Below are 72,089 nucleotides of genomic sequence, written 5' to 3' on the forward strand. Positions count from 1 at the left end.
TGTATACACGTTCGTAAAGAGGTATAAAAGTTTAATATTGGAAAGCTTTCGCCCTCGTTTTCCCGATGTTGCACAAGTTCCAAGGGATTTCATGAATCCCAGGCATGGCTAACACCAAGAGGATTAGGACAACCCGAATGACCACACTTTGACTTAAATTAAGTGAAACTAGCAAAGATATTTAAGAGAGTATAGGACACTGGTCATACGTATTTTATCAATAGCATCATAGTAAGTCAAGATGCTTTTACAAACTGTAAAGTGGACAACTATACCATATATAACAACCAAAACAGTTCTAATACTAATGCAGGGAGGGCAAATCCACATTAGCATATAAATGATAGATGGAAGAGTCAAACAATTTAGACAAGTAGCAGCAAAGAGGGAACAGTCAACTCTAGATAAAACATAGCCCAAGCAACAAACTGAGTATGACAGTAGGGATGCATCATGGTCAACTAGCATATTCAACAGAAGGGGAATAAACAAGGCAAGTCGTGTAGCAGTCACTGTATAAAACAGATGAGTTCAGAGACAATTCCAGACGCAGACGTGGGCATAGGCAGGAGGCAATGCACAAGTACATACATATGAGATTCATATTGTAAAAACCTTAATGACACAAAACAGTAACAACAAGTTAAACCATTCTCCTCTGAAGGGGCAAAGACAAGTCAGGTTGACAGCCAACTCAAAACATTAATGCAGAGCTAAATGGAGTGTTTCCATACAGTGAGGACACAGAGGGAACATTTCAAAGTGGGAAGACATAGCAGTTTGGAACACATGGTGCGGGGCCTTGGCAGCAGGGGCATGATTTCCTAAAGATAGCCAGTACCAATACTTTCTAGGCTTAGTTGATTCCCTACTGATTTTGAGGAGTAGATAACATTCGTTCGCCAAAACAAAATACAATCAACAATCCATCTATCTCTGAGCTTTCTAAAACAGTTTCAACTCTTACTACATGGGTTTAACAACAAACTAATTATGCATAAACAAACATGAGCATATACCAATCAACCACTATACTAGGCATCATACATATTTTGACCACACCGGCATCTTAGGAACATAAACTAACCAAACAAAGCGATAGTATCTAATATAATCTAAACTAAGCTAAGACACAATGAAGGCTAAATTAATAATCTGAGCAGCAAGTTAGTATTATGTTGGACTACAAATTCATTAACAGAGGGTCGACTAATCTAATGGAGACAAACAAATGCTATCAATCATATCATATAACCACTAACCTCATCAACTCTAACAAAACAGCATATATATCATAACTGAATCAAAACAATAATTATTATACAATACGTGGTTAACATAAGCAGATTAAGCCAAACAACTTCCAAGACATTTTCAGCTAACACAAACTACATTAACACCTAACTATACTCAACTGCGAACAGACAAAGCTAAGCTACCATACACTTAAAGTAAAACTCAGAACTAATCATGTGTTGCGCCTAGCCATCTTATACCACCCGGATCCATATGAAACTGACTAAATCATAACAGAGCATACTCAGGACAAATCGACCAGTTTAATCTATGCAATCGTCAACAGCCAACAACTCAACAACGATAATTAAACCTAAGACAGACCCATTAAGACTAATTGTAATCTAACAGCTACCACCAAATATCAAACAAACAACACGACGGCAGGAAACTACATAATTAATTAACTAGAGCAAAAACTAAAGACTGAGCATAAGAAACGCATCAAGATTTACCTTTTTTGTGTGCAGTGACCGGGGCGTCGAGGTCTCGGATTTATACTCTGAACTCGAAGAATCCGATTAAAGTAGCTAAAGTTTCAAACCGAAAAAAATAAAAATAGAGTAATTGTTGGTTGTTCTTCTCCTTCAAGGTGCAAGCTTTATGTTTTTTGTAGGGAGATTTTCGATTTGTCCAGATCTTATTCTGTCTCCGTTCCCCCCGTTTCTTGCTCCAAAAATCCCTTTTTATAGGATTGTGATTAGGGTTTTAAATGGAAGAGAAAGAGGAGCGGGGTGTAGCGAGTGGAAGGAGCGTGGGAGAAATAGGCGTGGGGGACAAGGGGAAGTGGAGATGGCAGAGACGTGGGGGGACAGCAGTGAGTGGAGAGGAGCGGGGAACGTGGGATGGCAGAGAGAGGTTCAACGAGAGAGAGAAGGTGAGGGGGAGAGTAGAGAGAGGGAAGGGAAAGGAAAGAAAGGGGGAGGCGGATAGGTTTAGGGATTAAAGAGTTTAGGGTTTTAATTTAGGTAGTGGGCCGGGTTGGGTATGGTATGGGCTGGACCTGGTGTTGTGGTCTGGGCTGATATAATGTGGGTAGTGTAGAATAATGGGCTGGTCGGATTTGGGCCATTCATTTGGCTGAAAATGTTGATCATTCCTCCTCTATTTAATTATTTCTTGGGCTTCTAATTTAATAACTAGTACAATATATACTATGTAAAGACAATAAAGATTTTACAAAGTGTTGTCTTGTAATTAATTTAACGATTCCAAACCCGAACATGAGGCGATGACGAACATTTAAAATTTGTGATAAAGTAATACTAGTAATGTTGATAGTAGAATAGTGAAAATTAATAGTAGTGAAAAATAAAGTGTTTAGCTCGTCAGTAAACTTAGAAGCCCGAGTAAATAAAATTAAATAAGGGAGGGACAAAATTGGGTGTCAACAGATGCCCCTCTTCAACCGGAGATGATGTAAGAGTCTTCGGGCGAAGAAGTTGACGTAGTAGCCAATTTTGTTCCGACCAACAAATACGAACTTGAGAAAATATGGGATAGAGGAATTGGTGGAAAATATTATGAAGGCAGAAGGAATTATGGTCGAACCTGTTGAGTGAATGTTATCTATGGACTTATAACTTTGCAAGGGTTGTAGACGGGTGACGAGAATGGAACATATGCTTATAGCCTCCTAATTATAAATGTGGCGTGCAATACACCTATAAGTAGGACTCTTCTAGACACGATGTAAATCTCCAAAAAATGCCCCAGTGTTGAGTTATGGAGACACTGGGATATAGAAAAGGATACGAGATTTATGAAAAGAGTTGATTGAGTAGAGTCTTGGCGATGTATATGAAAGAAGATTTGGATAACCTACGTATCACATGTTTGTGGACGTAGGTGGAGTCGAGTTCGAGAGTAGATCCGTGACCTTTGCTTATGAGTTTGATATTCCTCTTCAGGGTATTTGCCCCAGTTCACTGCGTAAGATAAAGTTCCACGTTGTGTTGCGTCACTACAGGTTGTACTTTTTGCCAAAACTGAAATTCATGTCAAGATTAGTAATAAAGTTGAAAGTGTAAAATTATAAAGAGTGTAAAATGATAGTAAATATGAGTGTGAGAGTGAGGACGAAGCCGTATGGCTTATAATGAGGCAGTATGGCCAAATGTTGTCTCTGGTTGTCTTGAATAACTTGAATGAATGCGTGATGTTTATACTGAAGATGTAATAATATCTCTAGTTGCGGTTGGAGATGATAGTAGTAAGGCCTCCGGCTGTCTTCCGGGACTCGATGATAAATGATATCTGTGTAATTTAAGGTAAAGTCGTTAAAGTAGGTAATGTAGATGATGAAATAAAGCGATAAAGTATAGAGTAAAGTAAGTGTGTAGCCGTTTGGCTTATGCAGGTGAGGCTGTGTAGCCATTTGATGTCTCCGGTTGTCCTCGAGGACTCGATGATATATCTCCGGTTGTCTTCGGAGGCTTAATGATAATTCATGATAAAGTAGAGAGTAGAGTCATAGTGTAGCCGTCTGGCTTATACATATGAGACTCGACGCCAATCCTGTAAAATTTAAGATAAAAATGTGAATTCTTATTTTAGGGTGGAATGACCCAATATGTCCTATTTTAGGGTGGACGAACCCGATGTATCCTATTTTAGGGTGGACAAACCCATGTATGTCTCCGATTGTTTTCGAGGACATGATGCATATGTCGTGTGAGGCATTTAAAGAAATGATATCCTATTAAAGGCGGACGAGCCTAAAATGTCCTATTCAAGGCGGACCAGCCTAAAGTGTCCTATTAAGGGCGGACAAGCCTAAAGTGTCTTATTAAAGGCGGACGAGCCTAAAATGTCCTATTAAAGGCGGACGAGCCTAAAGTGCATAGTTATCCTCGGAGTGTGATATTGATTTCTACAAAATTTAAAGTAAAGTCATTAAAGTATTTAAAATAAATAATAAAACGGAGAGTAAAGTAAGAGTCAGTTCGCTCGGCTAATGATATTGATGGTATCATGACATGCCAAATTAAGGACACGTAATCCTGATTTAATTCGCCTTCAATCTCGTCAACCTACAAAAACAGGTATATAAAGTCATAAAATTATTGTGATAAAAATAAAATAAATTAAAAGATAAAGTTGGAAGTAAAGCCGTATGGCTTTTGAGGCGAGGCCATAATGAGCCAAATGATGCTTTTTGGCCCTGATTGATAGACTTGACTGTTGATCTCGCGATTTTAGGTTTCTGCACTCAAAGAAAAATTCTTAGTTTGGGAGGGGGAAGTTGATTCGTGTTGACTCGAAGCTTGACGTTGTTGGCGCTCCATTTGTCTTGTTCGTTTGGATCTTGTGATCTCCGTTCAAGCCTCGGTAGATGAACAGTAGTGAAATAATTGAAAGAAAGTATTTCATTTGAAAGGTAGGTCTGTAAGTATATGTATAAGGAAATGTAACTATACGTATATAAGTTGTGAAATATGTATATGTAAATGTATGTATGTAAGGAAAGATATATATGTAAATGTATATATATGTAAGTTGTAAAATATTCTGCCAACTTCGGATTGTGACACTTCTAAAGTAATTGGTCTATAATATTTCCTGTCTGGTAGCCTCAATATTGTCGATGTCCAACCGTTCTTTCATCTATATCTTTTCAAAATATGCCCCAGTTTTGGGTTCAAAAGGGTATGCTAAACTTATGTTGTGGTGTGACCGAACCTTATATAGGTTGCCTACGTATCCTTCCAGGGAATCAAGTCAGAACGTAGTTCGTAAGGTATATAAGAATGGTTTAAAATTTTCTAATAAGGGACCGAACCCGATCTGGATTGCCTACGTATCCCGCCATGGGAATCAGGTCAGCGTAGTTCTGTTATGTAAATGGCTAAAGGTTTGTAGGATTTCTATCTAAATATGATTGACATGTATGTTGATAGTCTACGAATCCCGTTGAGGGAATCAGGCTAAGCATAGTTCTCCTTCTATAAGGATTTTTTAGATTTTCTGTTATAATGCAACCGAACCCTATGTGGGCTGCCTACGTATCCCACCACGGGAATCAGGTCAGCGTAGTTCGTACGATTGTAAAAGGAAAGGTTGCAAACTAGGTTGTCTAACCTAATATTGTCTTTCAATGTCTTCTTGACTGATGGCTTTCATGCTTGTGTCATTGTCTATCGGCTATTTCAATTTCTTCCAAGTGGAATCTTGTCTTGTCTTCTAGTTTTCTTTGTTAGACTCTCAAGACGCATGTTATCTGTTCGTTCATTTTATGTCACCATCATAGGGTTGGTAGCTTTGATAAATAAAGTAGAAAATAACAATAATAGATAATTAAGGAAAATCAGAAATGCATTCATAGATTTTGCAATTAAACTTCCAAAAGATAAAGCAAAGCAAACAAAAGTTTTAGGCATGATTCAAGCCTCAATTTAAAAAACAAGTTCACCATATCATCATATCATCATATATATATATATAACGTGTCCCGACCCTCTAGTGAGGGACTCGGTGAGTAATGTAGTAAATATACGCACGAAAACGTGTCTTGGCCCGGGACTCAGTGAAGGATTTAATGGTAAGCACGAGCGGAGTAATAAGCAACCACATACATACAAATCATCTTTTGTGACTCGATAGCTAAGTAAACTAATCAGCTCTCAAGTATCAGGATAATAAGCATATTAAGTTCTTTCTAAATGTCATTACAAACTATAACAAGGAGCGTTTCAAGATTCCTATACATGTATCAATTTAACATGATATAGCTTATGAAAGTCAAGTATACCTCTAATTATGCAATTCTATAAGAGTAGGAATTTCTATATATCATTTATTAGTTAATCATATAATAGGCTCGTGACAATAACATTAAGGAATAAATAGAATCATACGTCATACTTGGAACTAGAGAGTAGAATTTACTCCAAAGCTCATATTATTTCTTACTTACATCTAGGACATGCCAAAAGAAGGAAGGAATAGGCTTTACATACCTTTTGCGTTTAGTCGTAATACCACTCGTACCCGCTGCCCGATAGTACTTTATCCTATATTAAGATATCAAGAGCTACGATTAGGCTACGAGGGAATTTAATATGTACTCCCACGTTAATAACCCCTTCCTAAACAATTAGGCGACGTTTCGTTCGTATTCAAACCAACTACTACTGTTAACCAATATTGCTAGTCATGCATTCAAGTATCAACCCGAGATTATTTAAACATGACTCGAGGGAACTTCGAACAGCCCGTACATTATTCAAAGAAGCCCCCTACTCACGGCCAAAACAGCACACGACATTACCATTTACAATTCGCAATTTTCCAACTTCAACCACAACAACAACAACACATTTAACAACATTACTTATACGATTATTAGAACTATATTAGCATCATATTAACTCTTACAACAGCCCACAAACCATTTCAATTTCAACTTGAATTATTAAACTTCATCTTCACTACACGTCCATAACAACAATCAACATTCAAAATAAATTTAGCCCCTCCTTTTTAATAAAACAGTCCACGGTTTAGACTGTTTTTCCCACTTCAACATATACCAATTCTTTTACACCTTAACTCACATATTCATGATATCTACAATGCACCACAATGTCCATAACAACAACAACTAAAGCATCACATAAAACAGTCCATAAATCCCTCTAGACCAGCCCCTACACGGCTTCAACACAACCACATACAAAATTCCATAATTTCCAATCCTTTCCTACACACTACCACATTCAAACCATTCTCAATACACATACAAGAAATTTAAGCATTATTTCATATAATCCTATAGCACACGGATCACTTCCAACTTCAACAACAACAATCCAATACTAACATGCACAACTATATACATTCAATTCACCATAAGACACATGAAAATGATCAACTCTTACCTTGGATACTTGGCCTTTCAACTTGTCCTCAATTTGTAACTTGACCTTTAACACTTGTTCTTGCTATATCAATGGATGCTCCACGTTATTATACACCTTCAAAGGAGTTGAATTGCTTGAGAAACTAAATTTTTGATCAAATTGGAGCAGCTTCATTCTCGGCCAGCTATGGCCGAGACTCTCCCTCTCTATCTCTAAGTTTTCTAGGCTTGTGAAGATGCAAAATGATTTAGTAGTTGAAGTGTGAATCAGCACTTTGCCATTTATATGATGTCCATGGGTTGGACATGTGTCCCACCAAATGTCTAAGCCAATCACATTTGGCCAACTCACGGGTGGGGACCACACGGCCTAATTAGGCTAGTTAATGAATAATTAAACTCTTAATCCCACTTAATAATATAATCATGGTTAATTAATTCCTAATCTCCAATAATATTATCATACCAAATAAAATTTATAGGCAACTTGTGTACTGAAACAAAATCGAAAGTTGAAGCCTCTACCTTGTACCTTAAAATAGTCTTGTCTTTAACTTGTCACGTTTAGCTTAAAATATCCCAATGTATAAAAATACGGGATATAACAGGGTGTATGTACTAGATTTCATGTTGTCGGTTATATTATGCTCTCCCTACTTAAAATATTTTTACTCATGTTATGTGTGTGTGTGTGTGTATATATATATATATGTATGTATGTATGTATTCATGCTCATGACTAGGTTTCAGTTTCAGTTTCACTTCTTATCATGTTATTTCATTCAGTTGTTTTACATACTAGTACATTCAATGTGCTGATGTCCCCTTTGTATTGCTCGGGGGCCTGCATTTCACGATGCAGGTACGGACTTACAGGACGACAAATTGAATGTACTGGTATGTAAAGCAACTGAATGAAATAAACATGGGACATGAAATAACATGATAAGGAGTGAAACTGAAACTGAAACTTGATCATGAATATGAATACATATAGATATAATATGAGTAAAACATTATGAGTAGGGAGAGCATAAATATAACCGACAACATGGTTCTGGTACTTGTACCCTACCAGCAGAGCTCTCATACCTTGCCGGGGATATGAGATATAAATATAACATGAAAGGATCCAATCATTATTAAGGAATCGTCCTAAACATGGGTGGAGCGATCCTCATCCTACAGTGGCTAACATAGTTTCAGGCTGCTTGAAGGCTTCTCGGTAATTTGTGCAACTCCTAAAAACATGAACATGGAAAATAGGTGGCACTTGCTGCCCATGGCTTTCGTAAATCATAACTTGCATGTACATGGATATCACTTCATAGTATTCTTGCATGAAAACGTGTAAAACATGTAGAGTATTTTCTTCAAAATAAACATAATAAATTATAACTTGCATGTAAGAACCCATGGAATGCAAAATATGGATTTTCATGGATTACAGACAGATTCTTAATAATCATAATGAAATATCAAGAACTCAATAATGGATTAATAATACTTCAACACTTAGTATAGCATAGTACATGGACCTAGGGTTATCATGAGCATGGTTAAAAACCCTAGTTTTCGTATAACTTCGTATTTTATGGAAGAAGTGGCGTGGGGAAGAACAAGGATGTTCCCACACGTAGATAGTAACCCTACATACCTGGTAATGCTCCAAACTTGTAATGACGATCTGATATTGGAAGAAGAATTCCAAGGTTTAAGTCTTGAGTCCTTTAAATGGTTCTTGAAAACCCTATGTTAATAACAATGATTTCATTGTTAGATTATGAAAACACATGTTAGAATTGATTTGGAAGGGCTTGGATTGACTTACCTTGATGTTTTGGATTGTTGGGAGAAGAACACCTTCGTTCTAGGGCTTAGGAATGTGAAAAATGAAAAAAGAACTGAACATGACGTATTTATACTTAACTGCGTTGGAAAATTATATGGTCTGTATAATATTATACGGTCCGTATAGCTTGGTCGTATTTGACCATACCAGAAACTGGAATTTCCCAAATGAGTTCCACGAACTGAAATACGGTCCGTATAGAAGCATTTCTCAAACTTGGCAGAAACTAGAAATTTCCCACCTGTGTAACACGGACTGGTTATACGGTCCGTATAATAATACACGGTCCGTATAACTGGTCGTATAAATGGGATTTTGCTGAACTGAGACGAATTTATTTCCCACACTTCTCATCTGGTCTTCTAAGTCTCAAATTATGAACATAACCTAGTTTAAAGGTACGAGGGGTGACAATGCTACGGCTCAAGTTCGGGATACCGTAAGTTAGGAAGAACCGATAATGCCGATATGAATTTGAAATACTTTGTCACTCCTTTTATAGTTCCGTGCATAGATCTTCTCTTGTATTCACATGTGTTGTATTTTTTGCCGACCTGATGCTCATGTAGATTTGGAGCTACAGGATGCTCCTATAGAGGAGAGGCATCCAATGGACATGGATGCAAATATTAGTACATTTTCCTTGATTCTATTTTCTGAGGATAGACCTACAGGGATTGTACTATATGTTTACCCGAGATTGTTAGAGGAGACTCCCTACGAGTTCTGTGTGTTTATGTGTATTGTGATTTTAAAATATGTTTACTAATTAACATGAAATGTATGTGTTGCGCACAAGATGCACGTTGACAAAGGCCGTGTCTTATACAAAGTAATTGTTGAAACAAGGGATCATATCTTTGCTAGATGGAAATAAGGTATTTGCCCATCATATACTTTCCCCAACAGAATTTAATCCAAATACTTTTATTGAGTTCATTTCCGAAAAGTGTAAAAAGAATCTGAAGACTCTTTTTCTTCTTCTTCCTTTTTAAATTCTTTTTCAATCAAATACCACTAAAGAAAAGTTCTTCAATTCTGGGAAAAATTAAAAATCACTCCTGAAACTGAAACACACTTTTGGAGTATATTTTAATTTTTGCAACAACTAAACAACTTTTCTCTAATAATGTTGGTGGAAAATATTTGCCGTGTTTTCAGATCTTACAAGAAAGAAAAGAAAAAATATTTCCAAGTTATAACTTGTTTAGGCTGGATCTGGCAACCAGGATCCTTATTGACATGGGCTCATGTTCAGCCCAAGTTAGATCACATGCTCATTTTCAAATGTGAAACTTACATAAATAGCTACCTTTTATTGGCTTCTAACTAGATATAACTATAAAATGCAAAATTACCAAGCGTAGCTACTTTTCTTTAAAAACGCGTGTATTTCTGTTTTTTTTTTTTTTTAATATAGAGAAATACAGTGAACAGTAAACACGCTCCAGTGAAATTAGAAGCTATTTATGAAACAGATTTTTTGAAATACAGTGAAATACACATAAATACACGGAAATACAAAATTGGGTTGAGTAAAAATAGGCTATATTTTTTTAACAGATTCTTCTTTTTCTTTTTAAATGGTAAGTTAAATTAAATCAACCATATTTCACGCATTCCATAACAGCTCATGAATCTCTCTCAACTTTATCACAATCAAAACTTTTTGAATTCAAAAACCACTAAAGATCTGAAAACTTCCAAATATAGAAAAATATAAGCTGGAATACAATGAAATATGGTTGATTGTTTAAGAAAAATATAAAGTTTTATTCTGCGTATATACAATGGAATACAATGAAAATATATCAGAAACTATTTTATAAATTAGAAATACATTGAAATACAGTGAATTACAAAAATAGTGAAAACAAAGTGGAGTAAAAATAGGCTCTACACCAAAAAAAAAAAGAAGATAAATACATTTAAATACAACGAAATAATACACTGAAATATACTGAAAAATTAGATATATTGTTTGTTGATACACAGAAATACACTGAAATATATTGAAATATTTTATCAAACACTTGGTGGGCATGAAGCTCCACAACTCTCTTATGGTGTTTCTACAACAACAACTTATTCTCTTGCTCCTAGATGATGCTACAATATCATATTGCTATAATCAATACTATTCTTCATCACTCATAAGATAAACAACCTCACATGATTATCAAACATAAGAAGGATTTTCCTCTTATTTCGGCATATCCATGGAGATTTAACAAACGAATTGTTATGGCTGAGCTTCGGCCATTGGCTGGAGATCCTCCACTGCTTTTCTTGTTGCCACTGGTGTATTTTTGCTAGGAGTATCAATATCCGCCATTAAAATAGAGAGTTAGAGCTTGTTGAAGATACTCTAACAATGGCTGAAAATATTTTTTTTTAAAAATTGAATGAAAAGTGAAGGTAAAGACGATGAAATTTATGAACAATTGAAGAGAAATACAACAAATAACATAACGAAAATTAGTTACCTGTAGAGATTGAGTAAATGATAAGGAAGAAGAAGAAATCGTGCTAATTATGGTGAAGAATAATGGGAGTAAAATACGGTTGTGAATTGAAGACGTGAGAGAAAAATATTTAGAAAAAAAAAAAACTGTGGGTAAGTGGGATAGAGGTACTTTATTTTTAGGGAAATACACTGCAGTTACAAAAATAAGTTATAAATGGTAATTTGATAAATAATTAAGCTACCAAAAATAATTAAAAAAATGTAGCTATTACTAATAAATAAGTCTTAGAGATAGTTATGTGTTGTAAATTTTCCTTTTCAAATCCAAATCCAAGCTCAAAATACTCCAATAGCTTGATTCTTTTAGACCTCATCTTTAATTAGCAAAAACTTAGATGTCTACTCTAATTTGGAAGGGAAGAAGCAGATTAATGAGGGCTATATGGTGCAAGAAAATTTATTAAAATTGGTAAAATGAGCTAAATAGAAAATTAAAAAAAAAAATAGGGCTAAAATTGTCATATTGACTCTCGAATGGTCATGTAGTGCCAATTTTTTATCTAGTTAATATCTCCAACACGGTCAAACCTCAGTTAGTTGGGCAGTTGGATGTTAATGACGTTCCCAAGAAATGTAAATTTTATTGCCAAATTGGTTGTTGGATATAACTAGGGGCGTACATGGATTTGGTTGGTTCAAATTTTTTAAATACTAAACCAAATTAATTGCGTTAGGCTTTTAAATTTATACACCAAACTAAATCAATAAAATTCGGGTTTTCTCAGGTTATTCGGCTTTCTCGGGTTTTTTCCCCGGAAAAGTCTTCATACAAAAGATATAACTTTTACTTCAAATATTTCTTTAGTCCTAGTAAGATACAACTATATAATTAAGGTGTTTTTTAAGAAAATAACACAAAATGTGAGATGAGTGATAATATGGTATTAAAATATTCAACAAAAAAGATAATAAAATCGATTAAAATAAATATTGCTAATTAATAAGTCATAAAGAAAATGACCATAATATAAAAATACTAAGTCATGCTAAAATAAGTACGGCTAATAAGTATTAATTACATGACAAAGAAAAAAAATTAAGTTATGTATTTTCACTCTCTAGACCAATTTTGCAAAACTAAAGAATAAATATCAAACATTATTGTCATTCCTAGTCGTAGAATTGAATTTCTTTTGTTAGCATTAGCGTTGAGGTGGTTTTGGTTTGGACTTTCTTTGAGTTACTAACATCCATGGGATATAAAACTTATTGACATTCAAAATCTAAGTTCAAGCTTGAAATAATATGATAATAGACAAAAAACTACAAAAAAATTTAAGAAATATTTATAAATTACATTACAAATAAATATACTTGTGTATAAAATATTTTAAAAATTGAATAAATGTAATGTCGGGTTGGTTTGATTCGGTTTGACTTTTTTTAGCTAAAACCAAACCAAACCAAACCACTTATAGTCGGTTTTTTTTTCCAACACCAAATCAAGTCAAACCAAATCACTAATCGGGTTTTTTTCTCAATTTGACTCGGTTTATCGGTTTGGTGCGGTTTGTCGGTTTACTTTGTACACCCCTAGATATAACTCTTTTTATCATAACCATTCAAATAAGATATAACAAATTAGTATTTTAATGAATTAAGACAATGCAAATACGTGTCACAAGTAATATTTTTAAGGGAAATCTATATGGTATAGAGAACATTAGGGCTTATTTGTATTTAGTAGCTATACTTTGCCCAAATTATATCTCATAGCTAAATTTTGTATGTTAATTACCCAAGGTAACTACTTCAAACCCATCTTCTATTATTTCATTGTATCACTATTTTCTCTCAACACCCTCTCTCTTCTCCCTCAACTCTCTCACCACACCACCTCCTCTACTACCGCTTCTTCTCTCTCCACCGCGCCTGCCACCATGGAGATCTCCGGCGAGTTCTACCGCCATCGCCGTCAAATCTAACTCTAGTGCAGTAGAAGTCCCCTTGTTTCTCTCTCTATCTTTAAATCTCTTTGTTTTTCTAGAGAGAGAAAGCTCCAAAGTTACATTAATGGCTTCAAAGCTTCAAAGTCAATCGGAGCTATGCTCAGAACTGGCGTCGTTCACCGCTGCCGTTGCCGTTGCCACCTCCTCATCATTAACAACATATCTGAGCTTTATTGTTTTTCTAGAGAGAGAAAACTTTTTTTTTTTGTATCTCGTCGTCGCTGCCTCCAGTCGTTTTCCAGTGGCGGCTCAGATCTGAGCTTTTTTTATTTATTTATTTCAAATCAGAGTGTATACATACAGTGTATACGGTGTTTATCGCTTTCGAAGGAGATCTTTTTGTATACAAAATGAATACAGTAAATTTGAAGTGTATACAAATGAATACAGTGAATTTTATTTCTTGTATTCGTTAATTTTTTTGTGCAAAATTCAGTGTTTGGGGGTGTGTTTTGAAGGATATATTTTTTTGTATACGACCGATTTTAAATATAATAAAGTGAATACAGTGTAAAAGTAGCTACAAATGAATACAATTGAGTTAAATACATTTGACTTGAATACAACTTGGTTGAGTACATCTGATTTGAATACAACGAAATTTGAATTGAATACCGCGAAATCTGACTCAATTGAATTTTGAATACAATTCGATTTTTGAATACAGTTTACTGTAGACGCGCGAATACAATCCACTGTAGCTACTACTGTAGCTACGAAATGTAATTAACTAAAATGTAGCTATGTCCAATTTAAAACCCCTAAATGTTAGTCATTTATGTAAAATTCTCTATTTTTAAGAAGCATCAAAATTGATCCATTTATCTAATTATAGCTAGATCACCAATTTAAGTAGGCATCAAAGCTTGACAATCTCCCTTTGATAGTACTCAAGAATTGAAAAAAAAATCCCTAGTGATTGCTGGAGACTTGTGTAAAAAAACTTAACGAAAATGAATAAACTAGCAAGAAAGGAAAAGGCTTAAACTCGATGATTGTTCTAAATAGAAACCACTTAAAGAAAGTTGTGTTATCTGTCTTCTTAAATAATTTATATACTATTATCATGAGAGAATACAAAGTACTTTCGTTTATTAATTTACAATAACAAGTCTATTTAAATGTGAAAAGGGTGAATATCAGTTTTAGACAAATTGTTAAAGCAACTTGGCACTTCTATAAGTAGAATGGAGGAATTATTTTTGGTCATATCCAATGGTGAGGAGCTCACATATAGAAAGTTTAACAGAAGTTCCAAAATATGCTGAAAAATTAAAACAAAAAGTAAAAATACAAATTTAATGTCTAAGGCCATTTAAATTTGGATTGTGTCACTTTTAGCGTAGGCATAACACCAAGATATTAGTTTAAACGCTTTCCAATCATATTGCCCGGCCCAATCCTCAATTTTCTATATCACTTGCAAAAAGTATATTTAATACTTAATCCAAATATGGCAAGTAAAACTCCAACAATTGGAGGAGAGAAAGACTAATATGACGTTATAATAACTAACATTTTAATGTTATGAAATGTCTAAGAAAACGAAAACAAAATGTTAGCTTAAGAAACTACGTATGGTTTGTTTCAAAAATTTAACATGTATAATTAAGCAGCTATAGAGAAGTATAAATAAATCTTACTCGCTACATAATTTTCATTAATATTTTTCACCAAATAAAAACAATACACCTAGTATAATCTCATAAAATGGGTCTGGAGAGGGTAGAGTGTAAGCAGACCTTACTCGTATCTCATGGAGGTAGAGAGGTTGTTTCCGAAAGATCCTCAACTCAAGAATCGCAAATCAAAGTAGCTGTGAAAATGGAAATGCGGTAGTGAAGAATTTTTCACCAAATACAAAAATGAAAAATTGATTCGATTCAAAATTATATGAAAGAAGAGATAACTTTTATTGGCAAGAAACCACTCATTGTCAACTACAAAGCCACTAAAAGCACATTGAAACTCTACTATATCTGAAATTAACTGAACCAACTAATTTGAATATACGACCGAATAGCCATAGAAGGGACGGTAATATACTTTCTAAGCCTTTTATTCCCCAGGTTCAAGCTCAAACTGACTTATTAATAGTAACAATTCCCAACAATCCACCATATGAGGGTTCGTTTGTACATACAATTTTTTTTTTTTTTAAATAATTGCTTAGTTGTATATTACAGTCAATTTTTCGCTCCAATTTGAAGTTGAGTTTTGAAATTGGTTCTGACCACTTTTTCAAGTAATAAAAGAATTGCTCATAAGACTGCATCATACTTGCATGTTCAAAATCATAAAACTGCATCAGACTTGCATGTTCAAAGACAACTTCAATTCTTGAATACTCTTTAGCAAAATTCATATCCAAACGCCTATCCGGTACTCGTCTAATTAACTAACTCTCTTTGGTGTTGTAGATAAAAATGTTTTATTAAACTCCAAACAAGACAATAAGATCTGGTCAGCAAACATGCTCTCATGACCCATTATCTCAGTCACCAAATTAGAGAGTAAAATATACTAATTTCCAAGAAGTTGCAACCAATCAGATTTCAGCGGTATGAGCGCTGAACAACATACTAGTGATTTCTGCACATAGATATCTTCAGCCTTTTTAATTCTTTTAATTTACTACAACCCAAGTGGATTTGTACTTTGACATATTGATGATGATCCAATTGTTATTCCCCCTAAAACAAAGGGGAACTATTTTAATTGATAGAGACTTGATCTCGCATTTGGATTATTTTATATCCTAATTAGCTGTTGTAAATAATTTTAAAATACATTTTGGATAGCACTATAGGTCAAAAAACTTGATAAGAAAAGAATTCCCATTAAGCAATTGGAAAAAACTAGCTTATCAAAAGGGTTTTCCTTATTAGTTAGGAAAAGTTTAATTTTCACCTTATAAAAATTGTTTTTTTAGTGGTCTTGTAAAAGGCAAGATGAGTCGATTCCCCTTCCTCTGTGAGGAAGACTTGGTCCAACCAACCATGTGAAAAATTATTAATTTTTTCTTAATTGGAAAATTATGTGACATTTTAGAGGGAGTCCATACCATATTTGCTTTGAAACAACATTCTTTTGTTCACTTTATAAAGAATTTAATTAACACCTCACATTTAAAGGGGTCAAACTACTCAATATAAATTTTAAGAAGCAGTTAGTCTTACCATTATAATTTTATACACTAAAAGTTGGAGTATATTACCTATATAATATCTGCATGGTATTTTGGTGAACTAAGTACTCAGATTTTTTAAAATTCCGTTTCTCCTTGTAATCACAAATGAAAGAAGGAAAACAATAAACCCCAACCAAACTAATTAATTTAACTTGTCGAAGGCAAATAACAAAGAAATGGGGTCTGTACTGGTCGACACAAAAGAATTGGATCCACGTCAGTACCGAACAAGAGGATCCGCATATTCAATTTGGATCTATGAATTTCCCACAAAAAAAAAAAAAAAAAAAAAACACTTTATTCCTAAAAGCTGCCCCATGATCCAAAACTAAAATCAGGGAATACTTTTAAAAAAAAGTTTTGGCATTATTAAGCTTTTGATTTAGCCTCCTTAGGCTTCTTATAATTACATTGATGCCCTGTCAGGTTTGAATAATTACATTAAGTGAAGTTTGCTTATTGAACCACTTAAATGTCCTTCGTGTTAAGTACATTATGCATTTGAAATAAAATAAAATTGGGCCTTATGAGCATGCTATCCATTGTTTTATAAAGTATAATTTTAATTACTAATATATATATTGCTTGGCTTAATTAAACGAGAAGAGACACTAATACTGAATAACAAGTAGTCACTTCGATCTCCAACATATTACTAAGAGTGACATCGTGCATGCATACTAAAAATAAGGCGGAATATATTGACACATTCTTAAATTTATCAGTAAATTTTTATTTAGACGCTCGAATTATGTCTTGTTTTGATTAAGCAATTGAACATGTGATAAAATATTCTTGTTTAGACACTTCTTACTCAAATTTTTAAAAAACTTATGCGCTTATTACATAAATTATACTTTCAATTCATATATAGGTTAAATGTCTAAATAACCAATGGTAAAGGAAGCAAATGAAAATTCTTGACCAACTAGACATCCAAACTGGAAGAAAAGGACATCTTAGTCAACTTATATCTGTAATACTATAATATCCTTATAAAATGTATGTAGACAATTGATAGTATGTAGATGCTGAGTCAATTGGAGCATATTTTATGGTGATAATTGTCAATTGATAATACATAAAAGGTAATTAGGCAATAAGTAGGAGTTAGTGTCAATATATACTTATAGCGCATGTAAGCACACATGTTCATAAGCTTTCGCCAGGTGCCCTTCACAATCCCATTTACTTATTTCCTTCATTAGCTGGATTTTTGGCATTTTGGACACACACAAATATTATACTGGCGTGTACCTTACCATTATGAATTCATGATCCTCACAAGTCGCAACTTTTTTGTTGTTAAATATATCATATGCATCATTCAATGATTCAAATATTTAAGATCAAATACAAGGTTTAGGTGAAAGAAAACGAAAAGTCCATTTTCTTTAAGTTAAGTGTCTTTGAAATTATTAGACTGATTAATCCAGATCCGCGTCACAAAACTCCAGTAAGAGTGTAACGTGTTTCATACCGAATCGTTTTCTACTACTCACACTTCAAAAGGTATTTTTTTGATTATATGTTTGATCAAAATTTGTTGAAATGTTATCTATTTTATTCGCAAGTTGTTTTTTATTGCTTCCTCCTTGTAAGTATTTCCAACAACAAATAGCCTATATATATTGAGAAAATGTAGTTTGTTATTTGGACACATCTGTGTTTCTCTTCAAACAAAAAGTGTTTTGTTTCCAAATTTATATTTTGGGTTTTTTTTTTTAAAAAAAATAAAACTAAAAACCTAAACTTGAAGATGATTTCGCATACAATACTCCACAAACCTCCATCCAAACACTCATCTAAAATAAATTAAAACGGAACTAACATTAAGATTTTTTTTTGGGTACATTTATCTTAGCCGGCTGCCGATATTTAATTATGTCACTACAAATTTATCATCTGAATTCTGGAAGGAACTTGTGCGTCCCTTGGCCAATGCCAACTATAATAATGGTAATTTAGACCATTAGTTCATGTATGTCTCGCACAAACCGGAAACCACATCTTCAAAATCATGCTAGTTTGAATTGAAGTTTTGAACACAACTCTAGAGAGGTGAAGAGGAGAAATAATGAAATGAAATTTGTTTGTACATCTGATGCCTAGAAGGCAATCACTTTTTTTTTAAATGATTTCTGAGAAATTTGTATGGATTTTGGCCTGACTTCAGTTGGCACATAAGTTCAAAATTTCCAAAAGAATCGACCCCTATTGATGTTCTCTAATTCTAGCTTAGATATCAAATTTAATCCAAAAGAAAATTCGAACTTATAACGTGTGTCTAATTCTTATATATCACATGTTGTGCCTTTATTGTTAAAATAAAGCAATTAGACACCCAATTCATGAAACTTTGAGTTAAACTTTTAAAAGCTTGAATAGATTTAAAACTTATTTTTAAAGTTTCAAATTTCATATTTTAAGTTTAAAATGAAAATAATAAGCCAATTTATGTACTACTATACACAAGGGAAAATCAAAAGGCTTTTATAGTCCTCACAAAAATTTCATATAAAATGTCAAACTTTTCAATTAATTACTTCTAAGTCCTAATCTTATTTTATGAAGTCAATTTTACTTTTTGATTTTATAGTCTACTTTTCAAAAGCTGTCGAAACTCCTACCTTAAATATCCTTTTTTTTTTTTTCTATTCGGTGTCCGGAACCCTCATTAGAGCTCGATTAATCCGGATTCGCGTCGGATAGGGGCCAATCGGAAAAAGCGCTCCCTACCACGGATTTTTTCATACCCAAACTCGAACCCAGGGAACCCTGGTTAAGGGAGGAGCAGTCCTATCTGATGCACTTTATTTTCCCAGTTGCTTTCTTCTATGATCTTATCTATTAACCTAAAAAATAATCATTTCTTTGCTAGATATTCTTGCTTCTTGTTGCGCTCTCGTTTTCTCCTTTTTCATTTATTGCTTATTATAGATTTTTTTCATGTAAGCATTTCTTTTACTTTATATTTGTATTATGAAATTTTAGAATTTCTGATTTTTTTTACCTATATGTAGGCATTTATTTTACTTTATATTTATATTTATATTTTAATGTGCTCATATTACAAAGATTTGTACTAAAATGATTTTCAGATAGTTTTAAAAATTATTCAATGATGCCATATAGTGTTGAAAATGAAGACATGTTATAAGTCCAGATCGGGTTATCTTTAAAATATTTTGTTCGGTTAACTAAAATCAATCTTTTAAACACAATGAGTTTGAAGCAGGGTGGAGTTAGAGTGTTAGCTACCGATTTGATCGGATTCTGTAGCTTTGGTTCAAATTTTGTATTTGTCTTAAAAATTCATTAAATATGTATCGATTATTAATTTAGAACTAAATAACTTAAAAATTAGGATTCAAAACTCATAAACTTCAAATTCTGACTTCGCGTCTTATTTGAAGTAAATAATTTCATCAAAATGAAAGTTAAGCTATTAAAGGAGTGAAATAAAAGTTTTGCTTTTATATATTAAAAATATACTTTATTAAAATTTAATTATTACTAACATAAATTATATTTTTTTAATTAAAATATTTATTTTTATATCTTGAGTTCCCGGGCATGAATCTAGTTGGTAAATAGATATTCATTTAAATTGAATTTTAAAATTTTGAAAATCAAACCGATCGGACAAACAAGCCTAACTCGAATATTATCTTGGACCTTTGGGTAAGAAGTGCGGCAGGGAATGGGGTGTTGCCCATAATGCAACTCCTCGATAAAGTGATTCGATCATGACATTATATTCTACTTCATCCGTTCACTTTTACTTATTTATTTTTAACTTTATTTACTCCTTAAAAATTAATAAATAAAATGCGTATTTTACTATACTACGCATATTAATTGATCTGTAGTCACATTGAATTTGAAGAATGATTTAAAAATAAATAATTAATATTAAATATAAAATAAATAAAAAATTTATCTATAAAATAAATAAAAAAAAATAAAAATTTATTTTAATATAATGAATAAATAAAAATGAAGGGCGAGTACATGTTTGATTATGACTTTTGAGGATATTATCATTTGGATAATATATATGGGCTCCCCCAAGAAGAAAATTATAGTAATAAAATATCTCTTCCTTTCTTGGTGGAAGTGCTGTTGCTTTTGTTATGTCTCGCACTTCCATGTTGAACATTGACAACCTTATCTTTCTCGTTTGGCTGCAGATTAAAAGATTCCTTCTTTCTTTTTTACCAGACCTTAATACTAAATAGATCTCCTTTTTACTTAGTTATTTTAACAAATTAGGAGAGTCTTTTTTTAATATTACCCTTATTAATGGAGTAATTAACTACATAAAATAGTAGTGGTCAAATTTAAATTTCTAAAACATACTCCCTCCGTCTCATAATAAGTGTCACCTTAGCCAAAAACACGCATATTAAGAAATTAATAATGTAATGTGAAGTTTATTAAATTATCCCTATATAATAAAAATAAATTATTTTTTCCTCTTGATTAGAGTATGCATGAATAGCTATCCTTTTGACATTGAAAATCCAACAATACTAAGTTATTATGTGGCTTTTTCAATCATTATTTACATGATACTTTAACTTGTCCGTTTTTATCTAAGGGTAGAGTTAGAAAAAACTAGTCAATTTCTATCTTGGTTTCCTAAGGTGACACTTATTATGAGACGGAGAGTTATTTACTAAGGATAATTTAGTAAATTAAACCCCTACTAAATAGTTTCTTAAAGTTAGGAAGTGCCAAATCAACAAGCACAAGTTGAAAAGAATGGAGGGAGTAATTCCTTTTTCCACTATTCCTTATTCCTACCAAAAAGTCTCATTTTGAAGGTTAAAAGAATTTTTTTATTTCTAACTGAATCCGAAATTTCTAACTAAGGAGGACGAAATATTTGCTTTTCCACTACAATCGTCGGCTGTCACAATACTAATTATTAGTTAGCATGCTCACAAAAATAACAAATTCTTTTTAAGGAAATTGATAATGCTCACTTGGCAAACTTTTAAAAAAAAAAACTTAAAAATATATCTAAAATTATTTGGAATTTATTACTAGAATATAGGGGGCTATATTTATCTTTTTTTTTTTTGATAAACATATTTATCATTTTCTTCAAACAATAAGCTCTAAAAAAGGTAGATTGGCTGGCTTTGTTTTGTTGCCTTTAAAGTAAAAAAAAAAAAAAAACTTTTAAAGAAAGGTCCATCTGAAAAAACTGGAAAAATTAAATTGATGAACCGGACCCACAGGTACCTTTTTTTGGCTTTGTACAGTACAACATGATCATCATCATCCTATAAAAAGAGTACCAAGAAGAAAAAAGAAGAAACATGAGCTCTTCAATTGTTTACATATATACCATAATATAGCAAATAGTTTCTTGATATATCCTCCTTTCATTTTTCTGTGTGTCTCAAAGAAGAAAGGGGGTTATAGAAATTACAGTAGTATAAAAAAAGAAATAAAATAGGTGGGTTTTTTTGGAGCTGAAATTGGGTACCTCTAATAGCATGGATCTTGACAAATCTTGGAATAGTATTAGTAGTGTCAGTTCCCATAGTATTAATTTTAGTTACTTCAATTCATCACTGGCAGCTGTCTTGTTTTTGTCTTTTGGGAGTTCAATTTCAGTGTCCAAAATGGCTTTATATATTAATTTCTCAACCATTACACCTTCTTTTGATGATGATTTAATTCTAAAGTCTTCTTCTTTTTCATTTTCTTGAAGAAGAAAGACTCCAATTTGATCACCACCCACTTTTTCCTCAACTGTTTTTGTTTGTTTGCTTAAGTTTCTTGATTGTTTAGCTTTCCTTTTTTGTCTCTTTTTTAAAGACCTTTTGGGACTATTATAAAGCCTAGAGAAATGCTGTGTGCATCATTATCAGGGTTGTGTCATCAACAAAAAATGTTGGTCGGTGGTACTGTGAAACAAGCTTCACCAGCTATGGTTTCTTTAGATATCTACAGCAGGTAAAGTTTTGTGCTTTTTTGCTTTTCTGTTCAAGAATTGAATTGGGGTTTGTTGGATTTTGGTTCTTGTTTTTGTTTTTCAAGAAAACATGTTTTTTTGGGGCGTTTGAGATGATTTTGATTGATGAGTTGTAATTTTGATTGTTACTTGTTTATTTATTAAGTTATGTATGAGTTGAAGAAGCATTTGTGTGTTATTAGTACTAGGCAAATTCACAGACCATTTATTTGTTTATGATCATCAGGTGTGGTTTTGATGGTGTTGTTAGATGTTGGATTGGGAATGAGAAAGGAAGATGGAACAAATTGGCTGTTGCAAGTACAAAGAAGAGGAGGTTGAGCATTTCCCCTATGGCTTCCTCTGCTCTTGCAGAAACCCGATTTACATCGAGAGCCAAATTCTATAAGGAGGTTGGGATTATTGTTTTTTCTTAGATGTGCCATCTCTATTCAATTGTATTCATGTTGTTAAAAATGGTGATTTGGTAATTATAAGTTCAATTTTCGCGCCTTATCAGTTCATTCCACTCGACATTTAAAAAGGGCCTTGTTGTCGTTTATCAATTGGAGTATCGCGGTATAAATTTTGTCGCATTCATTGAGGATTTCGCAATTTGGCAGGTTCTTAACGGTGCAAGGGAAAAATTTACCCAGGAGATATCTTTCCAATCCAAGGACAAAGATATTTCGTTGGCAAAGGTATTTATTAGTTTTGGTCAGCTCTTTTGTTCAAAGCAGTTGATCTATTGCATTTTCAATTTCAAGTAGCAGATTGACTAAGTTCACTTTGCACTTATAAAAGAAAAATGACTAAGTTCACTTTGTGAGCAGCAATTTCGCATATTCTGTTCATAAATAGTTTCTGGCATTGAGCGATGGAGCGTTAGTGTGTTAAATATCGACAGTTGTCATCCTGAATTACCCGTGGTGCACTTGCGGGAAACTCCTTGCCGAGGGCCTGTGCACCCCCGGGATTAGTCGGGGCTCAAAGAGACTCGGACACCCGGCACTAATAAAATAAAATAAAATATCGACAGTTGTCATTAAAAGTAAAATCAGCACTTTGCGTGAAAAAATCGGTTTTCTCCTTTGTTTTTACATGTATTATTTGTCTCTCACCTGTGTTTGTCGTTTTCTATATTTCGTGTAGGCTTTGCGTTGTGTGACCTCTGAATACGAGACATTTTAATTATATTAATTGTCTCTCACGTGTGTTTGTCGTTTTCTATTTTCCGCGTAGGCTTTGCTTTTTGTCGCCTCTGAAGACGAGGCATTTATGGCTTTCAACCGGGAGATGGATGCTCATTCGCTCCAAAGTGAGAGGATATCTGCTTCATTGACTCACGCCAGGGAATGGACTTGCGTGGAGGCCATGCCTCTTTCTGGAAAAAATATGAATGAGTGGATGGTTGAGTTGGATGTCATTGCGAGAGAAGTGGAAGCAGAGCTAGTTTCAAGAGAAATAGGATGCGATTTGGTTGAAGTTTTAGATGCAGTGAATGTGGTGCTTTTCAAATCAAGGGGTTTCAAAAGGTCATCTGTACTTGTGGATTCGAAGTGTGCATACCTACATTCAGTATTAAGCTCTGGATATTGTAGCGGTATTTCTTCCGTTCCTCCCCAGTATCATCGAAATATTTCTTGACCACTGATAATACTATCTTACATTTTGCTTACGTTCTGTGCAGCAATTTTGCTTAGTGTCATTTATATTGAAGTCTGTCGAAGACTTAATCTGACCATTGTGGGATCCCGTGTTGGGGAAGATTTTTTGATATGGCCTCAAACTGGAAACCCTGAGGTACGTTGTTCTGAACTCACAGATGATGTCAACATTTATCGGTACTAATGTCCAATAATCTCATTGAGTTTGAATGATTTTGTTACTCTTATAGGAGCTATTCAAGGTTATCTCTGGCCACAGCTTGTTTGGTATTGTCAATGGAAAGTGTGTCGATGACCCTAGATCAAAGGCATCTGACATCAATAGCAATTCGTTGCCGGGGCTTGAGTTAGCAACAAACCGAGATATTATCGGAATTGCTTTGGCTAATTTGATTGTAAGATTTATTCTCCTGTAAAATGTAGTCTGTAGCGCTGTTTTAACTTTACATTCATGCATCTCACCAAAACTTTTCTTGCAGAGGCTTCACTGGAAACGTGCTTCAAGAGCAAATCATGGTTTGATGTTGACTTCTCCTCTTAGATCTGTTGATCATGCAGATGATAAGTCTGGGAAGACTAATTGTCTGAATGTCCCATTGTTACGGCCTCAAGATTTGAGGTGACAATCGTATCCTCTCTTGTTTCTTTTTTACAACTTTTGGGTCTCGTTCCTGATTAAGCAGGCGCCACTTTGTGTTTTCCCAACAGGTTCAAGATGCTAAATTGCAACCTTGGCATGAGAAAGGAGAATTGAGAATTTTGGCCGCATATTGATATTTTATTGATTCTAACATTCTACTAAAATTCTAACATTCCACTAAAATAATTATTTAATCAATCTTGCTGCAATATAATAGATGCTTACTCCTCCATTTAAGTTTATAACAAAACGAGCTAGGGTAAAAGATCCCTCACTGATCTAGCTTCATTTTGGTAGTAGAAGTCCTTTCTATTTCTATATACTGATCAAATAGAAAATGACTAGATACTGTATTATGCAGATTGACTTTCCTTTTTTACATACTTTTAGCCTCTTCTTCCTTTTACTTCCTTACTGTTGCTTCTTTTCATCTCTCCCACATTCCTTCTAGAAACCCAAGAAAGCTAACCTTATATTGCTCCCTTTCTGATCTTTAGGATTTGATGCTTTTCTTAGATGCTATAGATGTAATACATATATAAACGCATGTGTTGACACATTTATTAGTATATATTTGGTAGTTGAGGTCAACTATATGAGGTTTTTTCTTTTCACTAAACCATCGGTTCTGCTTACAAAATCAACTTTTTTTAGACAGGCATATATGCTTACTAGTGATCAAACATTAATTACTTGGAAAAGGAAGGGGTAGCCCGGTGGAAGAGGGGGTGGGGGTGGGGGGTTGCACAGAAGTAACAGTGATAATAACAGATCACTTTCTTGATACTGTTGCATGTGTTCAGCAGCATTTCTTCTGGTCTATTACATCATACTAACATATCATCCACCGCCACTAAAATGTTTGAAGGTCTTTTTGCATCTACATTCTCCTTTAGGGAGCATCATCTGTTTCCGTTTCTGATATCCATTCCTGCTTTTTTCATCTGTTATGCATTCTATTAAGGTGGTTTATAACTGGTACTGTTATTTCTTTGTTGTATATCATGTAACAACGAAGTAGGAATTGAGGCACTTACCAAATTGCTGTACACACATGGGATAGTAAGGGTTTTTAATCAATCAAACAGGGCCAAAACAATACTTGGCATTTGATTATTATCTCTTAAGCATTAAGTTTTATCTAACGTGCAGAAACATGCTAGTCCCGAGTAAGGATGGATCATTTTCTATCTTACTGTTCTCAGTGGATTAAAATATACAACTAAACATAGATAGCCAATATCGAATATTCTTAAATAAGTGCAGGTGTTGCTTTTAAGTTAAGGTTTTTCCAGTTATCACACACAGATGTCTGACCTTTGCTCTAGGGGATTAATTTGTGTGTAATATCTGTTCACTTATAATGACTATATGTCTCTCTCTGGAATGGCACAATACTTTCTAGGCTGGCCATTATGGCTTCAGAAAGATTGCTCATTCTGCAGCCACACAATTGGGCTTTGAGGAGAGACCATGGCATGATGTTGTACTATAGTAGGTATGTATATCCATCTAAAATTATTTTCTTTCTCATTTTTGACATGCTTCATGCAATAAAAAGCTATTTTAACTATAAATGGTATCAGGGAATATGAAGAGGCGGTTCAGGAGCTTAGCATTTGCATGGCCTTTGCCCCAGAAGAAGAGGCAGAAGTGTTGGAACCATTTGTTGAGAAGTTACATTTGTTGCGGCTCGAATCGTCTTGGAAGTCTCTGGGAAAGAAAGGCCATTTAACAGTTTCTTGAGTTGTTTCTAAGATAGCTGTTTCTGGTTTGTAGAGCCATTGAGTTTGTATTAAGAGCACAACCAGTAGAACTTTAGCTGTAATCTCTCGTTTTTACTTCTGTAAATATTTTCCTTGGACCTGGCTAATTTTGCATCCTTTCTATAATGAGATGAAAAACATAACTAGAACAATCTGTGTCGAATGTCACTTATTAAACTTGTTTTGCTTACTTTTACCAGGAAAGTTATCTTTCTGATTTTCAAGAAATTTATTTTTCGAAACATATTTTCCTCGGTACCAAACACACCCCAAGTGAAATTTATCCTATTGGCACACTCCAGAAATGCAACGTGGTCCCAAGTTCCTTCCACCCTCTTATGTCTATATGAACATCATTAGACATTAGAAAAATTCTAACAAGGACATCTTGGACTTGATAGCCAGAATAATGTAAAAAGTTTTTAAAGACTTTGGGGCATTGGTGATGGAACAGACAAGAATATTAGTAAAAAGCTACTTATTAAAGAATTGCATGATGTGTGCCTGTTTTCTTGAAAACAGCTGTTCTCAAGGAGAATGGCGTGAATGGTACTTAATCACTATATAATAATATTAGATCTATGTCAAATTCATCTGCAGTGTTATTATAAAAAGAATGAAAATCACAATTTTTAATGCTAAAATATCATAAGATTATGAAGAGAAGTTTGAGAAAGCTACTTCTCCACTTCCAATTACATCAAATCAGTTACGTAATTAATCATTATTTAGGTTGAATATGACCGATGAGCTGATTGGCTTCTTCAAAGCTATGTTCTACTAAAAAAGAGTCTTTTTACTTTTTGAGAATTATATTCTTCTTAATTATTTTGAAGAATAAACATTAATAACATGAAATACTAAAATAAGTTTATTCTTTAGATGATATTAATATAATTCTAAACTATTACTACAAAATTCAACAGTCACCAAAAATGTTTAATTGCTCAAGAGGACTCTCTATTTTATTTAAATTGAAAGCAGGTATCGTTACATACCCCTATAAGGTTAATGTTATTAATCTGAATTTACTTATTTTTATACAATACTAAAGAATATATTCATGATCATGAGAGTTCTATTTAATTTTGTAAATATTTTGGCACTAATTTATCTCCTCCGTCTTATTGACTTGGAGCTCTTCTATCGAGTCCATTCAAAATGTAAAGAGGGTATTTTTTTCTTAAAAGTAAAAGTGACTACGTATAGTGGTCGTTTGGTTGGTAGCTAAAATTATCCCGGGACTAATTTATCCCACCTTTTGGGATTATTTTATACCATCTAAAAGATGGTATAAAATAATCCCGGGATAAGTGGGATAAGGTGGGATATCCCATTTTTGGGATTATGCTTCATTTTGTATCGTATTTGGTAGGAGGTATAAATTTATCCTGGAATAAATTTATACCTCCTATCAAATACGGTACAAAAAATTAGTGCTGATATATCCCAGTCTATACCATGCACCAAACGACTCCTACAGTAATAACATTAAGTGGAATTTATCCTAGATATTAGTACCCCCAAACACGCAATGTGGTCCCAAGTTCACAACCACACTCTTAAGCTAAACAAAGAAGAAATCAACATATGTATGAAGAGATGATCATTAGACATTAGGGAAAATTGTAACAAAGACATCTTGGACTTATTAGCGAGAATCATGTAACTATTAAAGAATTGCATGATGTCAGCCTGTTTTCTTGAAAATTTAAACAGGGCTGTTCTGAATGAGAATGACATGAATAATACTCAATCACTGTATAATAGTTGTAGATCTATATATGAAATTGCTTCGCCCTTAACCAAAATTTTTGGAAAAGTTTAAAATATATGCAGATCTATATCATATTCATCTACATGCATTGTTATTGCCACCTGTAGCGAGACGAATGAGATTCGGATTCGATCGAGCATTTAAAATGAAAATTTTAAAATATCTAGTTAGGATCGCTTCTCCTTTAATGAAACCTAAGCGGCATGAAACTAGATTAATCGGATCACTGAATTTCGAATATCATATGATTCTTAAATAATAATAATAAAAAATCACTCTACGGCTATTGCCGACGTAAATGTCTCCATCTAATTATGAAAAGAAGCGCGTGAATAAAGTCTCCATCTAATTTCCAATTACTCCACATTACATCACATAGATTAAGAGAAATTGACATAAACTTCTTTGTTGATGCTAAAGTTAATGAGTTTTTTTTCCCCCCTTTTCAAACGTTAACGTAATAAGATTATAATGGAAATTAAAGAAGCGTGAGAAAGTGTCCATCCAATTACATCATATATTTGGTACTATGTGATTAATCATTATCTCAGTCGAATATTACCCATGCGCTGGTAACTGAAGCTTCTTCAATATGTTCTACTAAAAGTAGGAGATTCTCTCCTAGTTCCTAGTTGATCGCTTTTTTTTTTATTTAATTTTATGTTTAAAAATTATTTGTGTATCTAAATCAGTAAATTAATCTATCCTTCGTTTTGGTAACAGGAAAAGATTACTAAACTATGTCGAAAAACATCTATGAACAGGTTTTAAGTCCCAAAACACCCCATTGTTGCCATAATTGTGTCACAATCTTAAGCCTAAATTTGTGTCGCATGAAATTACTGAAGGAATTGTTTTTTGAAAATATCTACTTTCGGCGTAAAATGCTTATAGCATGATACTAGGAAAATATAAGAGGCGTTTCCAAAAAATGTGCCTCATTTTCTGAATACAATGCTTATGGAATGACACAAATTAACATGGGAAAGATCACAGATGCCCTCTCAAATAAAAAAAGGTTTACCCGCCCATATCCTCATTATTTTAGTGCCCTTAGAAAAAATTAAAAATATTTACCCGAGATGCTCCCCAGTTATAATACCATCATAATATATAAATATACTGAGATGGTATCATGAAAGATGCTTCAGTCCTTCTCTTAGTCCTCCATGATACCATCATGATATGTAAATATATCGAGACGATATTATGAATGATCATGTTCATTTATTAAAAATGACACACTTTTTTTAAAAAAAAATCTCTATGATACCATCGTCTTATATACATATACCGTGATGGTATCATGAAGGACTGCTTTAGTCCTTTAACGAGACACTCCTTAGGATCATGGTACCATCATGATATATAAATATACTGAGATGGTATCATGGAGGACTGTTTCAGTCCTTCTCGTAGTCTTCATGATACCATCGTGATATATAAATATACTGCGATGGTACCCCGGAGAGGAAGGGGTTTGGCCGAGGGGTATGTCGGGTAAATATTTTGTATTTTGAGGGCAATTAGCGACGTTTTCCCAATTAATTAACTTTCTTCATTCAGTTTAGCCCTTTCTTGCAGTCTTCAGGAATCTAGTTTCCTTCAATATTCTCAAGCGTGGATAGATAAAATTGGTTTTGTTTTCTAAATTTTCAAAGTTGTAGGCATCTCTAGCGTTAAATTACTGGTCCAAATATAAATTTGATACTGTACAAGATTCAAGGATGAAATTAGCAAATAGACATTTTTGGACCTCTAATTAATACCGTTTCAAAACTATCAAAGTTTAGCCGTTTTATAATGCGTAAGAAGAATTAGGCAAAGATACCTCTAGCTAAAACAAGAAAAAAATTCGAAACTTTTGATGTGAAGCTCTAGAACTGTCTGTTGCAGTTCGTAACTTTTTTGTAGTTTGAAATGTGCAATTCAAATTCCATACAAATTTATGGAATTTGAACAATCTCCTTCTCGAACTTCCGGATAGCGTCATGAAAACTTCCTATAGTTTGAACTCCACATTTAAAACTATGGGAACAGAATTTTTTTTTTCATCAAAACTTTGATATTCAACATCATGTGCTGGAGCTTTTCCGTATTTTAGCTAGGAGTATTCTTATTCAATCACCTTAAAGTGTCTATTTCTCTAGATTTCAAATGTTAGTACATATTACTCCCTCCATCTTAAAATAAGAGTCATCTTAGCAAAAATAAGTTGTCCTAAAATAAGTATCATCTTAGGAGTTCAAGACAAAAATTGACAAGTGTTCCAACTATGCCCTTAGCATTAAAGACGTAGTCCTCGTTAATATTGCTCAATTATAAAAAAACATCTAAAATAGGGGTAGTTTAGTAATCTTCATGTTGTATTTATTGATTTCTTAATAAGTGTGATATCTACTAAAGTGACATTTATTTTGAGACGGAGGGAGTAACAAACAGTGCAAAAACTTGACCATCAGGGCTAATTTTTACCAATATTGGAGGGGTTGGGAGTAACTTAAAGTATACAATAATTAATTAATTATGTGATGCGATGAGATGGAGATCGATTTGCTCACGCTTCTTTCCGTGATGTTATTACAATAGCTTAAATAGACACCTTAACCCCCTAATCTCTAGCTAGCTAGCCAATTATATATATTCTTTACACCACTAAGAATTCTTTCAAATAACAATATGAAGATGATAAAGTTGGGATTAGGTATTGTTATGATATTGTTGATGATGGTTTTAGCTATACAAGGGTTTTCTGATGTTCAAAGATGTGCAAACGCTTGCATTACCAAGTGTGGCATTAATAATCTTCAATGTTACAATGCATGCCTACATCGTTGTGTTATGTAGATCCATTTGTTCACTCTCTATCTGCTTCTTTCTTCTTTATTTTGGTTAAGAGGGTGGGAATTGGGACACCCTTTTGCCACTTCTGATATCTTATGCTTATAGTCTGACAATAATGGAGGGAGATTAAAAGTTGTTCAGTAGTCTTCCTTTAAGAAAATCAAGGTATCAAAAGTTGGAAGGCCATTTTGCAATGTACTTCTAAGTGGTGCAATTTGATTTTTATTCATGTTTAATTTGTTGGGGAGAAATTTGATATTTAAATCGCTTGTCAAAACTTATATTAGGTGGAGATTGATTTAATAAGAAAACTTGTTTGACGACATATTGTGCATAAGAAATATTATTACAATAGTGTCTAAATCCTGTGAGACCACTAATATCTTCTTTTTATAAAGCAAATCGATTTCGATTTTTCATCACTTCTACCTCATCACTTCTACCTCTATTGGAATATAAGATTTCCCCTTTTCTATGAAAAGACTCGTAACAATAATTCTGAAATACATGTATGGACAATTCCTCAATATCTTGTTCATTCGCAATACAATATTTTCTCTGTTCATCGGTAAGAAAGTATACGCTTTATGGAAGAAAGATACTATTTCACCAATTGAGTCACATGTATCTAACTTATTTATACCTAACTATTTTTCACAAAGTAATGATGAAACATACAATTGGATAAGTATTACTCCTATGAATGTTATATAAAGCACTAAAACTGGGTACAAAGGAGGAATATTTTTGTGACCAAATTGAATATCAGTTGAGTTATTTACAAGTATCCTCTGAAAGATAACAAGTTAGATTAATTTAGACACTTTCTAAATCAGTATCGTCGATCGATAAGAACAAATAACATGAAAAGAAATGGAGGATGTCATCAAATTCTTGTCAAATTAGGATTACACTTCAAAATTTGTTTTTTTTAGTTGATAAATTTGGATTTGGAGAGTTGCAAATTAACTTGATCCTTTTCATTTTTACCAATGAAACCTAATTCTGTGCTGCCTTAATTGACTGGTGGCATTTCGCCTGCGGATAGACAGACTGGTGATCAGAAATGATTACCCTAACCCAACAGTAAGCTGGTGTTGTCATTAATTAGCTTTTGCCTGTTGAATTAGTAGAAATTGAAACAGATTAGTTTGTTTGGTGTTGATTTTTGGACTAACTCACTCGGTTAACTAACTTCCTGTGATATAACAATTGGGATGAGATGACTTGTCTGAATTCCTTGAATTAGCTTTCAAATTAAAATAAGCAAGCCTCAAATTACAATTCTTTACCATATTTAAGTGATAAATTGAGTAATATATATTATTTTCTCCATTTCATCTTAACTGTTGCTTAACTTTATTGAAGTTCATTAAGAAAATAATTAATACAATGTATACTTTACTAAGTTACCTCTATTTATAAAGGTCAATTGAATTTTCCTCTTAAATATTGTGCATAAGTAGGAAGCAATTATCAACTTTAATCTTGAAATCCTTAAGTGACAATTATTTTGGTATCAATTTTTTGAGCTAAAATGACAGTAAAATGAGTGAGAGTAAAGAGTACTGTGCCTAAAAGACACAAATTTATTTAATTGGCCTAAACCCTAAACTTGAGAAAATGACAAAAATGATCCATTATGTTTGAAATTAAGTTCAAAAAAGTCTCTAAAGTATGCTCTCAATAATTTTGATCCTTTAAATTTCTCAAAGTTAACACTCTCCGTCAAATTACATTCGACGGGAAATTAGCGGAACTCACATTTAAAGGTAATTTTTTATTTATTTGTAGTTTCTACTATTTTTAATTTATTTTTAAAGTTTAGTACAACTTGTTGAGGCGTAACTTATGCTATTTTTCTGTATCATTTTACTGTCTTGTGTGGTTTTTGTGTTTCATATTATTTGATAAGACTTTTTTGGGGTTTATAAGTATTTTTCTTTTATTGTTTCCGTCGAATCTAACGAACATAAATTATTAAATACTTAACGAAAACTAAAAATGTTAAATTTTGCAAACTTAAAAAACCAAAACCATAAGGTGCATTCTTAAGGGACAATTTTAAACATACCAGCAAACATAAAAGACCATTGATAGTGTGTAAACCAGCAGGCAAAGGAGAGGTTTAAGCAAGCACTGCACAACCATGGAAGAGCAAGAAGAAGAAGCCATCAAAAACCTCTGGCAAGAAGTTCGAGATCTTTCCCTAGGCACAACAACCCAAATCACCCACCTCTCTTCTCCACCCACCCCTCTCCAATTCCTTCGTGACTACATTTCCCCAAACAAACCTTGCCTTATTTCCAACTCCATTAACCACTGGCCAGCCACCACTCTCTGGCACTCCACCTCATACCTCCTCAAAACACTCTCTTCCAACACAGTCTCCCTCCACGTCACCCCTACAGGCCACGCTGACGCACTCACCCAACACCCAAATTACCGTTCTACCCTTTGCTTTGCTTCAGGTGAAGTTCAACATCTTCGATTCCCTGACGCTTTAACACGGGTCTTGGAATCGGAGCGGAATAAGTGTGTGGGTTATTTGCAACAGCAGAATGATTGTTTGAGGAGTGAGTATGGGGTGTTGAGTAAAGATTGTGATTCGGATTTTGATTGGGCTAGTGAGGCTTTTGGGTGTTTACCTGAAGCTGTGAATCTTTGGATTGGTAATGAGTTGTCGGAAACTTCGTTTCATAAGGATCATTATGAGAATATCTATGCTGTTGTTTCTGGAGAGAAGCATTTTTTGCTTCTTCCTCCTACTGATGTTCATAGGATGTATATTCGTGAATATCCTGCTGCGAATTACCACTATTCCCAGGTTCCATGCTTTTCCTTTTATGTCAAATTCTAGGATTTTGTAGAGATTTATGGTTTATGTGTTAATGGAATCCCATAAAATTAGCAATTTTGTTCTGTCCTAGCCTTGGTGGATAGAGTTACTTGGTACGTGTTACTGGTGGGTGGTGACATGTATCCCATGGAAGTAGTTTGAGGTGCACGCAAGCTGCCCCGGACACCACGTTTTTCTAAAAAGCAATTTTGTGCCCATTCTTATCTTTCTTGTATTAATGCGTTATGTCCTTGTGGTTTTGTTGGTTTTTATTAATGAATTCTAGGAATGCGATTGTAGCACTTTGCGTTGTATATGTGTTGAGGGGTTGGCATGGAAGTAGCAATTTTGTTGTAATTCGTTTTGGAGAACTTGAATTTCAGCTTTAGTATAGTGTCTCTTGTTCTTTAGTGTATACATATGTTATGCAGTTGAAGTTTGTCAGTTTTTTGTATGTGAAATCTTGTTCTAGGATTGAATGCCTTTGTAGCGATTTATGATGTATTTGTGTTGATGGATTGCAGTGAAAATGTTAAAGCGAAGATTTTTCAATACATGTATATATAGCGTTTTTTGAGTTATAGCAAGTTCCTCGGACGAAATAGTTACTAAAACCTAAAGGCAACGAGTTGCGACCCTTGGTCATTCTTGGAAATAGGAGAAAATTAACCTGTTGCTCCCAAATTGACAAATTGTTACAGCAGTGTACCACTGCCCAGGTTTATCTTTATGTATGAATTCTGGAAGTTGAACATGTTTGTAGTGCTTTGTGATGGAGTATATGTTTTGCTGAGTTGCCATGCTCCATAGAATTATGAATTTGGTTATAATTAGTTTCAGGGAAATTGAATTTCAGTACAATGTAAATATTGTGCTGACTGCTGACATGTGTTCTGTTGCTTTCTGGTTTTATAGGATGCTGGGGAGTTCTCTTTGGAACTAGAGGAACCAGTGAGGAAAGTGCCATGGTGTAGTGTTAATCCATACCCTTCACCTGAGTTAAAGGAGAAGGAAATGGCCAAGTTTCCCTTATATTTCAACGGACCAAGACCATTTGAAGTTACGGTCAAGGCAGGCGAGGTTCTTTACTTGTAAGCTTTCACGATTATCTTTACTTATCTCTTTGTCATTTAGTTTCGATTTTCCCCTTCCTAACACTAGGTCCAATCGTTGGTCTCTTGATTGCATTGCATAGTTGGTGACATTGGTGTTTCTCAAACAAGCTTGGGCAACCTCACTTTTCATCCCCCATCCCAGGAAAAGGGAAAAAAAAAAAAGGTTCAATGAGACCCGTCTCCATCTTATTAGGTGCTAGTTTAAGAGTTGTTGTACATTATATTTGCAAAGCAAGTAATAATTTACTGAAACAATTCCATTGCAAAAGGCAATTTCACTTTTCATTTTTTTTTTTTGAATAAGGTAACATTGTTTTGACTTTTCATTTTATTGTTTTCGTTTTAAACTTTGGCCTCTGAGAATTTCCGGCAAATATGCAAAAATTTTGGTTTTAACAACAGATTTATTCTCATTCTATTAGTTTATTATTGATAAAATCGTTTCCTACTAGCTCCTATTTTTGGCTAAATAATTTGGGCTGGAATTCCAAAGCTCAAACAATTAAGTGAACTTACTTTGTTCTTACTGTTATAAATAACCCAATTAGCAACTTGAGATGGACATAGTGCAATGTCTAGCTGAAGCTTGTTCTGGCTAATGGAAGGATAGATAGCAAGAACAAACTCAATATGAATTGCACATGGGCTTTTCTCATTCTCTCTTGACAGCTTGAATGCCATGGCACTTTCCACAAAATTAAGCATCTAATTCTTATCTATACTTCGTTAAAGTCAGCAGAAAATGCTCCCTGCACTGATAATGGGGGAGTACCTTCATTGTTCCCTAGAACCGTTGTGTAGTAATGTCTTTCTCATATTTATACTCTACCCATCTTCCTCTTTGATTGGATAATTACCATTCTCTTTATCTATAATTTCCTCTGGTGCAATATTTATTCTCTTCTCCTGGCATGAAAAAAGATTAAAAGAATATAAGAGAAACTATATTTTTCCTTGATGGAAAGAGACCTATTATGTGGTGAAAAATTGAAATTGGAAATTGACTTGAGTATTTTTTTCGAGTGTATGTATTTAGTATGAATACATTGTGCTGTATTCAGGATGACTGTGATGGGTAGGGCTGTTTGTAATTCAGTAGAAAACCAAATTACAAGATGAATCGAAAATTCCAGTTTGGTTTTGGTAATTTGGTTCGGTTCTTGATTTACTTTTCAAGAATCCAGTAATTTAGTACAGTTTTTTCTTTTTACAAAAAAATACCCAACAAACTAAAAACCTTCCATATCTGCTGTGCTAATTGTGAGTCAGAAAAGTTTTTTGGGCCTCTCAAAAGTTTTCTTGCATTTCATGATGCTGTTTGAATGATAGCTGTACTTAGTGGTAGTAATTAACCATAATACTCTTTTACACAAATTATCCAGGCCAAGCATGTGGTTTCACCATGTTAGACAGAGCCCAGACAGCAGAGGACTCACCATTGCTGTAAACTACTGTAATGCTCTTCTCCTATTTAAACAAAAACTGAAAGGAAAAGAAGCCCTAATCACTCTCTTTCTTTCCTTTCCAAGGTTACTGAGAACTAAACTGCTGTTTGTCGGACAGGGTATGACATGCGATTTGATATCAAATATGCTTACTTTAACTTCCTGCAATCGCTGCCTCTTTCCATGCTGTGTAATCCTGCATCAGCTGGCAAATTAGTTGTGGGGTCACAAGATCATTCATTAATATGCAACTCTGAAGACGAATCCAGCATGGGCAGCATCCCTGCTTCTGCAAATGATAATTTATTAGACGATTCCGATGACACTGCAGAAAAAATTAGTATCACTCATTGTCAGGAGCCCAATGGTGAGGAAAAGCAAAGGAAATTTTGAGTTCACTCGGATCCAATTCTGCAAGCATGTTTTGTTTCCCTATTATATCCTGGAGAAGTTGCATAGTGTTTTCGACCTGAGGCGGGAAAAGCTGAAATGAAACTTCACCTTCATGATTGTCCTACTACTGTCTACAACTCTCATTTAATCAGCAGGGTGAGTCCTCAGTGTGCCTTTCAATATCCAAAGTGACACTACCAGTGATGGAGATTCAGGTGCTCTATTCTTTGGAGATTTACCAGTCCACTTCTCTTGTTTCCAATGGTAATCTGCTATTAAGGTTTATTTAGCATGTTATCGGCAAGGGAAGGTTACTCTGATTTGTTTGAAGAAGCCATAGTTCTGAAAAAGTATGCACTTTGTAGGTTTCTTCTTTCAAGTCTTGCCAAGCATCACTTGTCATGGAAAACCGGCAATAGAATGTACATAAATCTCCTCAAAAGACAAAATGAGAGCTCATGGCTGTTGCCGTAGATTTGGAGCAGAGTGTACCATTTTGAGTTTACAACAGAAATGGCACAAATCATATTCCAATGTTGGACTATCTATTGCTTGCTTCTTTACTGATTCTCTGGGATGAAAGTGCATTTGTTTCTCAGAGAATGGGAAAATGGATAAAGCTAGAGCTGGGATACTTGTTAAGAATTTTGCGTGGATTGTTGTCAAGATATTCATCATGTTATACCTTTCACTCGTGGTGTGCTGAACTGCTCAATATCCTTCAAATTAATTTTAGCTTCAAAACCACAAATATGTTCATTTAATAATCTAATTATTTTATACACTAGCCAAGGAAAACATTAAGTTATTTTCCTATTTGATACTAAATACTGATTTTTCTTGTCTATTCGTTTTTGTTTCTAGTTTTCTTAAAATTTTCCCTGGGAAAAATGATCACTCAATCCAAATTGATAGTATAGAATTTTCATAAGAGTTGTTAAATGTTGAGCTGAAAAATAGTGCACAGTTTGGTAAGCTTATTGTAAACTTAGATTAGCCCCCTATTTGGATGGTTGTTTCCTGTAGTTCATTAATGTATGGTTTTCTATGAAATTATGTTTGTATCCATTGTTCTTAAAATTATGTGGTATGATGTTGTAAGCGTCCGTGGTTATATAAACATGAAAAAAAATTCAATTTTTGAAATCACGAATTTGATGATTTTTGCGTGGTTACGTATTTCAATTCTCCATTATACTCCCACCCTCAACCATCCCACCCCGCCTTACCATTCACCCCCACCCTACCACCCCACCCTTCTGCCACCTACCCTGCCTTACGACCCACTACCCCTCACCACCACCCAACCTAGCTCACCCTACAACTACTCACCCCCACCTTCATCCCACAACCACCCACCTCACACCACCCACCCCTCCAATGCCCCCTCACCCCCCAACTACTCCTCACCACCACCCAACCCCACCCCACAACCACTCACCCCCACCCTACCACCCACTACCCCACCCTCATCCCACAACCACCCACCTCACACTACCCCTACCACCCGCCCTCACCCACCTACTTATTTTTTAAAGTTCCTATTTTATCCTTTGCCTGAGTTTTATTGATATGTATATAAACTAATTTCTAATTAAGAGTTAAGGTTAATTTAGTAAACTTATAAGTTATTACCATATAGTCAAACCAAACAATACAAATGTTATTAAACCACAACAAACGATACAGTCTATCCAAACATTGGGTTCATTAATACAACGCAATACAATACAACATCATACTGTACCATACATTAATGAACCACGGGAAAAAACCATCCAAACAAGGGGTACGTCTCTGATATTAATATGAAGTTTAGCTCTCCTGCAAAAGGCAAGAAATAATTAAGTAATAATTCAAAAGCAATTTATATTTTTCTCATTAATCAGTTCGGCCCTTGTGGTCCGACCTTTCCCCGGACCCCGCACATAGCGGGAGGTTAGTGCACCGGGCTGCTTTTTTTTTTTTTTTTAATCAGTTCTCACTGAAAATTTATTGGCGTAATTAGTTAGTATTTGCTATCCAAAGGGTTTTCAAGGACACACTCAACATATAGAACTCCCTGAACTTAAAAGTTATAAAGGAAATTATTGCATTAATGAAAATATGAAGTATGATAGATTATGGATAAAGGGCAACAAGAGAACTAAAATAGATGATCGATTACCCATATAATGAATTCATAAATAAATATGGAAACTATATGATCATCAGAGTTGAATATAACATATTCCTGAATAAAAATGCCATCGTGACTTTCATTATTCGTATAATTAAATTACTACTATATTAGAAGCATCGGTTGGTCCCTTTTCGTCGTCCGTTGTGTCATTTACGTAAATAAGTTCAAAAGGATGGGTTAGGTACTATTTCTTTTAAAAGTATGATCCCACTTGATTTTTTTACTTCACACGCTTAGGTACTATTCCTTTTAAAAGTGTAGGCCCACTTGATTTCTTTACTACGATTTGACAATTGCTTTTTGGTCACGTGGGCTCCACTCTACTTTGCAATTACAATTGACAATTTTAGCTATTTTCTAAAGCTGAGAACTGAAATACACGAATTACAGTTCAAATAAATTACTACTTTATTTTGTTTTATATTATTTTGGTGCCTCTTTTAACTGTTAATTTACTTTATGCAAGGGCTACACAATCTTCCTTTTTCATTTGACGAAATTTAGTTCTACATTAATAATATCTGTTTAGTAAATTCTTTTTATTTATTTCAAATTCATACTTATAAATAATTAAATTTAGAAACATGTTACTTATTGGAGATTAAAATTCATTTTGAGGGCATTTATTTAAGCCATAAGAAGTCATGCGTGGGGTCCTCAATGATGTATTGATATTTTGCGTGGACCGGATCATTACTGCTCCATTTATATAAGCATAAAATAATAAATATTTATGGTAAGATTTTTTATTTATTTCTTTTGAAGAAAAAATTTCAAATATAAGGTATGATTAAATTTTACTTCCACATTTGGTTATTGTACAAAATTAACAAAATATTTAAAAAAAGGTGTTAATTAATATTTAAAAGATTTTTATATTTTTTAATAAAATAAAAGTAAATTATGTTTAAAGTGTAGGAAATTATTACTAATAGTCTGGTATAAAAAAAAAGTATGGTCCCCATATTAAACACCAACTAATATTAAAAAATTCAAAAAAACACCAACCAATTAAGCATTTAAAAAAAAAAGTGTGGTCCCCATATTAAACACCAACCAATATTAAAAAAAAAAAAACACCAACCAATATTAAAAAAAAAAGTAAATAAAGTGGAACCCACCATCTCCAAACTCACGAGAAAAAAAAAGGTGGACTCCTTATTAACAAAATCAAGCAATATATATAAAAAAAAGATGAATCCCATATTAAAAAACAAACAATGTCAAAAAAAAAAAAAGTGCAGACTTTCTATTCGTAGCAAACACTAATATAATAAAGTTTTAGATACGGAGCACAAACTACAATGTTATATTAATCGTGTTTTGAACATAGTATCCATATTGACAAAATCAAACAATATATAAAAAAAAAAAAGTGAATCCCATATTAAAAAAACAAAAAATGTTAAAAAAAAGTGCAGATTTTGTATTCATAGCAAACACTAATATAATAAAGTTTTAGATACGGAGCTCAAACTATAATGTTATATTAATCGTGTTTTGAACATAGTATCCATATTGACAAAATCAAACAATATATATATAAAAAAAGTGAATCCCATATTAAAAAAACAAAAAATGTTAAAAAAAAAAGTGCAGACTTTGTATTCATAGCAAACACTAATATAATAAAGTTTTAGATACGGAGCTCAAACTATAATGTTATATTAATCGTGTTTTGAACATAGTATCCATATTGACAAAATCAAACAATATATATATATAAAAAGTGAATCCCATATTAAAAAAATAAAAAATGTTAAAAAAAAAAGTGCAGACTTTGTATTCATAGCAAACACTAATATAATAAAGTTTTAGATACGGAGCTCAAACTATAATGTTATATTAATCGTGTTTTGAACATAGTATATATATATTATGCATAAAAATAGTGCAAACTAATAATGTCCAAAAGGGTGGACCCCATACTAAACAACACCAAGCAATATAAAAAAAAAAAAAAAAAAAAACTATATAAAGCATGGGTTTAGACCCATGCTTCATCGTCCGTTGTCCCTTAAAAAAAAAAGGGGTGGGGGGGGGGGGGGGCATACTAAATAACACCGAGCAATAAAAAAAAGGAAGAAAAAAAAATGAAACTCACCATCTCGAAACTCATGGGAAAAAAAAAGTGGACTCCATATTATCAAAATCAAGTAATATAAAAAAAAAAGTGAACCCCATATTAAAAAAAATATAATGTTAAAAAAAAAGTGCAGACTTTCTATTCGTAACAAACACTAATATAATAAAGTTTTAGATACGGAGTACAAACTACAATGTTATATTAATCATGTTTTGAACATAGTATATGTATATATATATATATATATATATATATATATATATATGTATATATAATAATGTCAAAAAAAAAAGTGCACCCCATATTAAAAATATTAATATATACTTTATATATATATATATATATATATATATATCACTATTCAAAAACAACTACATACACATAAATGTATTATAATCTAAAGTGTTGGGCGCACGGGCATAAGCCGTCTAGTTACCAAAGACAAGGAAACTGGAAAGACGACGAAAAGATTGAAATTGCATGGAAACATAAATTCATAACCTAGATTTAGGGATTGTTGAAGGTGGACAATACCGTACTATTTGTACGTATTCTACCAACCACAATTAAGGTTAACAGTTTCAAACCCGAAGAGTCCATATTTACAGCAAAGCCAACAGTCACGGCACTAGTTGTCGCTAGCACAAGGCCTCACACAATTATTAAATCGAGGGAGCAATCTCCTACTAGTCCAAGAGTTTGAAGCTTGATCTTTAGATGTTTAGACACTTGAATACTTGCGGCTTGTAGAGAAATTGGTTGTCTCTGATTCACAAGCTTTCTTTGACTTCTTATTATGAATTCATGTCTTTTCGTGACTTATTAAGATCCATGTTTATAGTTGTAGGAGAGGAGTTTTTATGAGGAAAAAAACTCTTTTTGGACTAATCAAGTTGAAATGATATAATCAATGTCACTTGTACACGTGATTCATTTACATTTGTCTTTGATTGTTATTGTGGCATGTGTCATGATCCTGTTGGATCTTTTATTTAACTTGGAGTGTCATGTTATTTGACAGGTGGCACCAAACTAGGCATCTAAGATAAGATGACATCCCCAACTTAGTAAAGTGGACTCAACATTTGAAGCCCAAATTATTAAACTAAGCCCAATAAAATTGAACCATTAGTAAGCACATATTTATTGGACTTTAATTCAAATATATTAGTCAACAATATTTATTTGGACTATTATATTTTGAATTTAATATAATTTAAGTTATTCATAAATTTATATCCAATAAAATTTAGATGCTTATACTAATATTCAGGTGCTCTACTCTTTAGAGATTTACCAGTATTTATATGCCCAACTTCTCTTGTTTCCATGTCATCCTTTTACTTCATGCTACGGTAATCTGCTATTAAGACTAATTTGAAATGTGGAATAATTCATCATTTTAAACTTTGCACTCGTGGTGTGCTGAACTGCTCAATATTTTTCAAGTTAATTTTAGCTTCAAAACCACAAATGTAATGTTTTCCTCAGTTGAAAAGATTTGTCAAATCACATTGCTTGCTTTATATTCACCGATTCTTTGTTTGGATTTGGAATATAATTTAGGTCCTTGAGATTAGTTTAAAGTTTAGCTCTTTATAAAATACATTAATTCTATAATGATTCAAATTAATTTTCTATTTTTCACATTAATCAGTACCTTTCTAAAATTTATTGGACTAATCTATCATATTCCTGAATAAAATATCATCATGACTTTCTTCATTATTCATATAATTAAATTACAAAAGATAGGAAAACTGGAAAGATAGCGAAAAGATTGAAATTACAAGGAAATATAAACACATAATATGGATTTATAGTTCGTTGATATTGGGCATTAAAGTATTATTTATGTGTATTCTACATTTACAGCAAGAAAAATAGAGTCAGGGTATTTGACCGGTACAAGCTTGGTAATGCATTGTGGCTACAATTAAATGATTGGGGTATCGATGATGGAATTTGTGGAACCAATCACTTGTTTAAAGGCTGGTTATAATCAAAATCAGGGAATTCGAGCGGTGTCAGTTCAAATATATGAGGACTAAATGTGGAAGAAATTTCGGGCATAAAAAAAATGGAAATTTGGGTCTTTGAGCTAATTTAAAGGAAATTTTGATTGATGAAGTTAACGAGCGGTGTTATCGGCGTAATTCTTGCATGTGGAGGCTTGCATTAGGTTTACAATGGAGATCTTTTGGCTACTTGACTGCTTTGGTACTTTTCTCTACTGTTCAAGGAGGAACCTGTTTTTAAGTGGTAGATGATGTAACGATCCGATTGGTCGTTTTGAGCTTTTAGGATTTTTACATCTTTTCACCAAATTACCCTTCCTACCATATTTCACATGGTATTTGCTTAGAAGGGTATTAAATTGTGTTGTACTCTGTCCCTGACGTGATATACATTCCTTTTTATTCTGTCCCAAAAAGAATGATGCATTTATAAATTTAGAAATAATTTAACTTAAAATTTTTCTTTTTACTCTTAATGAAATATATGACTTATTTCCACAAATTTCAAAAATCTTTCTTTTCTTCTTAACCGATCTTAACATCCGTGCCTAGTCAAATATATCACTAGGACGGATGGAGTAGTTAATTCAACTGAAATTGGCGCCTAGTGGAAGAACACAGTTTGCTTTCAACTATGAAATCAAGTAAACAATCATTGTAAAACCAATGGAGATCACATCATCCCACCCAAAACCACCATTGTTGCATACAAACACCATTTCAAGAAACTCCAAGAAATGGCTACCCATAACTACGCACTCTATTTCCAACACACCCCTTCAATTTCAGTTGCCATTAAATAGACCCCATCACAAAATACACCAACCCATTAAACCTGAAATCAAGAAAACTACAAACCCAACATGCACAATCTCTGATATTTTAAGGTTAATGGATAGTCTTGGTCTTGATATACCAGTTGATATATATGTTTCCCTTATTAAAGAATGCACTGAATCTCGTGACTCTGCAAAAGCGATTGAACTTTGTAACCATATTTGTAAAAGTAATGTTATTCCTAGTTTGCCGTTATTGAACCGTTTGTTGCTGATGCTTGTTTCTTGTGGTTGTTTCCAACATGCCCGCCAACTGTTTGATAAAATGCGCGTGAGAAATTCTAAGTCTTGGGCTGCGATAATCGCGGGTTGTGTTGAAAATGGTGAGTATGAAGGGGCTTTGAGTTTGTTTATGGAAATGCAGAGTGAGATTGGGAACTTGTGTAAATGTGGTGATATAATTGATGATGGAATATTGGTATGTGTTCTTAAGGCTTGCGTTGAAATGATGAATTTGGAACTTGGGAAACAAATTCATGGATGGTTACTTAAGTTGGGTTGTTGTGAAAGTTTGGCTTTGAGTAGTTTTTTGATCAAATTTTATGGGGAATTTGGTAATCAGGAAAGTGCAGATAATGTGTTCGATCATGTTTCGCGTTGTAATACAGTTGTTTGGACAGCTAGAATTGGGAATTTGTGTAAAGAGGAGCAGTATGAAGGGGCTATAAGTATTTTCAGGGAGATGGTAAGAGGAGGAGTGAAGAAAAATAGTTTCACATTTTCGAGTGTTCTTAAAGCTTGTGGGAAGTTGAGGGATGCTGGATGTTTTGGTCAACAGGTTCATGCTACTTCCGTTAAGGTAGGACTTGATACGGATGGTTATGTGCAGTGTAGCTTGATTGACATGTATGGAAAATATGGGTTGCTAAGGAATGCATTGAGGGTTTTTAATGCGAGAGAGGATAAGAGCAATATTGCCTGTTGGAATGCAATGTTGATGGGATGTATACAGCATGGTTTCGGTGTTGAAGCCATGAAGGTTCTCTATGAGATGAAAGAAGCTGGTTTGCAGCCACATGAATCTTTGATTAATGAAGTGTTGTTGGTTTGTGGGAGTAGTAATATCGAGAAAATGAATGCTTGACTTTATGAATATCTCGTAGTTTCCATGAAGATGTGAAGACAGTTTGCATGATCACGGAATTTTTAATGGAATATAATGCAACCAATACCAGCGTATTGGCTAATCTCTCTAGTTTCTATGATGAGTTTGTTGTATATGGAGGATCAACAAGGATATGTATATAATAATAGTCAGAAGTGATGTCAAACAGTCTTGCATATGGAGTATCTCTTAGTTCTCCATGAATATATGAAGATGATTTGCAAGATCAAGGATTTTTCATGGAATATTATGCAGCCAACGTACTGGCTGATATCTCTCGTTTCCGTGATGAGTTCAAGGATCAACAAGGGTATGTATATAATAATGCTCTGGGAGTAGCAAAACGATCTAGCATACAAGATGAGAAGTTATAGCACAAAACAGTACTCACATTTGATATGTGGCCGAGCTACCATTTGCTGGAGCTTCTGTTAATACTTAGTCTATGTGGCGCAGGAATGCAAGTATATTACCAATATCCAAGATCAGTTTCTAAAAACTAAAATGAGTTCTGTGATCTTGGACCCTGCAAAAATATGCAGCTGTTAGGATTTACTATGACAATGCATAAGTGGGGGTACAAAAGTTATTGCTGATGATTTGGTGGCTCACAATGTGGTGCATAGCGAGTCGACTTACTTTGGCAGTCGTAACTTTGACATGAGTGCATATGCATGAGACTTTGCCCTGGGAGAACTCCATCATATGATTCTACTGGACTTGGTATTGTAGCAGAATCCTAATAGTGAGCAATATCATTTTGTGGGAAATCCAAGACTAAGCACATATACTTGTTCTTATGATCAGAAATATTTTTAGTTTAATAGGTTATCAAAGAAGTGGTCTACAGTTCTTCAACCACTCTTTCTTATCTGCATTGTGAAACTTCTGAATGCGCAATTCTGTAGATATATGAACATTATTCTAGTTGTTCACGTGCTCGAATCTAGTTATGTTTTATTTGTGTGTTAGTATCATTCCCAACTTGCTTGGGATTGAGGTGTAGTGGCAGTAGTAGTTGTAGCTTGTTGGTGCCATTCCCATCACCGTTTTAAAGTTACGGTGTATTTTCTGCAAACTTGAAACGGTGAGGTTGGTAAAATGATTTCTGAATACTTGAGAATCTTGATTCTTGATCAGTTCTGCAGCTGTTTTTGTAGCAGTGGATCTTTAAGCATGAACTAATTCTCTTGTTTCCATTTGCCAGCCCAATGCTGAACTGTGAGAAGGAATGAAAGGCAACCCTTAGTAGTTGGGTGCACTGACAGTGTTCTAACGCAAAGCAATAAAGTTTTATATCAGTAATCCTTTAAATTTGTTTTTGTGTAACAGCATATGAAGAAAGACCTCAAACAAAAAAGGCACAAAGCCAAACTGACTCCATGACCAACTTTTGGAAAGAAACAATGAAAACTGATAAATGTAAAATCGTATATATTCCACCAATCTCAATTTGATTGTTATTTTTTGCTTATCAAAAGTCAATATGACCAACTTTTGGAACAAGATCAAGCATATACTTTTCCATTAATTTACTTGTTGAGATTAAAATTAACATTACAATAGTCATAAATTATAAGCATTATCCATTACACATTTTCTCACACACCAAAATGACAAAACATTATAGTTCAAAACTTTAGTCCAACATTCCTTTCATTCGATATTTGTGAAGCAAACTGTGACAACTGGTCTGGAAGAGAGAAAGTACAGTATTTTGGCACATAATGGAAGCATGACAAACCTTCTTGGTTTTATTATTTTACGTTATCCAAAATATTTTTACCATTCCAAGTTTTATTATTGTCCATAAACGAGAGGTCAATTAAATATGATATAAGATTATTGTATCATGCAGTTTATGTGATTTGATGAGTGTAGTGAGGCAATTAATGTAGGTTAAATCTCATGAAACTAGCAACGGGAGAGCTCATCAAATTTTCTTTTTTATAGATAGGTCCCCTATTTGCCCCCTAATATAAACGACACACTATGTTTCTTCAATATATAGACATGGGGAGATAAAAAACAAGACTTAAGGTGTGTGTAGTATGGACGAAAACATTTTTGAATTTTATGTTTTCATGGTCAAAATGTTTTGGTAAATATCTTTTCTAGGAAAACATTTTTTTAAAGATTAGAAAAATGACTTTCCTATTGAGACTAGGCAAACAAATTCCTAAGTAGCATTCCAAATTCATTGTCTCCCCTCGACCCTCTAGTGCCCCCAACCCCAGCCCTTGACCCCCCCCCCCCCCCCAACCGGCTACCGCCGACGCCCCACTCAACCCCAACCCCATATTGTTTTAATTTTATAAATTATATATAAATGCTCTTAGGAAAATATCCTTTTTTCCCCTTATTTAACAATTAACACCACTTATTTTCCATAGAAGACATTTTCCTTCATATCAAACACACCCTTAGTCCTACGATACATCAGTCAAACATATATGCCCTCTTTCTTACTATTATATATATATATATATATATATATATATATATATATATATATATATATATATATATATATATACACACACACACACATACTACAAGAAAGTATAAAAATGGCAACAAAAAATTTGATATTTTGCAAAAACTTAGTTTTATTGTTGGCAAATGAACTTTTTTGTTGCCATAGTATTGATTATTGTTGCAAAAAGTACTTTTGGCAACCAAAAAAAAGAATTGTTGCACGTCGTTGCAATAACAGCCGTTGGGAAAAGTTTATGCAACATTTTTTTTTTACCAAAAATACTTTTTGCAACAGTAATCAATCTATGGCAACAAAAAAAAAATTGTTGCCAAATATCTTTTTTCTTGTAGTGAATATATATATATATATATTGTGTTCTATTATAATCATATCATGTTCGATCTAAGAGTTTAATATGTTAGATTGTTCATAGGAAGTTCGTCTTCCAACAATCTATATATAATATAAAGCTAGACATAGGCAAGGTGATGTGACACCTCTCTATGACCCCCATTAGTATTTATCTTTTTTGACATTTTTCTTTCATTCTCTATTTTACTAAATAGAATAAAATATTAAAGGTTCATCCCCCACAAATAATAAAGACTCACTCACTAGTTAATAGCATTATTTGTCATTACTTCCCTTATAATTATTGTAATTATATTTTATTAAATTTATATCTATTATAAAGCTAGGCAAAAGAAAAGTGATGTGGCACCTCTCTTCGATCAAGGAACCTAATTTATATTTTTACTATATTTTTTTTAATTTTTGTGCAATGTCCCTTGATTTTGAGACTTCTCCTCCTTCTAAGCGATTATTATTCAACTAGTGGTATTGTCCGCGCTTCGTGCAGCTATAAATAATTCAACAAATCTTTTAATCAATCTTTCTATAGATTTAGTTAATGTGAGATAAATTTTCCTTGTATATGCAAATAAAACTAATTTATAAATTGATAAATCATATATATATAAATTTATCAGATTAACTCAAAGCCTTGCCATATCGCTAATTCACACAACAATAATAACAATTAGAATAAGTTATCCGAAGTTTGATTTCTTGAAAGCTCTTGCTTGTTTGTAATATATTTTAGAAGACAGCCGTTATAAAGTTTTAGTTCAAAATCGACGATCCCACATTTGATTCTTGAAAGTACTTGTGCCTTTATAATTGTTTTAAAAAATCGTTGGGTTTTTTTTTGAGGGTTATAACTTTTAAAAACATTACAAAATTCTTAAGAGAAAAATCTAAATGCAGCTTTCATATGATTATTTGTTATTTCATACAAAAAATGTCAAAATAAGTTTTTTGCTACTAAATCTACTTCTAGATATTTTTAGCAAAATAAATTATCTCTTTTATAACAGAAGGGAGAGAGGACAACAGAAAGATAAATAGCTTGATGATAATGCTAAAGAAAAGGAAATTAGGTCCCAAAAAATAAACCATTTGTTTCGGGAAATATTGTTTTTTTGTTTAATATATACAATAAATGTGTTTTTTGATCTTGTTTCGAAAAAAAAGGACAATTACATATAAAACATGTAATATGAAGTATTTTTTTTTTTAACCAAATTCAAACACCAATATTTCTGATTTCGCTTGAAGCCGCATGATACCAACTATGATAAGTAAATCATCTTATCACTAAAGATAAAAATATTGTGATCTCACAGTACACAAACTAATGTTGTTGATGTTAATAAGTTGTGGAAATGAAAAGATCAATCAATTTTGTTGCTTCTGTGAATTGTGAGAAGTGTTTTTTTTTAAAAAAAACTTTTATAAACAACTGAAATAAGTATATTAATCCTTTTATCATGCACATAAAAATGTTAGCATAGCATCTTTTAAGATGAAAGTGCTCGCAGACTTACCTAGTTCATTTGTTGCTTGTAGATATTTCATATCTCCTTTCAAAATGACAAGAAAATTCATTAAAGAGAATAAATAGAGGCAAAGGGAAGAACATACATAAAAATATTTTTTTATAAGAATGATAAATCTATGATCAATCGCCCACCAAAAAAATAATCTATGACCAATCATTCCTAAATAGATACATATCAAAATATTGATATTAAAATTTTATCTGAGTATTTTTTGAACAAAATCACAGCTACTTCAACTTATACAACAAATAAACCTAGAGGTGATAAGATCAAAGACAATGAAAGTGCTGAAATATGCTTTACCCATGGAGGAAAAATAGGCTTTAATTTTGGAAAAAGAAAAAAGGTTTACTTCCATCGTTGTCTCATTATTTGGCACTTCATCTTCAACATTCTTCGTACTATTACTACGATCGTTGTCTCATTACTTGGCATCTCATCTTCACCATTTTTTTAAAAATGCACACCTGTATGGAATATAAATAATAAAATTTATTATATATGTCGGAATCTAAAATCAAAAGTAAAATAAGAATTTGCATTTACGTTGAAAAAGAGAAAGAGGCAAAGAATAGGATGTTAACCATACCTTAGTGTAGGTTACTCCGGTCTATAAAATTCCACATAAAATTTGTTCAACCGTTGTAAGCAATAGAAATTTAGCTCTCAAGGATTCCTTATTATCCTTTGTTCCATTGTATGTATCACGGTAGGTCTAATCACAAGCAAGTTCTTTGATTTGATGATATCAATTTGAACTCATTATAATCATATAAATAGCAATTTTCAGTTTGTAGAGAAGAGACCAATAGAAGAGAAACGGGATAAACACTTGATTTTGTATATTATGTAAAATAAAAAAAAAGTTACATAAGATCACACTAAAACAATTGCAATGCACAATTACCTGTTAGCTAAATTCCATAAACAAATATCTACAAAAAGACAAAAGGAAACAAAAATTCATAAACCGAAAATAATAAGCTATGTATGATGCTTTGACAGTAGCTTTTGCATATCCAATTCCAAGCCAAAAAAAATAATTCTCGGTTAACTATGTTCTTTATACTGCATTGCATAAAGATGAACGTGGGCTGAAAAAATGGGGTTAAGAGGAGGATCTAGCAACCGCTTCATCAGTTATGGCTCATTTGGTGCAACTTTAATTGCTACCATTATTTTATAATAATTGCACCCGTTGTATTTTTGTATTATTCTTTTTATTGTGATCATAAGGAATTAAATATTCTCATACTTCATGGAGGTAATATGAAAATTGAGCAGTTCAAATAATCAACGCATATAACATTTACTTCTGGGAAGGCTAAATGTAATTAGCAGTGACTCTTTGTGAACCAAAAGTTGATAGGTTTTATAAATTGAATAATTGAATAAAATGAGGAGAAAACTCAAAAAAAGGAGAAAAAAGATAAATGTCAATGGAGGCTATAAAGAGGTGCCACATAGGATTGTCTATGCCTAGCTTTATATTATATATAGATTATTCTTCCGTTTGTCCCGACGTTCGTCCCCCATTAAACCCCATTCCTTCATCATATGTAATGCACCATCAAGTGTAACGTAAAATTTTATTTCCTGCTTATATACCCACGTTCATTCCTCAGTAAATACCCATTACTACAATCCAATATGTGATAAATATATGTAAGCTTATTTTTCTTTGTGCTTTATGACTGAATTGTTAAAGATCTAGACGTTCTTTCCCCTCGAAGAACTGGTGATGTGAACTTCCTTTTTTTTTTTTGACACTTCAAAAATATTATGTAACCATTATATATAATATTAGTGTTCTAAATGTTCAATCTATTTTTCCCTTTTTAGCTTAGAACTTTACTACTTTGTTTTTTTTTTTTTTTTTGCTTCAAATTGTTGTCCTTTGTAGATGTGGCCATCTTTGATTAATGAAGCTAACGGAGGGAGGTTTGTACAATACCTTTTTGGAATGGCCATGTACCAGTATATCGTCAGATTTTTACTATCAAATTTAAGAATTGTTTGAGACTCTTTTCCTGCAATTTTCAGTTTCCTTCTGTTTTGCAGCATTTTTATACTGATTATTTTTTCATTATTGCTATTTTTCTCTTTTATTAAAGTACCTCAATCCCACACCGTGGGATTTCACTGGGTATGTTGTTATAGTATTAAAGTACCTCAATCTTGTGAGTTCCGTTTTCTTCTTCCATAATGTGTATATATAATCTTACTTTTGGCATGACAATGGCCATTCCATAACAAATAAGTCATAGTTGCAAGGTTGGTAGAAAAGTCAGCCACTCACATTTTATGGGTAGATATAAGGACAACGACAAGAGCTACATACTACAGAAAATAATAACATTACTACTTCCAATATGGAATGACAGGATAACCCGAGGTAGGGTGTCACGAAACAAAAATATGAATTTACAATATCAAATGTTCAAGAAGGGTGACATTTCCCTCTTCATTTTCTCATTTTTGTATTTCTTACTCAATATCTTATATCATCTTCTCGCTTACTTCACAAATGTTGCGTATGGGGCTGGAAGCCGAGAAGATGACTAGGCATTCTCCTCCCCATTTTTCCATTGTGAGCTTCGAAAATCAGTTTTGTTTGGTTTCTAAACTTTGTTTGCAGATGTGTTCTTCTACCGGAAATCGCTCTGTTTCCTCCTTCTTGGAGATAATTGCAGCTATCCGAAGTTGCACTTCACTTCCAATGCCAATGGAAGAAAAAAGTCAAAAAAAGGAGAAAAAAGATAAATGCCAATAGAGACCTTAGAGAGATGCCACATAGGATTGATTATGCCTAGCTTTATTATATATATTGATTGATTGATTTCACTTTCATAACTCATGTATTTTTATCTCCATAAATATATTTTATATTCTCTTGATTCCTATATCTTTAGTATTCATAACCCCCAAATACTTAATGGGTAAGTTTATGACAATTTATTGTCTTCGCAAACAAGAAGAGATGATGATTTTGAATATGTAGTGTTATGCAGAAGGTCCCCTGCTAATATATTTAAGGTCTCCAAAAAAAAGACGTAAAGTGAATTTTCTATTTCTCCTCATAATCTATTACTACGTTTTTATTTTTCCTCATAATCATCTACTACGGTATTTCCTCATTTTTTTAGGTGCTTATTTTGAATTGATATTAGAAATACATAGCACTTGCTTTGTGACAATCCTCTTATAAATATTGGTCATTTTGTTGTTGTCATAATGGAGATTTTTAGGCAAAGGTGTTTACCCCGAATTTCAGTAACAATTGAATTTGTAAATGAGATATAGGATATGTGGATAAACTTTAATCTACTTTGAGTTGATGTGGAATATGTATGAACTCGTATGCGGTAATATGTATATATGAGTATATGTGCTAATGCCTTGAAATAATACGTAGATATTGATGATTAAGTTAACTAATGTTGAATGAATAAGCAAGATCAAAACACCACTGATTCGGACCCCGAGAGAGAGAGAGAGAGAGAGAGAGAGAGAGAGAGAGAGAGAGATTCAATAAATATTTTCTATTACAATGTTCTAGATCTCAAAGCGAAAGTAGGGAAATGTCCTCTATTTATAGTTTTATCTCATGGGCCTTACATTCAACACAAAGCCTTTTTTAGAATAAAGAAAACTTTAAAAGGATAAGGTAGGACCGTACGGTCTGACACCCGCACGGTTGTCAGTACAAAATGGCAGAACGGTCTTAATGCGTGGCGATTTCGCAGCTGGTTAAACGGGGACACGATCAATTCGGACATAGAGAAACCGGACTAACGGCGACGCAGAGTTTGGTCCGAAGACACCGGACTAACAAATTTACTTCTCTTTTCTCGGATCAGCCACATCTGGTGCAATTCCCCGTCTGAAGAAAAGTCCGATCATACTCGTCTCATTTGGTCATACCTTCGGCCCCCGGTCTCACTGGTCTTACATATATCCCGTTTTTACCGTATACAAATAGTCCCCACACTTTCCGGACTGTAGTTTTACCGGAGTCACGGGAAGTGGATAAGTCACGAACCCGGTGGTTTCATAAGCTCGTTCTTATCTTTTAATTTTGGCGACAACAATTATGTCACGTCCCTCTGACATCGGCCACGTGTCACATCCCGAAAGGCTGATCTCGGGAACCGCCGTAACGCACGTCGCCTCGTATCACGTCTCATTAATTGTGAGACACGTGGCGCCACCCGATTGGCCGCCTTCTATAATCACTACAATTCCCATGCCTAAATAAAGCCCTCAACCTTTTCATTTTTCTACTTTCACTTCTTCACTTCTTTACTTCATTTTACTTCTGATCGTTTTTCATCTCTCCTTTTTTTGTTTGCTCTGATCGTTTTCACCTCTTGATTTCTTGCTTGTTTTGATCGTAAGAAAGCCAACTTTGCCAACTTCTCTATTTGCTGTTCTTTGATCGAAAGTGCTGCTTTGTTTCTTCTTTTACTTCGTCATTTTGAATTTTTCAACTGCTTCTTCAATCTTACATTTCTTGTTTCGTCTCCCACTGCGAATTCACTAATCTTCTTTTTCACATCTTCCAAATGCCTGCAACACCGAAACTATCTCCCAGGATGTTCCCTCGGTTTCTTCTCAGGGAACCGAGCCAACCTCACAGCCCAAGGGAAAAACCTTCGTTGAACCTACCGCTTTGGACATAGTGCCGTCCAAACCCAACTATAACAAAGAGTTTAAAGTCGAGAAGCCTTCTCCGGTTGTAGACAGAGGTTTCAATGTAAGGCGATATCCTTCGTCTATTACCGAGGATAAACTTAACTAGGTCCGGCTAACTGCTGATGGGATAACTGTCCGGTGCAAGTGTTTGCCCCCGGGCCTGACGAATCTATCACCGATCATAGAGAAGGCTTCTTGTATGTTTACACATATCCGTTTACGCTCAAGCTCGTCCCTGAGATTGACCCGGTTATTTTGGAGATGTGCCGGACGTACAATGTGACCCTGGCCCAAATTGGTCCGATTATATGAAGGACGTGGCCTGCCTCCGGTTATTGGCTAATAACGTCAATAGGGAATTCTTGATGACGCATTTCATCCGGTTATATTCCCCGAGGCTATTCTGAGGGGGTGTGATAAAGCTCGCCAAGCGAGGTCATAACCTGATCTTTTCAAAGATGGATGAAGATAGGGATCGAGGTTGGTTAGAACGCTACGTCCGGGTGAGGACTGCGGATATTATTCCGGTTGATTACATGCCTTTTCCAGAGAAGTGGAACGATAGACGTAAGTTTCTCAGTTCTCCCTTCAATAATTATTCTCCTAGGTTTTGTCAACACTTGTTCCCTTGTATTCACACAATTTCTCCTCTTCTTTCCATCAGCTATGGCATGGATACCTCCGGCCGTCCGGAACATGACTGAATGGGTTGGAGCACTCCTCGGTCAACACACCCATGAAAAACAGACATGGGGGGACCTGTCGCGTGACCGATGGGTTGCTCAAAATCACGGTAATACTCTGCTTGAGTTGGAATATATTGTATCTTCTACTTTTTCCTTTTCTTTTTATAACCTCTTCGGTATTCAGGTTTACCTAAAGGCTCGATGGAGCCAAGACCGGAGCCAACAGCCGAGCCTTCTGCGCCGGTTCCTGAATTTGATTTGGCAGGGACATCTCGGCTTATTGTCGCTGCCAATAAGAGGAGGAGAAAGCCTTCAGACAAAGGACAGAAATCGAAGAAAAGGGCAAGGAGCGTTGTTCGGACTCTGAGGGATGAAACTGAGCCTGACTTCCTCATGGATTAGGTTCGGACACCTGAATCCCTGCCTTATTAAATTTTGATATAGCAGTCCCCATTCGAGGGTGTTAAAAATATTTTGGCTTGGTTCAATGCGACCTTGATGCCTTTGTCGAGTTTCGACTATAGTCTCCGGTGTAGGGTATTTAGATAAAATGATGCCGAATTTTGGCGGTAATCAGTGGTGTAGGGTGTTTAACAAGAAGACACAACCGAAATGAATTTTTAATAATCTTTATATTGCAAGTATTTGCACGTACATAATATGAAGACTTCGTTCGTTTCCTTCTGTTTTTGCCATAGCAAATACTAAGTGGACACGATTCGTTCTGATCGTTTGGTCCTTACATTGAAACCTAATATAGAAGGTCCGATTTTGGACGAAGACTTCTCCGGGGTGGTACCTAACAACGTTCACTTGCTTTGTTGAGCTGATTCATTTTCTATTTACCGGGGTAAGCCTCGATGTGGGTATAGTAGTCCCCTAGTGTTTATCCGAGTTGCAAGATCGGGTAAGCACTATTAAGTCCCCACTCGTAGGATATACTCCTGCGTTTTCGGATACTTATCCTTGCTTTTATCAAGTAACACGTTGTACTTGTTGCCTCATTTAAAACCTTGTCAGAAAACCCACTTCAGGACAAACCGTACTAAGGAAAAGAGTGCAACACGTGTTTTCAGACCTAACTTCATCCGGTATTCGACTTACTGCAAAAAAAAAAAAAATTTTTTAAAAAAAATCACAAGGGTAGGCATCCATACCTTAGCAGTAGTATCTCTTCAAATGAGCCACATTCCAGTTGTTGCGCAACCGTTGTCCGTCTATGGATTCCAGATGGTACGACCCTTTACCCGTTATTCCTGTTATCTTGTACGACCCTTCCCAGTTCGAACCCAACTTTTCGTCGTTGGGATTCTTAGTGTTCAAAGTAACTTTTCGAAGCACCAAAATTCCCCAACTTGAAAATGCCGAAAATTGGTCCTCCGATTGTAGTACCTTTCCATTCTATGTTTCTGGGCTGCAATACGGACCAACGCATTGTCGCAAAGTTCGTCTGTGAGATCAAATTGTATGGCCATAGTCTCCTCGTTTGACCCACCGGTAGCGTATCTGAATCGGACGCTCGGTTCATCGACTTCTACTGGGATGAGGGCTTCGACCCCGTAGACCAACGAGAAAAGCGTTTCTCCCGTATTTAATTCTGATGTGGTTCTGTAAGCCCACAATACCTCCAGCAGAACTTCCCTCCAGTGATGTTTCGACGTTTCAAGTCTTTTCCTTAAATTTTGAATTATTGTTTTATTGGTGGATTTCGCCTGCCTGTTTGCACTTGGATGATACGGAATTGATACAATTTTCTTGATCTTCGACCCTCCGAAAAAATTATTGACCTTGCTACCAATGAACTGGGGACCGTTATCACAAGTTATTTCGGCTGGGATACCGAAACGATAAATAATGTGGTCCCATATGAAGTCAATAACCTCCTTTTCTCTAATCTTCTCGAAAGCCTGCGCTTCAACCCATTTGGAGAAATAGTCAGTCATAAACAGAATAAAACGAACCTTACCTGGTGCCCATGGCAGAGGACCAACAATGTCCATTCCCCACTTCTTGAAAGGCCAAGGTGATATCACCGGATGTAGCAACTCCCCGGGTTGATGGATCATCGGGGCATTCCTCTGACACCCATCACATTTCCGGACAAAATTCTTCGAGTCTTCCTCCATCCGGTTTCAGTAATAACCGGCTCTGATAATTTTTCGAACCAAGACGTCTGCACCGAAGTGATTACCGCAGGTACCCTCGTGGACTTCTCTCATCACATAATCGGTTTCTCTGGGACCCAAACACTTGGCTAGGGGTCCGAAGAAAGACCATCGATACAATTGACCGTCTATTAAACAGAACAGTGCTACTTTTGTCCTCAGTGACCATGATTCTTTTGGGTCACCCGGGAGGTTCCTATCTTGCAAGTAGTCGATGTATTTGTTGCGCCAATCTCAAGTTAGACCCATCGTGTTTATTTTAACATGCCCGTTTTCTACCGCCGAATTCAGCAAACGCACTATGGTGCCGGGGTTGATTTCCTCCCCTTCGATCGAAGAACCCAAATTGGCCAATGCGTCGGCTTCGTTGTTCTGCTCCATGGGTACGTTCTGCACGGTCCACTCTTTAAACCGGTGTAGTATCACTTTGGTTTTCTCCAGATACCTTTGCATTCGTTCATCCTTAACCTCGAAGACGCCATTCACTTGGTTAACGACCAAGAGAGAGTCGCATTTTGCTTCGATTATTTCGGCCCCCATACTCCGAACTAATTCCAAACCTGCAATCATAGCCTCATACTCGACTTCATTGTTAGTTAATTTAATAGTTCTAATTGACTGTCTAATGGCATCCCCGGCGGGGGTTTTAAGGACGACGCCTAGCCCGGAACCTTTTAGGTTCGAGGCCCCATCCGTATGTAAAGACCAAATACCCGAAGCCTTTTCCGAGGTTAACATATACTCTTTCTCAACCTCGGGGATCATAGCGGGGGCAAAATCTGCCACAAAATCTTCCAAGATTTGAGATTTAATGGCCGTCCTAGGCTTATATTCGATATCATATCCGCTAATCTCTACGGCCCATTTGGTCAGTCTACCTGACAGTTTCGATTTATACATGACATTTTTTAGAGGATAAGTAGTCACTACGCATGTCAGATGGCATTAAAAGTAAGGTTTGAGCTTTCTTGAGGCACTTTTCAATGCCAAAGCCAACTTTTCGAGGTGGGGATAAGGGGTCTCCACATCCCCTAAAGTCCTACTCACATAATATATAGGAAATTGCGTACCTGATTCTTCTTGGACCAAAACACCACTTATCGCTACCTTGGATGCGGTAAGGTAGAGAAATAACTGCTCGTCTGCCTTCGGTGTGTGCAGCAGAGGCGGGCTGGACAAGTATCTTTTCAATTCCTGCAAGGCTCTTTGGCATTCTGGTGTCCAAACGAAGTCATTCTTATTCCTCAATAAGGAGAAGAAACGGTGACTTTTATCCGAAGACCTCGAAATGAAACGGCTCAGCGCTGCAATCCTTTCGGTGAGACTCTGCACTTCTTTGACATTTGTCACGACCCGGCTAGGGGCCGCGACGGGTACCCGGGGCTAACCACCGGGCACCGCTCGTACTATCATTTACCTAACCCATTTAACAATCATTCATCTATTTTCGGTTAGCTTTAAATAGAGGACTTGTTTTTCATTACAAAAATATAACGTGTTGATACAAAAAAAAAACATATTTCAATATACTTATACAAATGCGTACTACCCACGTTGTGGAACCACACAACCCACATCGAGCATCTATGAGCCTCTATTGAGTGGCATACAAAATATATACACAAAAGGAACAACCAATTAGCACCTCCGGAAGATGGAGTGCTCTTCAGCTCGGCTAGTGACTCCTATCAGTCTGGACCGCTTTCCCGTCTACCTGTGGGCATGAACACAACATCCAAAGAAAAGGATGTCAGTACGAGCATTGCACTGAGTACGTAAGGCATACATCAAGAAATAAAGTAAGAATAATAAAGTAAAGTAAGTACAAGGGGATAATCGATAACTGCTTGCCTCTTAAGGCGGATCCATGCATGCATACTCATAAAGCATCATATAGTAAATTGCTGCGGAACGCGCAGCCCGATCCATATGTCATCATATGTTAGTGCCGAGGAACGTACGGCCCGATCCATAAATATAATAAGTTAGTGCCGAGGAACGTACGACCCGATCCATAACCCATATATCCCGCGTCCGGGCATCCCGCGTCCAAGATGAAATCATGATATGCCAGCTGACCAGGTGGCTATGCATCTATAGTGCCTCACCTTTCCCCATTTCCCCTGAAAACATTTTCATATCATATATATATATACATAATATACATAGCATGCTTGAGAGCCCAAGGAAAAGCTGTAAGTACGTCGGAGTGACGTAAGGTCGAAAGCCTCCGATTATGTTATGGGGTAATCATCGTCGCTTTGTCTCACCTTGAAGGAACAATTATTATAAGGCGAGACTATCAATGAAGAATAGCATTAAAAGAAAGCATAGAATAAAATCATGAACTTCATAAGGCATCCATTCATATACTTTGGAAGATTTAGAAATAAGTCACCATCCATGAATAAATTGAGAAATCAGTAAATAGCTCGACGTTCTCATATAGTCCTTTAAATCGTAAACTTGAAACTTTTAAACATAAGATCGTTCTCATCATAGTCATCATAATGATATTCTCACTTTTGACATCATCGTTATCATTGAAAAAAAAAATATCCTTCGTCGTTATCATAAGAACTCACATAATCACAACCTTTGGTTTTGGAAAATAGGAGTACTTGGAAAACATTTATGGAATATCAAGAAGGAAATCATGCTTCGGAATCTTATACTTTTTAACCTTTGATAGCAAGGAAAAGATGGGAGCATTTATGAAATCGTAAGCTAGGGATCATGCCTTTGAAAGAAAGGAAATAGCCTCACATACCTTTGACGTTTACTATTCTTATCGCTTGCTCGTACTTCCTTTATTGCGCGTGCATATACCTTCAAGAGAATTCATGTCGTCGTTAGCTAAGAAATTATAAGGACGGACTACTATTTCTAGGGAAAATTGGGCAGCACTACCTTTGTTTATACTGCGTTTCCCATATTCTATTTTAGCTCCCAAACATTCGCGACAATATCCACAATATAGAAATCAGCAATCATCATTTATGTACGTTTAGCAAAATCCACCAATTTCCTCCAATTTCTCCACATTTAGTGGTTTTAGCTACTCGTCACTTTTACTCATGCGTCGCACTGATTCCATGGTCAAAACGTCATTTATAAAGTATTTATAATCATAGCATATCAACTTCCATGTTTCCATTCAACCATCACTCCACAGTGACACTATTCACTAAATAATGGTGCACTTCCTATGTCTTACTACAATTCAAGTGTCTTAGTCTTCTAATACTTTAAACCACATGTTAAAGTCATAAAAATCACCTTGGATGGTGGTGGAACAAGCTTAGAGTAGAATCCTTCCTTGTGCACCAAAACCCTTCTTTACCTCTTTTGTGATTTCTTGGAGAAGATGACTTCCAACTAGGTTTCATTCACTTGTTTCATAAGTTTAGTGTTGATGATCCTAGTTTCTTCCCTTGATTCCCTTGAATTTCTATGGATGAAGTATTGAGAGAGTTCTAGAGCTTTCTTGAGTTGTATAGATGAATAATGAAATAAAATGAGGCTTTGGTCCCTTTTAATAACTCAAAGTTTGATTTTTAATGAATTCCAGTCGGGGTGAACAGTGGTCGTAAACCACAGTTTACGGGCCGTGAACTAGTTTACGAGCCGTATTATGTGGTCGTCTTTAAGCATGTCCAAAACAGAGAAGCTGGCTGAAGAACATGGCAGTTTACGATCGAGGTTTACGGTCCGTAAAACAGTTTACGGGCCGTATTCCAAGTCGTATTTAAGCATTTCACCACTTAACAGAAAGTTGAAATTTGAAAGGCTGGAGGACGATGGTGGTTTACGGTCCGTAAATCACTTTACGGGCCGTAAATCACTATACGACCACTGGGCTGCATGAAATTCTACAACTTTTTCATTTCCAAAAATTCACGAATCATCACCCCTTGCTTAGCAAAAACCCCACACTCATACCTTTGACGTTCTATTCCTTGTACATGTATGGGGACTTTTCCGAGGTGTAACAACATTATTCACTACCTCGATATCCTCGATGGCTTTGATCTTGTCCGGGTTGATTTCAATCCCCCGGTTAGACATCATGAAACCCAAGAACTTGCCAGATCGGACACCGAAGGCACATTTCTCCGGGTTAAGCTTCATGTTGTATTTACCGAGTACATCAAAGGTTTCATGCAAATGTTTTAAATGGTCCTCATTTTCCAAGGAATTGACTACCATGTCATCAATATAAACTTCCATTGTTTTCCCTATCTGTTCTTCGAACATCCCATTAACTAGGCGTTGGTAAGTTGCACCGACATTTTTTAACCCTAAGGGCATGACATTGTAACAGTAAGTCCCATACCGGGTAATGAAGGATGTTTTTTCTTGATCCTCTGGATGCATCCGGATTTGGTTATACCCGGAGTAAGCATTGAGAAAACTTAACATCTCATGCCCGGCCGTCGCATCGATTATTCTATCGATGTGAGGCATCGGAAATGAATCCTTTGGGCATGTTTTGTTTAAATCTTTATAATCAACACACATTCTAAATTTATTACCTTTATTCGGCACCACCACTACGTTGGCCAACCAGTCCGGGTATTTTACCTCCCAGATAGAGCCTATTTTCAAAAGCTTCGTTACCTCATCTTTTACAAAGGCGTGTTTCGGCTCTGCTATGGGCCTCCTTTTCTGTTTCACCGGGGAAAATCTCCCGTCAAGGCTGAGCTTGTGAGTCGTCACTTCCGGTGGCACACCTGTCATATCTATATGAGACCATGCGAAACAATCAACATTAGGTTGAAGAAATTTAATTAACTTGTTCCTGAGCTCCGAGGTTAACCCCTTGTCCAGGTATACCTAGATGACTTGCTCCAGCTCCTCTACGGTAGATTTGGTTGCATCTGAGTCATCCCGTAATACGAATGATCTGGGTTCGCTGAAATCATCCTCTTCATCCCCCGGGTTCGACCCCTTCTACTCCGCTGTCGAACCCGTACCCTTTAATTACTATTGAGCGTCCTTGCCTCTGACTGATTCATCATCCTTCAGATCCGGTTTTTTAGGAAAGAGTGGCGTTTTCTCAACTGCGAACATCTCTCTGGCAGCGAGTTGTTCACCTTGGATGGTTTTTATCCCCTCTGGGGTCAGGAATTTTAGCAGCTGGTGTAGTGTAGATGGCACCGCCCTCATGTTATGAATCCATGGTCTTCCAAGCAAAGCATTATACTTCATATCTCCTGCGATGACATAGAACACCGTCTGCTGAATGGTGTCGTTAATGTTGACCGACAAAGAAATCTTCCCCTTCGTGGTTTCACTTGTCATATTGAACCCACTGAGTACTCGGGCAACCAATACAATCTGATCGAGTAGCCTTAGCTGTTCAACCACTCTCCACCCGATAATGTTAGCTGAGCTACCTGGGTCAATCAAAATACGTTTAACTTGTGATTTAAGAATAGAAATTACCAATGCATCATTGTACGGTTGAATGATGCCTTCTGCATCCTTATTGCTGAAAGAGATGGAACCCTCGGGTATGAAATTCCGGAAGCGCTTCTCACGCACAATGAAATCCATTATTCATTTCATCACCGGTCCTCGAGGAGTATTTGTGCCTCCGATTATCATATTGATTATATGCTGAGGTTCCACCGGTTCGGCTCGTTTGTGAGATTCCCTTTCCTTGTAGTGGCTTTTAGCTCGTTCACTTAGGAATTCTCGAAGGTGGCCATTCTTCAGTAACTGAGCCATCTCCTCTCTTAGTTGGCGATAGTCCTCAGTTCTGTGCCCATGGATTCCATGATATTCACACATCACGCTCGGGTCCCGTTGACCCAGGTCTGATCTTAGTGGTCTCGGCCATCTTGCTTCTGCGATACGGCCAATAGCCGAGACGAGGTCCGAAGTGTTGACATTGAAGTTGTACTCCGATATCCTTGGCAAGTCTTTGTTGCTAGCCGAGCTTTCGGTATCACTCCTAAATGAGAGGCCTCGACTGTTTGTCTGGCGTTCGGCCCGTTTATCGCCCCTACTCGAAAAGTGACTGGGACCAACCCTTGATTTTTCCGACCTGAAACTTGGCTTATTCGAATAAGAGTATGGCTGATACATTTCCTTCGATGGTCTAGATTCCGGCTCGTAATTTTTCCTCGATCTCTTAGAGCTTTTGCTCATATTTATGGGCCCCAGGGGAAGTTCGAGCTAGTCATCCTCTACCCGAATCTTTGATTCGTATCTGTTATGGACATCTGCCCGGGTCACAGCCTTGTATTCCAACAAGTTTTCTTTTAGTTTGAACGAGGTCGTCGAGCTCCGAGGATTAAGCCCTTTGGTAAAAGCTTGTGCAGCCCATTCCTCCGGAACCGGAGGGAGCTCCATCCGTTCCCTTTGGAACCGGTTGACAAATTCACGTAACAACTCATCATCCCTTTGGGCTATATGAAAAATATCTACCTTCCGGGCCTGCACCTTTTTAGCTCCAGCATGGGCTTTTATGAACGCGTCCGCGAGCATTTCGAAAGAAGTGATTGAATGCTTGGGCAGATGGTCGTACCAAGTCAATGCTCCCTTCGATAGAGTTTCCCCAAACTTTTACAACAACACAGACTCAATTTCATTATCTTCGACGTCATTGCCTTTTATGGCATAAGTGTATGAAGTAACGTGCTCCTGTGGGTCCGTTGTGCCGTCATATTTCTAGATATCCAGCATTTTGAACCTCTTCGGGATCAACTTCAGAGCCGCACTTGGACGAAAAGGCCTTTGAATGTACCTCTTTGAATCTGGCCCTTTTAGAATAGGCGGAGCCCCCGGAATTTCATCCACCTGGGAGTTATATGTTTCCACTCTCTTCTCTATTGAATCTACCCGTTTTGCCAAGGTCTCGAGCATCTTCAGAACTTCGATGGATGAACCGGCTCCCGATCCATTACTTTCGACTCTCCGTGTTTCATCCTTCCTCGGTTCGGTGGCCCCTTTCGACCTCTCTGGAGCTGCCTTATCATTTTTTCTCTGCAGCTGAGCAACAATTTCTTAACCAAACGGGTAGGAGATAGAAGCAAAGATTAAAAAACCAATATTATCCTAGCCTCACGGTGGGCGCCAAACTGTTTACCCTGAATTTCGGTAACAATTGAATTTGTAAGTGAGGTATAGGATATGGGGATAAACTTTAATCTACTTTGGGTTGATGTGGAATATGTATGAACTCGTATGCGGTAATATGTATATATGAGTATATGTGCTAATGCCTTGAAATAATATGTAGATATTGATGATTAAGTTAACTAATGTTGAATGAATAAGCAAGATCAAAACACCACTGATTCGGACCAAAAGAGAGAGAGAGAGAGAGAGAGAGAGAGAGAGAGAGAGAGAGAGAGAGAGAGAGAGAGAGAGAGAGAGAGCTTCAATAAATATTTTCTATTACAATGTTCTAGATCTCAAAGAGCTAACCCCTAAAAGTAGGGAAATGTCCTCTATTTATAGTTTTGCCTCATGGGCCTTACATTCAACACAAAGCCTTTTTTAGAATAAAGAAAACCTTAAAATGATAAGGTAGGACCGTACGGTATGACACCCGCACGGTTGTCAGTACAAAATGACAGAACGGTCTTGAGCGTTGCGATTCCGCAGCTGGCTAACCGGACCAACGGCCACGATCAATTCGGACATGGAGAAACCGGACTAACGGCGACGCAGAGATTGGTCCGGAGACACCGGACCAACAGATTTACTTCTCTTTTCTCAGATTAGCCACATTTGGTGCAATTCCCTATCTGAAGAAAAGTCCAATCATACTCGTGCTCATTTGGTCATACCTCCGGCCCCCGGTCTCACCGGTCTTACAAAAGGTCAATACGAAAATTATTTATCCTAACATTTACGAAATATTTTGATGTAGAATGCTGAAAAGAATCACACGAATAGCTTACTACATGAAATAGAAGTTTTAAAATTTTGAGTTTATTTTATTAAGTAAAACATATGCAAGTTGCCAAGATTAGGATGCATTTCATGAGCTTTATAGATGTCTAATTAAATTACATCTTAATGTTTTCATATGGTCAGCCGTATAATGTCCTCTAGTGCCCAGTCTATATTTAATATAAAGTTAGGCATAGACAAGGTGATGTGACACCTTTCTATGGCCTAGAAACTTATTTATCTATTTTCTCCTTTTTTTGAATTTTTCTTGCTTTTAATCCCTTTTATTGAAATTATATCCCTCTTAAGAAGTCCAAAAAATCGCCTCATTAATTTTTATAATAATATAAATCTATCCTAACCGTCACTGAAAAGGTTAGATCAAAGACTATTATCTCTTACCTTTCCTATAATTAGCATTTACTTCACTTTAATTAGTATTCATTTGTAATATGTATTAATAGATAAAATAATGTAGCAAGACGTGCAATTATGCCCCCCCCTCCCCCTCCCACCAAAAAAAAAACATATACCTCTTCCTCTTCCCTCTAATTAACATTATCAATAAATAATACAATGTACTAACTGATACCGGACCTTTGATATACGTACTGATTTTAACAATTTCTACAGCTTAGTCACTTTTTTTACGGCTTGCCTGTAAACTTTTGCCCAAAATTAATGCTTCTCTTATCATTTGAGGCTATGGGTCGTTTCCTCCTTTGATTTCATATACAAATTTGTCATATACAACTGAAGCACAAGGATGATGAGCAGCTTACAGAAAAGAGAAAAGAACAACAAATCAGGAATAGTGTTTTTTTTTTTTCTTTCCTTTTTATTTAGACTTCTAAAAGAGAGCTCTTATCCATGTAATGCTATGATTATAGGATATGGATTGCTTCGTGATTTACATACAGAATTTGATGTGTTTTGATACTCCTTCGACTATACTTGACTCGCATCCCAAAAATAAAATACATGGCTTGCTAGAATTTACCACATTTAAAGATATCTTCTTTTTCTTATAATTAATGTGTTTAGACGGCTTAATTTAACTTCATATGCATCGTATATGTGCTACTTTTGATTTGTTGGTTTTGATTTATTTTGTTCATTATTTCATGTAAGAAATTAAAATTTCTTTGTTTTTTCGTGTATGATCACCGGGGGAAGATAAATTGTCCTTGAATAGTGATGTTGACAATGAGTAATTGATTATTGCTTTCATTAACATTATTTCTCAAAGCATCTAAATACCAAAAAGTTTGATCTTATTTGAAAAATATTGTCGATAAAATTATACTCTCTTCTAGATAGAGTTGATTGATTGAGGAAAAAATTCAAATACTTAATTTTGTCATAAATAGTATGTTCCTCTTTTTAAACTATTGTGTCATCTTCATTTTCCAGTTATCAAATTTTCCTCCACACTAATGAATATGGAAATTTTCGACATGAAGGGGTAAGCAAAGAACTCTTTTTATAATAATATTAAGTATTATTATAGTTGTTATTTAATTTTCAGGTCATTTTTATTGTAAGAATTTTCAACTCTTTTTACCTTAAACTTATGCTATTATGATATTTTGGGTTTGACATAGTATATATGTTAAAGGATGAATAGAGATGATAGAGGGTATAAAAGAGTTGATCATAAAGATTTTGTAAACTTTTCAAATAAGTGGAAGCATTTGAATATTTCACAAATGAATTGTGAACAATGTAATTCAATTTGAAAAAGATGTCGAAGTAGTTGGGTCCGTATCAGTTTGGCTGGAAAAAAAAATTCGACGTCGGCGCGGGAGAAGTTGGAGCAACCCCAAGGGGTCTCGGTAGAAGCGGGTGCCTCAGATGTAGCAGCTGGATCACCACCGGGCAGTGGGCTGGTATGCATTGGAGCCTCGGTATCAGGGACCGACTCTGGTGTAGTGGGTTATTTTAGTGGGCAAAAACATTATTTGAGGAGAAAATAATTTTGAAAGGCTGGGATGATGCCACGTGGCAGCTGTTAGAGATAAGAGTATAATTGACCCCATAGTATAACGATAAGGATATAATTGACCCTAAAGTGTAACGAAGGGCATGGAGGAACTATTTCCCAAAGTTCAAGGGTAATTTTGGCCCTTTTCCGTAGAAATTATGTTTGAAGCTTTGTGTAATTATGTCTAAAACATAGTATGTGAATACGTTTTGTGGTTCTTGAATTTCATAGCAACACTATCGGAAGTTACGGATTGCGCACTTTGTAAGTTGTTCCCCTTCTCGTTTTTCCTTCTTTATTTTCCATCATCCTTAATTTACTTTTAATACAATAGTCCAATTGTTAACAACTCTTAAAGTTCTTGATTTTGTTTCCTTTGATCTTCAATTGAAGTATGCATCCCTTTTAAGTGACGATTCTTAAAATGTGAGTAATTCATCTCATTTGTCAGTTTTCTCATTTTTTACTCTCAACAAAATGACTTAGCACATTTCTTTAGCCAATGATTATATTTATCTTTTTTCTCCGCTTCTCCTATTTATTGCTATTTTACTGTAATGAAAATTCATAATTATTACTCAACTTTTCCTTTCTCTTAGTAATATTTATTGAACTTTTTCCCTTCTCCTTATAATTTGTCACTTATTAGAGGTAAGTGATGTTGCTAAATTAACTATTTATTGTTAGTTTTAAAAACACTGACGATATTAATTTTTAGTATGCAACACCCTACATATTCAGAAAAACACAGGAGTTGTTTTATCTTCTCATTAAGTTTTGTACACAATAATGGCCAACATTAACCGAAAGATGCGAACGGTTTGCTATTTCTTTATTTTATGAGGATAAAATAGTGAAGGCACATGGCTAAGGAAGAAGATTTGTAATTGTGATTTAATTTGTTATATGAAGTCAATATTTTTTATTTATATACATGTTTTTTTTTTAATCTAAATTGGATTTTTTAAAGAAGATTTGAGTATTTTATTATAAGATTTATTTTTATGGCCGTGCGAAGGGCGGACAAATTTTCCTAGTCTATTGTTATAAGGTAGAATTGTTTTCCAATCCACCACTGAATTGGAAGAAATTTCCTAAAGTGTGCTGGCATGATGCTCTATCAAGATAGTACTAATGATATATGACTGATTTTGACAAGCAACAAAGACTTATTTAGCCAGCCAAGTGGTCCAAGAGTGAAGCCAACCTCTTATAATTGATTCCATATGAACAATTGTAAAACTCAGGATCCTATCACAATCAATTGATCAACAAACAACAATAATTTACTGCATTATTTCTTGGGTAGTTAAATGCCAAGCTCTAAATTCAGATATGACCTCCAGATATTCGTGCTGGTAGACATTTGCAATTACTGCTAATAGAACTGACCAATAAAATTTAGGTCTTTTTAATTTTCTGTGTTTTATTTCCTCCACCAGAAGAAAACTATTTGACCCTACGTACATTAATTCTAATTGCTGATATTTTGGTATGCTCTTATCCTCTCTTGACATTTTGCTATCAGAGCGTCCTTTGATTACATAATGTGACACGGCCAATTAAATTCTAGTGAAAGCACTGTGAGAGGCTATAAATGAGATTGTAACTATTGTATTTGGCGCTTGATAGAGACTACTCCGCCCATTTTATCATTTATGTAACATAATTTGATCAGCTGACACGGAGTTTGAGAAAAAAGAGCGAATTTTGAATGTTGTAATCATACATGTCATGAGATTTTTGTAACTTAAAAAGCATGCCATTAAAGGTAAAACAATAAGTTTAAGTTAAAATACGAAGGAAAAAAAAAAAGTAAGATTATTGATATCGATTAGCCACTAATTACATGCACAGATCTTGGGCTATTAGGATTAGGCATCGTGCTGAAGACATACAACTGAAAGTCAGGAATTTAGATTTGTCTTGCCATCTGGTCGTGGTCCTGGATTTACTTTGAAAAATGGTGGGGGTATTTTGGGAAATACCCACACTTGAAAAATCTGAAACCAATGAGTGGGCGACACAAAAGATAGAGCCACCAATTTGAATTAGTTTTTTCAAGAAAAAATAATTAAGAAAGCTATATAAGTGTTATTAATCTGTACCCAAAAATATAAAGTTAAACAGAAAAAGAATCTGGAAATGTTTCAGAAAACGTAAAACAGAAACTGGAAATAATATGAATAGTATCTGAAAATATATGGAAAATCAAACCGAGCCCACTGAATTCACAATGTGTCCTTAAGGAAATTGTTCCCCTCAATGTACCCGAGGTGTTGAAATCTTTCCTCCCAGGATAGAACGATTTACTCACTAAAATAGCGGTACAGCAAATTCTGATGACGCCAAACCACTCGAAGGCAGTATATCACACGAGATTTTAAGAAGTGCAGAAAAAGAAGAAGAAGAAGAATATCAGAAAATTTCGTAAGTAAAAATTCTGAGAATCAACGAAAATATATAGCCATTGAAGCACAGATTGGGAAAAGGTTTGCAACCTTTTAGAAAAAGCTTGCAACCTTTCAGAAAAGTCACAGTTTAAAAAACGGAGGGAGATTTTAAAATAATCCGGGAAAGAAACGGGTCGCAGGTCGACACGCAGATCCGGGTCACTAACGGGTCAAGATTTAGATATTTTAATTAAGGCCAAATCCATCGACAGACACCTGTGGTCGTCTACTTCTTTCACTTGAGCACCTAAAGTGACCCTTGTTCCATTTAAACACTTCAGGTGGGTCATTCCTATTCCACTTAGACACTTTTTGCACCGTTATCGGAGCAAAACCAACACCAAAGGGGGCGCCACCTCATTGCACATCCAACCAGCCTAAAAGCTCCAATTTTTAATGGTCAAAACTCCACGAATTTACAAATTAGTGAATTTACAATTAAAATGAGTTGACACAATTTAAATGAGCTGGCGCAATTTAATTGGCCACTTAATCCACGTAGGAGACGACTGGTGTTGGTTTTGCTCCGATAACGGTGCAAAAAGTGTCTAAGTGGAATAGGAATGGCCCACGTGAAGTGTCTAAATGGAACAAGGGCCACTTTAGGTGCTCAAGTGAAAGAAGTGGACGACTACAGGTGTTTGTCGATGGGTTTGGCCTTTAATTAATTAATTAAATAATTAAAATTAAAGAAAATTTGGTCAAAAAAGATTATCAATCAATCAGATCATTTGACCAAATCTGAATCTGAATCCGAAGCCTAAGCCGAAGCCCGAGCCGAGGGACGACGACAGCGCGAGGGAAGACCCTCTTCTTAAACTTTTAGCAACAAGAAAGAGTGCTTCTACTTTTAAGTAGGGGAACTTTTCTTTCCACTACCAATGAGAAACAAATGCTTATTTCATAAAGAAAGAGGGAACAACTCATTTTCCTCCAGTTCTTTTCCCTCAATTTCCCATTCAACCTATCAATTAAACTCAACAATCCCCCACATGAATAGGGAATGGCTATAAGTTAAAGGAATGCACAGACAAGTGTGTGATATACAAGCGAAGATTAATTGCTTCTGGATAAGTAGGTTTTCCTTTGAACTTTCCGTAGTGAACTTATATCGGATATACTCGATCAATCGGTAGATGTGATATCTTTGAACCGTCGAACTTTGTTGTATACCTAGACAACATAAGTCACACAATTAACCCTCAACCGTCTATGGTTCTCACGGTTGTGTTTGTTTCATCCATGAACACCGCCTGGTTTCGTGAATGCATAGAGAATGGGCCTTTACCATCATTCCCCTTGAAGCGTCTTATACTTCACACTCACATAGGTGATTTATAAACACGTAGTCCTATAGACACACTATCTGGTCATGTTCTGCCAGACTTAGACAATCATTAAAAAACTTTAATGCTTTATTAACTCATTACAAAGCCTTAAGGTTTAATCCTTGTTTCTGAACATTGTCTTCATCACGAGAATGGGTTGAGTTATTTGATAATGTTGAACCGTCATTCATAAATTTGTTTGATCTCTTTGAACTTGGCTCTTGGGATCTCCAGTCTACTAGGTATAGTTACCGCCATGATGACTTGTCCTAGGCCTTAGCCCCATTCCCCTCGATGATCTTTCAATAGCCTCTCTAGATAGGCCTTTTGTAAGCAGATCCAAACACGTTATCTCTTGACTTTACGTAGTCAATAGTGATAACACCACTAGAGAGTAGTTGTCTAACGGTATTGTGTCGCCGTCGAATGTGACGAGATTTTTCGTTATACATAACACTCCCTGCCCTACCTATTGCCGCTTGGCTATTGCAATGTATACATATAGGTGCCAAAGGTTTGGACCAAAATGGAATATCTTCCAAGAAATTTCGGAGCCATTCAGCTTCTTCACTGGCCTTGTCTAAAGTTATAAATTCAGATTCTATTATAGAGCGGGCGATGCATGTCTGTTTTGATGATTTCCAAGACACTGCTCCTCCACCAACGGTGAAAACATATCCACTCGTGGTTTAACTTCAGATGATTCGGTGATCCAGTTTGCATCACTATATCCCTCAATTACTGCGAGATATGTATTATAGTGCAAAACATAGTTTTGGGTGTGTTTCATTTGCCAACATTATTTTGTCAAATTTCGCATGCCATTGTTTGGGTGCTTGTTTAAGTCCATAAAGCGACTTACCAAGTTTGCACACTTTCATTTCTTTAACAGGAACCACGAAACCTCAGGTTGTTCGATGTAAATTTCTTCCTCCAGATCTCCATTTAAGAAAGCTGTCTTAACATCTATTTGATGGATTTCAAGACCATATATTGTCGCTAGTGCTATTAATACCCGAATGGTTGTTATTCTTGTTACCGGTGAGTATGTGTCAAAATAATCAAGAGCTTTTTATCTATATCCTTTAACAACAAGTCATGCTTTATATTTGTCAATAGTTCCACCAACTTT

At 35.0% G+C, this 72,089-nt stretch overlaps 3 protein-coding genes across 5 annotated transcripts; all 3 read left to right on the forward strand.

Annotated features, from left to right (window-relative positions):
• The first annotated feature begins 21,999 nt into the window (after nt 1–21,999).
• LOC132635445 (uncharacterized) lies at nt 22,000–26,870 on the forward strand. Of its 2 annotated transcripts, XM_060351843.1 has the most exons (9): nt 22,000–22,647; nt 22,893–23,058; nt 23,269–23,346; nt 23,888–24,248; nt 24,336–24,448; nt 24,543–24,707; nt 24,792–24,931; nt 26,358–26,450; nt 26,539–26,870. In XM_060351843.1, exons 1-9 carry the CDS (start codon nt 22,541–22,543, stop codon nt 26,696–26,698), a joined length of 1,383 nt encoding a protein of 460 aa, XP_060207826.1. In that variant the 5' UTR covers nt 22,000–22,540; the 3' UTR covers nt 26,699–26,870. The 2 variants fall into 2 exon arrangements, with proteins under 2 accessions (XP_060207826.1, XP_060207827.1); XM_060351844.1 differs by lacking the exon at nt 26,539–26,870 and having other exon boundaries at nt 25,021–26,441.
• A 4,247-nt stretch (nt 26,871–31,117) lies between these two features.
• Nucleotides 31,118–38,184, forward strand: LOC132635447 (lysine-specific demethylase JMJ32). 2 transcript variants are annotated; one of them, XR_009580517.1, is made up of 5 exons: nt 31,118–34,166; nt 35,094–35,269; nt 36,676–36,746; nt 36,857–37,395; nt 37,497–38,184. XR_009580517.1 is itself a non-coding variant. In XM_060351846.1 (4 exons), the coding sequence occupies exons 1-4, from the start codon at nt 33,489–33,491 to the stop codon at nt 37,129–37,131; spliced, it is 1,200 nt and encodes a 399-aa protein (XP_060207829.1). In that variant the 5' UTR covers nt 31,118–33,488; the 3' UTR covers nt 37,132–38,184. The 2 variants fall into 2 exon arrangements, 1 of the variants encoding a protein (XP_060207829.1); XM_060351846.1 differs by having other exon boundaries at nt 36,857–38,184.
• Nucleotides 38,185–43,907: 5,723 nt separating this feature from the next.
• Nucleotides 43,908–46,497, forward strand: LOC132635446 (pentatricopeptide repeat-containing protein At1g31790). Its single transcript, XM_060351845.1, has one exon. The coding sequence runs from the start codon at nt 44,084–44,086 to the stop codon at nt 45,335–45,337; it is 1,254 nt and encodes a 417-aa protein (XP_060207828.1). The 5' UTR covers nt 43,908–44,083; the 3' UTR covers nt 45,338–46,497.
• Nucleotides 46,498–72,089: the final 25,592 nt, after the last annotated feature.

The sequence above is a fragment of the Lycium barbarum genome, chromosome 4, assembly GCF_019175385.1.
Source record: "Lycium barbarum isolate Lr01 chromosome 4, ASM1917538v2, whole genome shotgun sequence".
NCBI lineage: Eukaryota > Viridiplantae > Streptophyta > Magnoliopsida > Solanales > Solanaceae > Lycium > Lycium barbarum.

Excerpts from the sequence above, each read along its gene's own strand:
- LOC132635445 (XM_060351843.1), top strand. The coding sequence starts at position 22,541 with ATGCTGTGTGCATCATTATCAGGGTTGTGTCATCAACAAAAAATGTTG. Across the intron at positions 22,648-22,892 it reads TCTTTAGATATCTACAGCAG|GTGTGGTTTTGATGGTGTTG; the intron begins GTAAAGTTTTGT and ends TATGATCATCAG. Across the intron at positions 24,932-26,357 it reads TTACGGCCTCAAGATTTGAG|GCTGGCCATTATGGCTTCAG; the intron begins GTGACAATCGTA and ends AATACTTTCTAG.
- LOC132635447 (XM_060351846.1), top strand. The coding sequence starts at position 33,489 with ATGGAAGAGCAAGAAGAAGAAGCCATCAAAAACCTCTGGCAAGAAGTT. Across the intron at positions 35,270-36,675 it reads GCAGGCGAGGTTCTTTACTT|GCCAAGCATGTGGTTTCACC; the intron begins GTAAGCTTTCAC and ends CAAATTATCCAG. Across the intron at positions 36,747-36,856 it reads CACCATTGCTGTAAACTACT|GGTATGACATGCGATTTGAT; the intron begins GTAATGCTCTTC and ends TTTGTCGGACAG.
- LOC132635446 (XM_060351845.1), top strand. The coding sequence starts at position 44,084 with ATGGAGATCACATCATCCCACCCAAAACCACCATTGTTGCATACAAAC.